The sequence below is a fragment of the Triticum urartu genome, chromosome 3, assembly GCF_003073215.2.
Source record: "Triticum urartu cultivar G1812 chromosome 3, Tu2.1, whole genome shotgun sequence".
NCBI classification, from domain to species: domain Eukaryota; kingdom Viridiplantae; phylum Streptophyta; class Magnoliopsida; order Poales; family Poaceae; genus Triticum; species Triticum urartu.
The window spans coordinates 677287158-677359246 of record NC_053024.1 but is presented as its reverse complement, the minus strand read 5'-3'; the positions used below and the strand labels follow the sequence as shown (position 1 = coordinate 677359246).

The window sequence follows — 72089 nt, the reverse complement described above, 5'->3', positions numbered from 1 at the left end:
TACGCAGAGACCAACGACGGCTTTTTCACTTCCTTACGGAAGCGGATGGCCTTCGCGGCTGCCTCGTCCCGCCGGGTCGCCGCAGCCGAGCCCTTGGGCTTCTTCGATCGGCTGCCGAACAAAGTCGGCACAGCCCGGCGCTTCTTCCCGCCGCCTGGAGCGCCCGACGCGGCAGAAGAGCCCGCGCCCGGCTGGCTGGCTCCTGGCTGATGGCGAGGGGCGACTCCCCCCTCGGCGTCGTCTTCGAGCCAGTCAGTGAAGGTAGCCGAGGGCCTGAAGTTGCCTGTCCTCCCTCCTCCTTCCTCGACGTCGTCTTCCAGGGCCGCCGCACCCAGATCGGGGTCGTCGACGTCGCTCTCCACCCGGTCGGCGACGAACTCACGGGCCGGCCCTGAGGTGCCGGCTGGTGGGTGAAGAAGGGGATTCTAACCAAAGCCGACTGATCAGAACAAAAGTCGGCAAGAAGAAGACAATCTAAAGAAAGAAAAGAAAGGCGACTCACCACGGGCGGGGGGTTGGCGCGGGAGTACGGCTCCTTGCCGAATCGCCAGTCCTCCGGGAGCCTGCTGTCCGAGAGGTAGTTCACCATAAGGGACACCTCTTCGTGAGGCATGTCCTTGGTGCACATCCGACTCGGGTCGCAGCCCCCACTCATCTGGCATATCATGTGAGGGCGGCCTTGGAGTGGGAGGACTCGGCGCGAGACGAAGGCGGCCAGCAGGTCCGGACCAGTCAGACCCTCCGACTGCGTCAGCACTCGGAGTCGCGTGATGGCGCCGGCTCCAGCAGGCGTCAGCGACTTGGCCCGGAACGACCAGTTGGGCAGTCTCCCGGCCGGCGGGCCGGCTTCGAAGGCCGGCAGATTGACCCAGTCGCCCCTTGTGGCGACGTTCCTAACGTAGAAGTAGGACCTCTGCCACATCTTCACCGACTTCAACAGCGAGATGGAGGGGAAGTGGTTGTCGGCTCCTGTCCTTCGCACGGCGATGAAGGCGCCGCACTGAGCCGGCACGCCCGCGGCCTGGGTGCCGAGCTTGGAGAAGAAGAACTCCCCCCAGAGCTCGAGGGTGGGGAGGACTCTGAGGAAGACTTTGCACAGAGCCACAAAGGCAGACAGCAGCACCACTGTGTTGGGGGTAAGGTGGTGCGGCTGGAGGTCGTAGAACTCCATGAACGACCGGAAGAAGCTGCTCGCCGACAGCCCCAGCCCGCGCAGGCAGTGCGAGCGTAAGATGACCCGCTCGCCCTCCTGCGGGGCGGGGGAAATCTCCCCCGCCGGCGCAAGACGCACCTGCACGCGAACTTCGCCGGGAAGCCGACGGGTCCGGCGGAGGAACTCGATATGGTCTTCGTGGACTTCGGAGCCGTCCCAGGTGCCGGAGCGCACTGGGGGAGGCGCGGCAGCGAAGGAAGAACTCATCGCGAGCTGTCACCGCAGCGTTCGCCGGAGCCTGGGCGTACGGCAGAGCGAAGAAGAGAAGAGGAAGCAGGAGAGCGAGGAGCTGCGAGGAGGAAGAAAGCAAGGGGTAGTGAGGAGGAGGGGCACGCGTGCCCCCCTCTTCCCCCTACTTATAGCCCCGTGGGTTGCGAAGCCGAGGGGGCGGACGTGGGGATTTACTACGCCCGCAATCCCACGACCCCCATGATCCACGTAAAGTTACTGCGCGCAGTAACTTCACGGGAACCCCAACTATCCACCGAGGCCGCAGCGGATCCGCTCGGGCGCCGAGGCACGGTAGTGGCGGGCCCTGCCTACGGGCCTGTCCCGTCGCGCGCGTGGGCTGGCGGGACGGCCTGGCCACGTGCCCTCGCGCGACAGGCCAAGAACGGGCGGCGGCCTGGAAGCTTAGCTAGCACGGCACTTGACATCCCGCCGTGACGTTCGAACTACTGAGCAAGTCGGAATTGAGTGAGTCCGAGTTGGGCGAGTCCGACTCCTTCTAGTCAGTCCGGCAGAAGTCAGTCAAGACCATGTGTTGAGCACCCGGAAAGGGAAACTGCTGAGGCTTCTCGGCCGATCATCCGCAGCGCCTCACCAGCTTCGGGGACTACTGTCGGAGTAATGGGCCACGGGTAGGCCAACCCGAGCCCCATAACCTTTCAAGACATCGGGGCAGGCTGCGCCCCGCAAGACCACAGGACGAAGAGCCTCCTCCTGGGGAGTCTACGGCAAGGCGGCCGACTGCCCGCTCACGGCCGAGTCCCAAGGGCGACTTCCAGAGAAGCCGGCTTCGGGGAGTCGGTCGGCGACTCCAACAAACAGTGACCTCATCGAAGGGGACGGGGCAGGGGCGTGGCTACAATGAAGCCCACTCCCCTCCCCTTACCAAGGGCAGGCATGGCTATAGCACGCCGTACATGGGAGGATCTCCCTGCGGCGTGGCACTGTTGCCCGGCCAGCCCTGACATCAGCACCACTGTACTGGGTCCTGCGCCCACGACGGCTTGTCTGTACGACCTGGAGGCAGCGGGGCCCACCAGTCAGTGAGACCTCGGGAGACGGCGGGAGAACCGCCAGTCGGACCCGTCGAGAGTCGGCCCGGGGGAGTCGGCCGAGCCCTCCCCCGGGGCCCACGCGCCATTAATCAAGAAGAGATGGGGAGTGGCCACAGTGATCGCCCGCCAGGCAGCGGGGCTGTTGCCACGACCCCCTGATCAAGCTTGCGTCATCAGGAGCACGGCTACAGTAATCAGCAGCCGGTAAGACCCGCCCACGGCGGACGCGGCCTGTCGGCTCCGTACCAGACCAGTCGGCGGGGCCCACCAGTCGGCGGGCCCCAGGAGTCGGCGGAGAAGTCGGAGGTCGGAGGCACTGACGGCTGGGCCCGCGCCCAGTCGAATTACCATTGTACCCCTGGGGGGTAGGCCTATATAAACCCCCCAGGGCACCCATGCAAGGGGTTGGATCCCGGTAGTTCTAGACCATACCAGATAGAAGGAGAGAGCTAGCCTTGCCCTCTCCTACCACCAGACACAGCTCAAGGAGCAACCGTGTAAACACTTGACCATAGTGATCATGCGGAGACCCCGCAGAGCAGCAGTAGGGGTATTATCTCCCCGGAGAGGCCCGAAGCTGGGTAAGATTCGCCGGCGTGCATGTCTTCGCCTCATCCCGTTTCCAGGCACCGGCGACGTTCTACTCGCCCCCACCATGATAAGCCATCCGTTGGCATATGTCGCACCAAACCCCCGACAACCCCCTACCCGAGATCCGCTTGTTTTGACACCGACAGTTGCCATCGAGGATAACAAGATGGGGTTTTCATCATATTGCATGAGTTTATCCCTCTACATCATGTCGTCTTGCTTAAGGTGTTACTCTGTTTTTAACTTAATACTCTAGATGCATGCTGGATAGCGGTCGATGAGTGGAGTAATAGTAGTAGGTGTAGGAAGGAGTCGGTCTACTTGTCTCGGATGTGATGCCTATATACATGATCATACCTAGATATTCTCATAACTATGCTTAATTCTGTCAATTGCTCAACAGTAATTTGTTCACCCACCATAGAATACTTATGCTCTCGAGAGAAGACACTAGTGAAACCTATGGCCCCCGGGTCTATCTTTATCATATTAATCTCCTACAACTTTGTTATTTCCTTTGCTTTTTACTTTGCCTTTATTTTACTTTGCATCTTTATCACAAAAATACCCAAAATATTATCTTATCATATCTATCAGATCTCACTCTCATAAGTGGCCGTGTAGGGATTGACAACCCCTATTCGCGTTGGTTGCGAGGATTTATTTGTTTTGTGCAGGTATGAGGGACTCGCACGTAGCCTCCTACTGGATTGATACATTGGTTCTCAAAAACTGAGGGAAATACTTATGCTACTTTACTGCATCATCCCTTCCTCTTCGGGGAAAACCAACGCAGTGCTCAAGAGGTAGCACTCTGTCGTCGACCCAAGTAACATCTGGACGTTTAGTTTTTGGCTCTTTCCATTCTTGAATGGAGATCGGGAGTTGGTCCTTCACAAGAACTCCGCACTGACGAACGAACTTGTTCGCAATGTTCTTAGGCGTGAGGGGTTCGTGATACGTTGTATAATTTTTGATTGCTCCATGCTATATTATCTACTGTTTTGGGCAATAATGGGCTTTATTATCCACTTTTATATTATTTTTGGGACTAACCTATTAACCGGAGGCCCAGCCCAGATTTGTTGTTTTATGCCTATTTCAGTGTTTTGAAGAAAAGGAATATCAGACGGAGTCGAAACGGAACGAAATCAACTGGAGAAGTTATTTTTGGAAGGAAAAACACCTGATGGACTTGGACCCCACGTCAAGGAAGGAACGAGGTGCTCACGAGGGTGGGGGCGCGCCCCCCCTAGGGCGCGCCCCCTGTCTCATGGGGCCCTCGTGGCTCCCCTGACGTACCTCCTGCACCCATATATACCTACGTGACCTAAAACTTCCAGAACAGACAATAGATCGGGAGTTCCGCTGCGAGAAGCCTCCGTAGCCACCGAAAACCAATCTAGACCCGTTCCGGCACCCTGCCGGAGGGGGCAATCCTTTCCCGGTGGCCATATTCATCATCCCGGTGCTCTCCATGACGAGGAGGGAGTAGTTCTCCCTCGGGGCTGAGGGTATGTACCAGTAGCATGTGTTTGATCTCTCTCTCGTGTTCTTGATTTGGCACAATATTGATGTATCGCGAGCTTTGCTATTATAGTTGGATCTTATGTTTCTCCTCCCCCTCTTCTCTCTTGTAATGAATTGAGTTTTCCCCTTGAAGTACTCTTATCGGATTGAGTCTTTAAAGACTTGAGAACACTTGATGTATGTCTTGTCGTGGATATCTGTGGTGACAATGGGATACCACGTGCCACTTGATGTATGTTTTGGTCACCAACTTGCGGGTTTCGTGACATTGGGAACCTATGCATAGGGGCTGGCACACGTTTTCGTCGTGATTCTCCGGTAGAAACTTTGGGGCACTCTTTGAGGTCCTTTGTGTTGGTTGAATAGATGAATCTGAGATTTTGTGATGCATATCGTATAATCATACCCACGGATACTTGAGGTGACATTGGAGTATCTAGGTGACATTAGGGTTTCGATTGATTTGTATCTTAAGGTGTTATTCTAGTACAAACTCTAGGGCTTTTTGTGACACTTATAGGAATAGCCCAACGGATTGATTGGAAAGAATAACTTTGAGGTGGTTTCGTACCCTACCATAATCTCTTCGTTCGTTCTCCGCTATTAGTGACTTTGGAGCGACTCTTTGTTGCATGTTGAGGGATAGTTATGTGATCCAATTATGTTAGTATTGTTGAGGGAACTTACACTAGCGAAAGTATGAACCCTGGGCCTTGTTTCCTAGCATTGCAATTCTGTTTTTCGTGTGTTGTTTACTTATTTTGATGAATCTATGGCTAGTAAAATAGTTTATAAACCATAGAGAAGTTGGAATACAGTAGGTTTAACACCAATATAAATAAAGAATTAGTTCATTACAGTACCTTGAAGTGGTGATTTACTTTCTTATACTAACGGAGCTTACGAGTTTTCTGTTAAGTTTTGTGTTGTGAAGTTTTCAAGTTTTGGGTAAGGATTCGATGGACTATGGAATAAGGAGTGTCAAGAGCCTAAGCTTGGGGATGACCAAGTCACCCCAAGTTAATATTCAAGGATAGCCAAGAGCCTAAGCTTGGGGATGCCCCGGAAGGCATCCCCTCTTTCGTCTTCGTTCATCGGTAACTTTACTTGGAGCTATATTTTTATTCACCACATGATATGTGTTTTGCTTGGAGCGTCAATTTATTTTGTTAGGATTTGCTTGATGTTTGAATAAAATACCAAGATCTGAAATTATTAAATGTTAGAGAGTCTTCACATGGTTGCATAATTATTCGACTACTCATTGATCTTCACTTATATCTTTTGGAGTAGTTTGTCTATGCTCTAGTGCTTCACTTATATCTTTTAGAGCATGTGGTAGTTTTATTTTGAAGAAATAGATGAACTCTCATGCTTCACTTAGATTATTTTGAGAGTCTTAAATAGCATGTTAATTTGCTTAAAATCCTAATATGCTAGGTATTCAAGAATAATAAAATTCTCTTATGAGTGTGTTGAATACTATGAGAAGTTTGATACTTGATAATTGTTTTGAGATGTGGAGATGGTGATATTAGAGTCATGCTAGTTGAGTAGTTGTGAATTTGAGAGATAATTGTGTTGAAGTTTGTGATTCCCGTAGCATGCACGTATGGTGAACCGTTATGTAATGAAGTCGGAGCATGAGGTGTTTATTGATTGTCCTCCTTATGAGTGGCGGTCGGGGACGAGCGATGGTATTTTCCTACCAATCTATCCCCCTAGGAGCATGCACGTAGTACTTTTTTCGATAACTAATAGATTTTTGCAATAAGTATGTGAGTTATTTATGACTAATATTGAGTCCATGGATTATACGCACTCTCACCCTTCCACCTTTGCTAGCCTCTCTAGTACCGCGCAACTTTTGCCGGTACCATACACCCACCATATCCTTCCTCAAAACAGCCACCATAACTACCTATTATGGCATTTCCATAGCCATTCCGAGATATATTTCCATGCAACTTTCCACCATCCAGTTTATCATGACGCATTCATATTGCTTAGCATGATCATGTAGTTGACATAGTATTTGTGGCAAAACCACCATTCATTATTTTTTCATACTTGTCACTCTTGATTCATTGCATATCCTGGTACACCGCCGGAGGGATCCATATAGAGTCATACTTTGTTCTAGTATCGAGTTGTAAATAAATAGAAGTGTGATGATCATCATTCAATAGAGCATTGTCCCAAAAAAAGAAAGGCCAAAAAAGGCCAAATAAAAAAAGGAAAGGCCATAAAAAAAGAAAGGCCAAATAAAAAATAAAAAAATAAAAAAATAAAAAGGGGCAATGGTACTATCCTTTTACCACACTTGTGCTTCAAAGTAGCACCATGATCTTCATGATAGAAAGTCTCATATGTTGTCACTTTCATATACTAGTGGGAATTTTTCATTATAGAACTTGGCTTGTATATTCCAACAATTGGCCTCCTCAAGTGCCCTAGGTCTTCGTGAGCAAGCAAGTTGGATGCACATCCACTAGTTTCTTTTATTGAGCTTTCATATACTTATAGCTCTAGTGCATCCGTTGCATGGCAATCCCTACTCACTCACATTGATATCTATTGATGGGCATCTCCATAACCCGTTGATACGCCTAGTTGATGTGAGACTATCTTCTCCTTTTTGTCTTCTCCACAACCACCCTTCTATTCCACCTATAGTGCTATATCCATGGCTCACGCTCATGTATTGCGTGAAGATTGAAAAAGTTTGAGAACATCAAAAGTATGAAACAATTGCTTGGCTTGTCATCGGGGTTGTGCATGATTTAAATATTTTGTATGGTGAAGATGGAGCATAGCCAGACTATATGATTTTGTAGGGATAGCTTTCTTTGGCCATGTTATTTTGAGAAGACATGATTGCTTAGTTAGTATGCTTGAAGTATTATTATTTTTATGTCAATATGAACTTTTGTCTTGAATCTTTCGGATCTGAATATTCATATCACAAGTAAGAAGAGTTACATTGAAATTATGCCAACTGGCATTCCACATCAAAAATTATCTTTTTATCATTTACCTACTCGAGGACGAGCGGGAATTAAGCTTGGGGATGCTTGATACGTCTCCAACGTATCTATAATTTTTGATTGCTCCATGCTATATTATCTACTGTTTTGGGAAATATTGGGCTTTATTATCCACTTTTATATTATTTTTGGGACTAACCTATTAACTGGAGGCCCAGCCCAGATTTGTTGTTTTATGCCTATTTCAGTGTTTTGAAGAAAAAGAATATCAGACAGAGTCGAAACGGAATGAAATTAACTAGAGAAGTTATTTTTGGAAGGAAACACACCTGATGGACTTGGACCCCACGTCAAGGAAGGAACGAGGTGCTCACGAGGGTGGGGCGCGCCCCCCTAGGGCGCGCCCCCTGTCTCGTGGGGCCCTCGTGGCTCCCATGACGTACCTCCTGCACCCATATATACCTACGTGACCTAAAACTTCCAGAACAGACAATAGATCGGGAGTTCCGCCGCTAGAAGCCTCCGTAGCCACCGAAAACCAATCTAGACCCGTTCCGGCACCCTGCCAGAGGGGGCAATCCTTCCCCGGTGGCCATCTTAATCACCCCGGTGCTCTCCATGACGAGGAGGGAGTAGTTCTCCCTCGGGGCTGAGGGTATGTACCAGTAGCTATGTGTTTGATCTCTCTCTCGTGTTCTTGATTTGGCACGATCTTGATGTATCGCGAGCTTTGCTATTATAGTTGGATCTTATGTTTCTCCTCCCCCTCTTCTCTCTTGTAATGAATTGAGTTTTCCCCTTGAAGTACTCTTATCGGATTGAGTCTTTAAAGACTTGAGAACACTTGATGTATGTCTTGTCGTGGATATCTGTGGTGACAATGGGATACCACGTGCCACTTGATGTATGTTTTGGTGACCAACTTGCGGGTTTCGTGACATTGGGAACCTATGCATAGGGGTTGGCACACGTTTTCGTCGTGATTCTCTGGTAGAAACTTTGGGGCACTCTTTGAGGTCCTTTGTGTTGGTTGAATAGATGAATCTGAGATTGTGTGATGCATATCGTATAATCATACCCACGGATACTTGAGGTGACATTGGAGTATCTAGGTGACATTAGGATTTTGATTGATTTGTATCTTAAGGTGTTATTCTAGTACGAACTCTAGGGCTGTTTGTAACACTTATAGGAATAGCCCAACGGATTGATTGGAAAGAATAACTTTGAGGTGGTTTCGTACCCTACCATCATCTCTCCGTTCGTTCTCCGCTATTAGTGACTTTGGAGCGACTCTTTGTTGCATGTTGAGGGATAGTTATGTGATCCAATTATGTTAGTATTGTTGAGGGAACTTACACTAGCGAAAGTATGAACCCTAGGCCTTGTTTCCTAGCATTGCAATAATGTTTACGCTCACTTTTATCACTTGTTACCTTGCTGTTTTTATAATTTCAGATTACAAATACCTTTATCTACTATCCATATACCACTTGTATCACCATCTCTTTGCCGAACTAGTGCACCTATACAATTTACCATTGTATTGGGTGTGTTGGGGACACAAGAGACTCTTTGTTATTTGGTTGCAGGGTTTCTTGAGAGAGACCATCTTCATCCTACGCCTCCTACGGATTGATAAACCTTAGGTCATCCACTTGAGGGAAATTTGCTACTGTCCTACAAACCTCTGCACTTGGAGGCCCAACAACGTCTACAAGAAGAAGGTTGTGTAGTAGACATCAGTTCGCCACCCGCTTTGATGGAATCGATGTTGTACTTTACAGCCTCCTTCAACTTTTTGCCCGGGCCTCGCTTTGTCCTGCTGTCTGTAGAAGCAGAGTTGCTCGATCCGGAGGGCTGAAAGAAGAAAGATTGATTCGTTAATATATCTTCAAATAAAGAAAACATGTGATGATCACTAGATGCCTGGTTATATAAATATACCTCGTCGGTAGTCTTTTTATTTCAAGATCAACATTGTCTGTGTCATCATAATCATAATCATAATCATAGTTCATGACTTCATCAGCTCGGCCGTCCTAATCGAATACCTTATCATCACCCTCCCCGGTATTGTTCACATATTGGGAGCCGTCATCTGCTTCATTCAGATTATCTGACCTGGTAGGGCTGCGTATGATCTCGAACATGGCCTCTTCTCCCTCTCTGCCGGTATTGTCCGCCATAGCTTTCATTTAACATTAATCCAGAAGAAATATAAAACAATTTAGTATTCAAATTACAATGCATGGATGCAATCAATAAGGAAAACTGAATCATATAGTACATAATATGCATCGTCTCTAATAATATATAATCTTGAATACATCGTCTTGAATAATATATAATCTCAAATACATCGTCTTGAATAATATATAATCTCGAATACATCGTCTCAAATAATATATAATCTTGAATACATCGTCTTGAATAATCACTGGCTAGGTAGCTAATAAATATCGAATACTACAGAAGAATCACGTGGACACCCAAAGAGAAGGAACCATCACAGGATCATATCTCCGGTCATCTGCCCAAAGAACCTGCCAGGTATTGGAGAACCTGACGTCCATAGCAGCCATGTAGCGATGGACGTGCTCGTCCTCCTCCCTGACACGGCGACGCACCACCTCCGGCGGGGCCGGCTCCCTCTGCATCGAATGTGGCCCACGTGAACGCCACCAAAGAAGATCAGGGTCGACGACGGGACTCGGGTTCCTCACCAAGCGGCGAGCCCCTGAAGGTAGCACCTCCTAGTGCCAGCCCGGCGGAGCCCAGTCCCGGACATGGGTCCTCTGAAGCAGGACGTCATCCCGAACGGGTCAACGACGAGGATGCGGGCCGGGCATCGTCGAGAAAAAATACTATATGCCGCAAAAGTAACATTTTTTAAATTATTGGATTGTGATTTCTTATATACAAATTTAAAAAATGCTATCATTGCATATGTCAAAATTCTATATGCAATTTCATACTAATTAAGCATCTAACACTAAAAACAAAAAAACAACTTCTATACATCCATTAAAAAACAGAAAAACAACATTATATAAAAAAATCCATACTAATTAAACACTAATTATATCCATCTAACATGCATTCATACATATATACTAGTGAGAAAATAATAATCTAAACATGTAAACTAATTAAACATACAAAAATACGTATATACTAATTAACTTAAGGAAATGTGTGTGCGTGTGTGTGTTCATCATGCTTGTGTGTGTATGGGCTCGGGGAGGGGCGGCCGGGAGAGGGGATAGACGGGGGAGAGCTCACAGCGGGGCGACGACGACGGCAAGGCAATGGCGACCGCGAGGCGACGGCCGGGGGCGGCGACGTGACGGGGGCGGCGACATGGGGTCGGGCCGAGGGTGGAGACAGGGACGGGGGCGGCGACAGCGTCGATCGATCGGGGCAGGCGGTGTTTCGATGGGGAAACAAAGGGAGAATGATTTTTTTTCAAGTGTTGCTTATATAGAAGGCACCTTTAGTACCGGTTGGAGCCACCAACCGGTACTAATGGTCTATTTTGGCCAGGCAAAGCGGCGGGAATCGCACCCCCTTTAGTACCGGGTCATGGCGCCAACCGGTACTAAAGGCCCCCCTTTAGTACCGGTTGGAGCCACGACCCGATACGGAAGGGTGTGCGCTGCCAGGTGAGGGGCGCAGAAATTTAGTCCCACCTCGCTAGCCGAGGGGCACTCGCACCTGCTTATAAGCCCCGCCGCCGTCGCTGTCTCGAGCTCCTCTCTAAAGTAGGCCTTCTAGGCCTACCTCTGCTGCGATGCCCTGTTGGGCCTACTAGGCTAGCGGGCCTGCATCCTGGCCCAACAAGAATTTGGGTTTCTAGTCGTATGCAGGCCGCTTTGGGCTAGTAGGTGGGCTTTTTTTCATTTAGTTTTTTTCTTTTCTGCTTATTTATTTTGTTTTATTTATTTTTAGTTGTTTTTGGTGTATTTTGAGTTTCTTTGTGAATATTTTTGCTTTAGCTACAAAAAATTACAAACTTTCTGTTAGTGCCGGTAGTTTTCAAATTTGAATACTTTAAATTTTAAATTATTTGAATTTTGTGTGAATCACTAGTTTGTGAATAACTTAACTTTGAAAATAGATTTTTCAGTGATTCTTTTTTCTTATGTTTAATATTAGTGTGTTTTATCATTATATTCAATTTGGTAATGATTAGGTTATTTAAAAATGAAATGCCCTTTGCAACGGATGAGTTTTTGTCCGAAACCCTGATACTTCGAAAGAGATTGTCCATTTTGTACATGAAGTGCATCCAGTTTTTGCGGTAACCCTCTCTACTTTTTTGCACATGCTGTGTGGGTGAAATTATAATACCATGCCAACTTTTAACCTTTTCTGAGTTCCTTTGAAATGCTTTTCAATTTTAGGGTCATTTAGCTGAAAAATCAGTAAATGCATGAAAGAATTTGTTTGCACATAAAATTTCTTCGTGTTTCAAATGCCAAAACACATAACTACCCTAACTATTACAGAGATTCCCTCCTGGATGTGAAACACAGAAGAAAGTGATGATAGTGAAGCCGATCACATCCCAGATCTTTGGGTGTGAAACTTTTTTTCGCGTGTGTCCCTTTGCGTCGTAGCCATGGAAAATATTCATCATTTAACTGGATGCTCGGGTCAATATTCACTGTGAATGGAGCAATTTCATCAAACTTTTCATAATCTTCTGACATGTCTATCTTGTCATCCACTCCCACGATGTTTCTCTTCCTAGAAAGAACTATGTGGTGCTTTGGCTCATCGTATGATGCATTCGCTTCCTTATATTTTCCTTTTCTCGGCTTGGTAGACATATCCTTCACATAGAAAACTTGTGCCACATCATTAGCTAGGACGAATGGTTCGTCTGCATACGCAAGATTGTTGAGATCCACTGTTGTCATTCCATACTGCGGGTCTTCCGTTACCCCGCCTCGTGTCATATTGACCCATTTGCACCGAAACAAAGGGACCTTGAAACCACGTCCATAGTCAAGTTCCCATATCTCCTCTATGTAACCATAATATGTTTCCTTTCCCGTCTTGGTTGTTGCATCAAAGCGGACACCACTGTTTTGCTTGGTGTTCTTCTTATCTTGGGCGATCGTGTAAAATGTATTACCATTTATCTCGTACCCTTTGAAAGTCATTATATTCGAAGATGGTAACTGGGACAGCAAGTACAGGTCATCTTCAATAGAGGCGTCATGCATGGTATGTGTCTGCAACCAGCCGGCGAAACTCCTGGTTTGTTCACGTGTAATCCAGTCATCAGACCGCTCCGGGTGTTTGGAGCGTAGAAAATTCTTGTGTTCGTCCATATACGGAGCCACCAAGGCGGAATTCTGTAGAACTGTGTAGTGTGCTTCAGTGAGAGAATGTTCGTCCATACATATTTTCTGATTCCCTCCTAGCGTGCCTTTTCCATCCAGTCTGCCCTTATGCCACGATTCAGGAACACCAATCGGCTTAAGGTCAGGAATAAATTCAATACAAAACTCAATGACCTCCTCATTTTCATGGCCCTCGGAGATGCTTCCTTCTGGCCTAGCACGGTTATGAACATATTTCTTTAAGACTCCCATGAACCTCTCAAAGGGGAACATATTGTGTATAAATACAAGACCCAAAACATTAATCTCTTCGCATATGTGAACTAGGACGTGCGTCATGATGTTGAAGAATGATGGTGGGAACACCAACTCGAAACTGACAAGACATTGCACCAAATCATTCTCTAACCTTGGTATGATTTCTGGATCGATTACCTTCTGAGAGATTGCATTGAGGAATGCACATAGCTTCACAATGGCTAATCGAACATTATCCGGTAGAAGCCCCCTCAATGCAATCAGAAGCAGTTGCATCATAATCACGTGGCAGTCATGAGACTTTAGGTTCTGGAACTTTTTCTCTGCCATGTTTATTATTCCCTTTATATTCGACAAGAAGCCAGACGGTACCTTAATACTAAGCAGGCATTCAAAGAAGATTTCCTTCTCTTCTTTGGTAAGAGCGTAGCTGGCATGACCCTGATGTATGCCGTCTTTTCCATGCATACGTTGCTGGTCCTCCCGTGCCTCAGGTGTATCTTTTGTCTTCCCATACACGCCCAAGAAGCCAAGCAGGGTCACGCAAAGATTCTTTGTCACGTGCATCACGTCGATTGCAAAGCGGACCTCTAGGTCTTTCCAATAGGGCAGGTCCCAAAATATAGATTTCTTCTTCCACATGGGTGCGCGTCTGTCAGCGTCATTGGGAACAGGTTGTCCGCCAGGACCCTTTCCAAAGACTACCTTCAAATCCTTGACCATATCATGTACATCAGCACCAGTACGGTGGCGAGGCTTCGTCCGGTGATCTGCCTCACATTTAAAATGCTTGCCTTTCTTTCTTACGGGATGCCTGCTCGGAAGAAATCGACAATGTCCCAGGTACACATTCTTCCTACAATTGTCCAAATATATACTGTCGGTATCATTCAAATAGTGCGTGCATGCGCGGTATCCCTTGTTTGTCTGTCCTGAAAGGTTACTGAGAGCAGGCCAATCATTGATGGTCATGAACAACAAGGCCTTTAGGTCAAATTCTTCCTCCATGTGCTCATCCCACGCACGTACACCTATTCCATTCCACAGTTGTAAGAGTTCTTCAAAATGGCCTTAGGTACACAGCAATGTCGTTGCCGGGTTGCTTAGGGCCTTGGATGAGCACTGGCATCATAATGAACTTCCGCTTCATGCACAACCAAGGAGGAAGGTTATACAAACATAGAGTCACAGGCCAGGTGCTATGGTTGTTGCTCTGCTCCCCAAAAGGATTAATGCCATCTGCGCTTAGACCAAACCATATGTTCCTTGCGTCATCTGCAAACTCCTTCCCGTACTTTCTCTCGATTTTTCTCCACTGCGACCCGTCAGGGGTACTCTCAACTTTCCGGCTTTCTTATGGTCTTCTCTGTGCCATCGCATCACCTTGGCATGCTCTTTGTTTTGGAACAAACGTTTCAACCGTGGTATTAGAGGAGCATACCACATCACCTTGGCAGGAATCTTCTTCCTAGGGCGCTCTCCCTCGACATCACCAGGGTTATCACGCCTGATCTTATAGCGCAATGCACCGCATACCGGGCAAGCGTTCAAATCCTCGTACTCACCGCGGTAGAGGATGCAGTCATTAGGGAATGCATGTATCTTCTGCACATCTAACCCTAGAGGGCAGACATCCTTCTTTGCTTCATACGTACTCTCGGGCAATTCATTGTCCTTTGGAAGCATATTCTTTATCATTACCAACAACTTTCCAAATCCCTTGTCAGATACACCATTCTCTGCCTTCCATTGCAGTAATTCTAGTGTGGTGCCCAACTTTTTCTTGTCAGGTTCGCAATTCGGGTACAACAGTTTCTTGTGATCCTCTAACATGCGCTGCAACTTCTTCTTCTCCAAATCACTTGCGCAGTTTCTCTTTGCATCGGCAATGGCTCGACCTAGATCATCAGCGGGCTCATCTAATGCCTCTTCTTCAGCTTCTTCCCGCATTGTCGGCTCAGCTTCTTCCCCCATTGTTGTATCATCGTATTCAGGGAACCCATCGTGGCCAGGATAGCTGTCGTCGTCTTCTTCTTCTTCATTGTCTTCCATCATAACCCCTCTTTCTCCGTGCTTGGTCCAAACATTATATTGGGGCATGAAACCGGACTCAAACAGGTGGACGTGAATGGTTCTTGACTTAGAGTAATTGTTATCATTCTTACAGCCAACACATGGACAAGGCATAAAACCATCCGCCCGCTTGTTTGCCTCAGCCGCAAGCAGAAAAGTTTGCATGCCATTAATAAACTCGGGAGAGCATCGGTCATCGTACATCCATTGTCGGCTCATCTTCATTACACAACACCGAAAAGACCAAATTAATACAAGTTCATACATAAAGTTCATACAACACTTAAATGCAACAAACAAATAGCTCTCTAGCTAAAGAATTTAAATGCAACAACAAATGCGATCAAGATCGCAACTAAGATAACAATTGATCCAACAACATAATGATACCAAGCCTCACCATGAATGGCATATTTTCTAATCTTTCTAATCTTCAAGCGCATTTTCTCCATTTTAATCTTGTGATCATCGACGACATCGGCAACATGCAACTCCAATTCCATCTTCTCCCCCTCAATTCTTTTCAAATTTTTTTCAAATCCTCATTTTTCTCTTTCAACTAAATTTAACCTCTCGACAATAGGGTCGGTTGGAATTTCCGATTCACATACCTCCTACATACAAATATCTATGTCAGCTTGATGGGCATAATTTGTCAAAAACACGAAATGCAAAAAATAGTTTTAAAAGAGAATATACCACATCCGAATCATAACCTGGATGAGGGCCGACGGGGACGGATATCAAAACCATGGCACCATGTATAACAAACAACGTACGGGTAAGATAATTATACGAGTAACTATATATCCAAATCACACAAACATCAATTTTTTATATAAAACATTCATGAACAAGAGGCTCACCACAAGGTGGTGCCGGCGAGGGGACGGTGCGGGCGATCGACGGTGGTTACGACGGAGATTTAGAAGGCACTAAGTAAACCACACCTACATATGCAAACTAAGTGTTGTTTTTGACCTCAGATTGCATATAAATCAAATACTAGCACATATATATAATTCCTCCCAAATTACTAAACTCAAAAATCAATCACTATATAAAGCATTGCAAGAGCTAATCTAGCAATGAGAGATGAAAGGACAAAGTTGCTAACCTTTGTGATCATTTGAATGGATGGGGGCCTTCAAATCTTGACAAATTTTGGGAAAAATGTGTGATGAGCTTGAGAGGAAGAGGGGAATAACAGATAGGAGAGGGAAAAGGGGAAGAACAGAGCGAGCTTGGGTGGACGAAGGGTGTATGTAGGACGACCTTTAGTACCGGTTCGTGATACGACCCGGTACTAAAGGTGCTGGAGGGACCCCGAACTGACAACATCCTTCCACCACTCACTTCAGTACCGGTTCGTGGCACGAACCGGTGCTAAAGGTTTGCCACGAACCGGTACTAATGAGAGCGGCCAGCTAGCCGTTGGAATCGGCACTAATGCACACATTAGTGCCGGTTTCCAAACCGGCACTAATGTGCTTCACATTTGACCCTTTTTCTACTAGTGTGGGCTCATGACAGGAGTGGCCAATTTACAGTTCGGTCGGCTTATAACATGCTCATCACTACGAGGAACCGACGGTAAGCATGGCTGGAGGGTGCGGCTGGATCTTCATCAGCTCGAGCCGAGGAGGGGTCATGGAAATTGTTATGGAAGACGGAGGTCCCGGCAAAAGTACGTATGTTCTTATGGAGACTGTCAAAACAGTCTCTACCTACGGAGGATGTCAGAGCGCATCGTCACATGACAAACTCGAGCACTTGCAGCTTCTGTGGTGCAGTGGATTCATGGAGGAATTCACTCTTGGAGTGTACCGTTTCGAGATGCATATGGGCCCTTGTGGATGAGAAACTTGGGAGTACACTGGTTGCTACAACAGAAATGAGGGCGAAGAGCTGGCTGTTTAGTCTTCTTGATGCGCTCTCTCATGAAAAGTTTGTTCTCCTCTCAGTAACACTTTGGGCAATATGGACGTCTAGAAGAAAGGCTATCCATGAGGCAATTTCAAACCCCCCATGCAACACACGGGTTCATTACTCGCTTCATCTCCGACCTGGAAGCAGTTAGAGTTCTAAAACTTGTTCGCCAAAGAACAGTAAACACGAACATGGTCAGACAAAAACCAAAGGTCCCTCCAGCTAATTATGCTAAGATCGATGTTGATGCAGCTATACGGACACATAGAGGGGGAACGGCTGTAGCTATTTGCAGGGACAACAATGGTGCGTTCTTGGGGAGCTCAGCTTTGGTCATCGCGGGGATTTGGGATCCAGCAACACTTGAGGCTATTGCATGTCGGGAGGCTATTGCGCTAGCGGAAGATCTTCATATTCAACGTTTTGTTGTGGCTTCAGACTGCAAGCAGGTTATTGGTGACATAACAAGAGGACACAAGGGCTCCTATGGTTCAATCATCTCTGAAATAAAGTCTAGATCATCACTGTTCCAATGTAATTTTTCTTTTGAAGGTCGTCATGTTAATTTAGAAGCTCATAAGTTTACTAGATTTGCTTTAAGTTTAGCTTTTGGTCGTCATGTTTGGCTTGGCCAGCCTCATGACCAATCTTGCATCCCACAGACTATGGTCTTTGAATGAATAAAGGCTATTCCCCTAAAAAAACATGTACGTGCTGCGTGTTCCCTCGATCGTTAGGAGGGGCCAGGCCCCTGCTCGCCCCCTGCCTCCGCCACTTCTTCCATGTATGCAAGACGAATTGATGACGATACTCTAGATTCTCTTGTATGTCAAAAATTCAAAATATTTTGTAGTTCAAACCGTCTGTCCGATTCAAAATTGTTTTCACATAAAAATAACCCCGAGCTTAGACCTTCGAAACTAAGATCCCATATTGGTATGTTCGGACGACTATTTTTTTGATCAAAAGTTATCACATTTGGGCTAAGTAATTTATCAACTCTGATATTAGTATATTCTCATGCTATTTGCACGAAAGTTATCACGAGTATGTTGTTCAACAATCTTTTTTTTCATCGGATCAAAGTTATCATAATGTTTTACATGTAAATTATACTATCACAAAGTCCCTCATTCTACCTGTCGCCAGTCCCATATAGGAAGACAAATGAAAAGGGAAATTAGTGCTAATTTATCAATTACACACAAGTTGCCTCTTTCGTGGAACAGTGCAAGTTGCATTGCAGTCTCATAGACCCGTGTGCTTGCGCGAGGTAGGGAGACTAGGATTTCTTGCCTCCTGCTGGCGGCGCCGTAGGTTTACCTCATCTCTTATGGCTCCAGGCCATGGAGGCTCGATGGATCTCGGTTCTTGTCAGTGGGAGGGTTTCTCCTTCATTTTTAGATGTTTTTTTGTGTCAGTTTGTGGCTTGTGTCCTGCTCAATGAGATGAGATGGCGGCTGCTTCCTGAAGATGGAATAAAGTTCTCTTCGCTTAGCTCTCGTCCCAGTTGTGCGGCTAGCGTCGTCCGAGGGCGTGTGGAGGTGTGTTTCCGATGGGTCTCATGGGATTCGGACGGTGGTTGTCTTTGATGGATCCGCTCGGATCCAATCTTTGTTCGTCTATGTTCGTGTGTGTTCAAGTTGGATCCTTTCGATCTACGCTTATCTTCATCGACAACAGTTGTTGTTCTGGTGCGTTGGTCCTATGGGGCCTTAGCACGATGACTTGAACAGGTTTTGTCCGGCTCTACCGAGTGACGGGTGATGATGGCGACGCGTCTTCGACTCGCTTCAGTGCTTGTAGTCGTCGCAAGGTGGTCTGTAAATCTGGATGTAATTTTTTTTTATTTTAGGTGTTTCTTATACTGCCATGATTGATGATGAATAGATAAAAAGTTTTTGCGTGATTTTTTTACATGAATGCAGAAAATCACCTGCACAACATACCCTACCGTTCTTGATTTTTCATTCAAATGTGGTTTTCACCGGAGGTTCTCTCCAGTGGACCTCCTCACTTATTTCATCGCGGCTATTAGGCTAGTCATAGTGGGAGTAACTTAGCTAGTAACATAATGCATTTTAAGAAAAATTTGCTTATGTGGCAAGTAATTAATGAGATGTGGTAACATAATATGTTACTGTAACATAGCGTTTTTCAAGACAAGATGAGTCTACGAGCTAATAAATAAAGCCATCTATGATACTACTATTATATTACTTTGACTTATGAAGATAATAACTTAGACTAATGTCATATGCTCCCCACTATGACTAGCCTTAATCCTGTTCCATTCCTTTCCCATGCTAGTTCCTCGCCCGCCAGCCAGAGAGGCTCCTTGCCCCCTCGCACAGCGCAAGGGTCAAGGGGCGCGCACGCTCTGCCGTGCGTGCGGCCACTCGATGGCTTCCCGTCCCTGTACCCATCAACGCGTCCGGCGGTGAAAAGACGGCACCGAGAGCGAGGGGAGGGTACGTACATTGGCACATGCCTGATCTGGCCAACGGGTAGGAGCAGTCGGCACGACGCAGCTGGCAGCGTGACTCGCGGAGAGAGAGAGCTCCCCCGGTCGAAACGTACGCCTGGGTGCCCGGGACGTTTCGACCCGGCAGGCCCGCCACGCGTGGGCGGGCAGGCGGGCGGCGCAGGAACCCAGGCTGCTCACGCGGCGAAGCGAACCACCGGGGCATACGTATACGTACGCAGCTAGTAGCTCCCCGCTAGAGTGGCAGCGCACGGCTCCAGCGAGCCCCGGCCAACGGCGGGTCGACACGTCGTCGCTGCGCCGGGACCCATCCACGTGTAGGCGCCCCGAGCACCGGCTGGGTCCTATAAACGGGGGGAGGTAGCTCGCCGGCCGGGTGAGTAGCCAACTTGGCCCTGTTCGTCCGCGGCCATGCAGTGCAGGTCAGTGGACGGGAGCTGGGGTTTGGTTTCTTGCCGTTTCCTCGCCAACAAATTCTGTCTGGTCTTTCTCTTTCCCCATTTTGGAAACTTTGTAGAATGTGTGTGTGTGTGTGTGTGTGTGTGTGTGTGTGTTCTCTTGCCAACGTGTGTGTGTGTGTGTGTGTGTGTGTGTGTGTGTTCTCTTGCCAACAAGTTCAGGTTTCGTGCTCTGTTAAGTGTCCAACTTAGCTAGGCGTCGGCCTGAGATCAGTGGGTGCGTGTGTTGAGATTTGTGCTCTCTTTGTTGTCTTGGTCGTGTTCTCGCTAATTCCGTGCGCGCGCGCGTGTGGTGCGGAGCGAGCTAGCGGCCGGGGTTTCGCTTGATTCCCTCACGAAACGAGAAACAGAAGAAGAATTATGAGATCTGTTCACGGACAACACTGAGCTACTGAAATTTACCACGCCACGCTCCACGATGCAGCGATTAATCATACTTGGCTTAATCATACTTGCATGATTAGAGCTAGCGGGGTATTTTGGCGCGATGAACCTGTTTGGGCGAGGACGAGGGCGTGCATGCGTTGCACTCGGCTTGCGCGCGAGGCTAAGATCAAGGAACCAGGATGGCGGCGCGCGCCCTCTCGGACTAGCTTTGATCCGAGGAGGCGGCCGAGATTCGGCGTCGCGAGCGTGCCGCCATTGCCGTGAGTGACCGATGCTCTTAACATTGATGCGCGCTCCGTTCGTCCGCAGGCAGATTGATCAGGTGTGTTGCGGCCGTCGCCCTCTCTCTCTCTCTCTCTCTTAACATTGATGCGCGCTCCGTTCGTCCGCAGGCAGATTGATCAGGTGTGTTGCGGCCGTCGCCTTCTCTCTCTCTCTCTCTCTCTCTCTCTCTCTCTCTCTCTGTGTGTGTCTGTGTGTGCTTAGTTCCAAACCTAGAGCCAATCCAACTCACATTCATCCATGTTTATCTTGCCTGATTGTGTTTCAGGAAGAAGAATCGCAAGGAAGACTTGCCGAAACGTGTTGTAAGCGCGGCACCAAGCTAGGTTCCTGATGTCACAGGCTCAGTGGTAAAGATCCCCCCCCCCCCCCCCCCCCCTACTCACGTTCTGTCATGATGCGATCTAGCACTACTGATTAGCTTCTGTAACACCCTCAGAAAAATGTCAAGATTATTTACCTGAAAAACTGAACTCTGTTACCCCATGGTCTTCAGAGTGCTAGTCTAGATGTCAGCTGAATCACTAAACAAGCTGCGATACATGGCATCTCTTCACTCACTTATCAAAAATAAATAAAACAGAGGTGCACAGCCCGACTAGCAAGCCCTGCTCAGTCCAAATAACAGAAGGGATAACCACACCCCAGCTTTCATTTTTCTCCAAAAAATGCAAGCAGCCAAGTGAGGTTCCAAAAAATGCGTGTCAGGTCAGGCTCGCGAACTCTTGCTAGATACAGCAGCATGCCACTCGATAACAGCCATATTTAGTTTCAGAGGGACCCTTCTGAACCCACCAAAGTTTGCCATTCAGCTGCAGATCATAAGAGATGAGCATCGGCACAACATCAAAACAACAGTTACTCCAGGAACAAGCATACGTAATTAGATTAGCCAACTCACACAGTCCTAGGTACAACGGGGTCTCTTTATAGCACGGACACTGTATTATTATTAGTATTATTAAGCCACGCTTTCGCTAAAATTTCCTCCCTTACAACTTACAAGTAGCAGCCCTGGCAACTAATTCTTGCCCATTAACAGCCTAACTGGGGAACAGTGTGTTGGGGGAAGCAACATAGTACCAAATGCATACACAGCACAGGGGAACTTTGCTCTGCTCAAGCCTTCCTCCCATTCTCCTGCCCCGTAGGTCCGTAGGAGCTCTCTCCGCTCGTGCTCCCGCCACTATTTTGTTTCACCAAAGTCTGCACTCCAGCAACAACAGAGCAAAACTCAAATTAGATAAACGTACTCTGGGAATTATGTTGAGGGAATCAGAGTACCAGCAAAAATCCTGTTTGCAGGCAATTAACTGACAGGCTCTACTGTAATGAGTGGCACATTTTGGTTGTTGTTTACAACAGAAATCGACGGTTGCCACTTCGTCCCCATTGTGTTACTAGGAATATTAATGCTATGAATAAGTGCACTTGCTGACATACTGAACTAGTACTTCTGAATAAGCTCTCCCCGCAAAAAAATAATCTGAATAAGCTTAATTCTAATATAGCCAGAAAATATGCTAACATCTGTTATCTTGTCTCACAAGGCATTTGCTGGAAGGTCCACAATTTTCAGAACTGAGGTTAGATTTCTCCATGCATATGCTTGTCCATTACTTGGACAATATCCACAAGTATATACCTCTGCACACACAAGGCTGCGTCATCTATGCTTAATTTAGTAAATCTGCTAATAGTTAAGTGCTCATGAATTATCCTGAAACTACCAAGCCAACCACCACAAGTGGCCACCTGAATTTATTTTTGTTGACCTATTATCTACCAATATATAGGAAACATTCAGGCTCATTGTCTTAAGATGGGTATTTTATTGAGTGATTTTCTTCGTTCTGCTTAAGAACATATAATCAAATGAGAACTCTTACACCTCATCAATGGATACTTGCAGTATCAGTTCAGGAGGAGAAAAACATATTTTTTGCTTGAGGAACGGAGATTAATTACGTTTAGTTGAGCACCCAGCTTGGGACTGCTGAAAGTAATATAATTCTAAGTGTGTGCTACATTTTTGGAGTAATCTTAAGCTTAATCGGGTGAAATTATGAGAGAAAGCACCGCAATTTTTCAGCAACTTCTGTCAATCACGACCCAGAAACTGGAATCTCATCAATACATAGCTTGACTACAGAAAAAGAAACGAAAGTTAACCTTCTTAGATTCTGTAATTCTCAGAGCATCCTTTAGTAGTTTCTCCAGTTTCTCCAAACTACTGGCATCTGAATTGTCAGCATTATTATCGAGAGACCTGCAGTTCAATAATAATCAGCTAAATGTCGAACACAATAAATGACGAACTGGGAAACATTTTGAGAAGTCTCAAGGGCTACCAGGCAGCAATCTCGCTAAGCCTTGACTGCATATTTGAAGGATCTTCATCCTAGTACAGAACAAAAGTATCTTGTCAAAGAGGTATATGGGTATAGATGCTGTCATACAATTCGGCCATGTAGGATACGAAATAGGTACTTACCACTACTACCTAGTCTTAGTACATAGATAGTTCGGTCAGATAAAAGAGTAGCTACATTTACAGAATGTTACCCATATAGCATCAAATGTGCTGCATTAGCTACACAATTCTTGATTACAGGCATTAACATCATGCATAGTGTGTTTCTAATGCAACTAAAGGATTATAAACTGAGGAATGCAACTGCAGTATCAAAACCTTTCTGCTACACTCCTACAGGTTCCATAATTACACAGGCTGCAAGGTATGCATTGATAAAAAGTGATGTAAATTGTTTTACGTTGCTGACAGTTGCATCTTCTTGAATCAAGTTCCTTCCGGGCACCGCAAATTGCTGATACCGGTCATATGTACCTTCAATGCTGGAAACAAAACTTTGGCATTAGAGATTATTGTAAATTAAAATTTGAAAAATCACTATACTTTCAAGTTTAAGGATTTGCCGGCATTTTCCAAAAAAAATAAAAAAGAGGAAAACCCGAAAAGTAGAGCTCGTGTATTTTTTTCTTATAGTTTGGTTATGACCTCTATACTGGTTAAAAATGTTACCTTTATCTGTCCAAAGAATATATACTTTGTACCTTCATATGTTAATGGAGATGTTGTTGGACCAGAGTGGTTGAGAGACTTTGAAGAAAATGAATCTTATACTGACAGCAAATTTTGAGAGCATATTAAAAAAATCTTATCATGTAGCAAGTTTTTGGATGATGAAAGCACAAACCCTGTGGTATGAAAACACTTTTCATATTGTTAATCTTTAATCTACAATTTGGTGTTATTGACCTTAAGTCACACAACTTGAAAAAGATAGTGTTCCCATAAAAAACATTTGACTGGATGTGATCCCATAATTCAGTGAAGTCTCTGTTTCTAGGCTAGCTAGCCCATAAGCCATTAATTTGTGGCTTATATATGGGCAAAGACGGTCAAATGTCAAATATAACAAGTTGACCATGCGAGTCGGTACCTTTAGAAGTAGTCACATTGATTCAAGTTTTACAGGTCCCAAATACATAATGGCGTAGTGGCAATTTTCCCATACACTTGTCTATTCTTCTTGTTCATTTTGCCTTTGGAAATACAAAGGTAAAATGTCCATCATCACATATTGTCGGAGCTAGATCCGGCAGATCCCTCGGAAGGGTACCCTAGCTAGGTAACTTGGCACGATGGTAACGGAAGCAAAGATTTACCCAGGTTTGTATGTTGTCCTACCGACGAGACCGGCCCCCGGCTTATATAGCATACCGGGGGTCCTAGGGTTACAAATCCTAGTCGGCTACGTCGGTAAAGGTAGAATCCTCCATGGCTCCGGTATTTTCGGATTGTACTCCAAGTCTTGGAAGCCATTTTCTTGGTATGACAACTTAGGAAGAGATACATGGAGCAAAAGAAGGACCTACATATGGTGTTCATGGACTTGGAGAAGGCCTATGATAAGATACTGCGGAATGTCATGTGGTGGGCCTTGGAGAAACACAAAGTCCCAACAAAGTACATTACCCTCATCAAGGACATGTACTATAACATTGTGACAAGTGTTCGAACAAGTGATGTCAACACTGGTGACTTTCCGATTAAGACAGGACTGCATCAGGGGTCAGCTTTGAGCCCTTATCTTTTTGCTTTGGTGATGGATTAGATCACAACGGATATACAAGGAGATATGTCATGGTGTATGCTTTTTGCGGATGATGTGGTGCTAGTTGACGATAGTCGGACGGGGGTTAATAGGAAGTTAAGAGTTATGGAGACAATCCTTGGAATCGAAAGGTTTTAGGCTTAGTAGAACTAAAGCCTAGTACATGAGGTGCAGTTTCAGTACTACTAGGCGCGAGGAGGAGGAGGTTAGCCTTGATGGGTGGTTGATGCCTTAGAAGGACACATTTTGATATTTGGGGTCAATGTTGCAAGAGGATGGGGTTATTGATGAAGATGTGAACCATCGAATCAAAGCCGGATGGATAAAGTGGCGCCAAACTTCTGGCATTCTGTGTGACAAGAGAGTGCTACAAAAGCTAAAAGGTAAGTTCTATAGGACGGCGGTTCGCCCCGCAATGTTGTATGGCGCTGAGTGTTGACCGACTAAAAGGCGACATGTTCAACAGTTAGGTGTGGCGGAGATGCGCGTGTTGAGATGGATGTGTGGCCACATGAGGGAGGACGGAGTCTGAAATGATGATATACGAGATACAGTTGGGGTAGCACCAATTGAAGAGAAGCTTGTCCAACATTGTCTGAGATGGTTTGGGCATATTCAACACAGGCCTCCAGAAGCTCCAGTGCATAGCGGATGGCTAAAGCGTGTGGACAATGTCAAGAGAGGCCAGGGTAGACCGAATTTGACATGGGGGGGGGTCCGTAAAGAGAGATCTAAAGGATTGGAGTATCACCAAAGAACTAGCCATGGACAGGGGTGCGTGGAAGTTTGCTATCCATGTGCCAGAACCATGAGTTTGGTCGCGAAATCTTATGGGTTTCACCTCTAGCCTACCCCAACTTGTTTGGGACTAAAGGCTTTGTTGTTGTTGTTTTTTTACTCTAAGTCTTCCGGAGTCTTCGCAGAATTTTCCATGGGCCGCCCAATGCGGCACAGGACGGAACCTACCCAGGGGTCCTCAACCTGGCCCACCAGGCCGTGAACCGACGTGGTGAGAGACCCATGGGCTGGGACAACGTCACATATCACTACTTGGCATGAGAAATAGATATAAATAAGATATAAAGTGATCCCAACTATTTGACTTTAGGAGTTCAAGAAAGTTTTAGGATGATAGGCATGTCTAATTAGGTCTAGTAGTTGGTTGAAAAGGATTTAAACCTCTTCAACTATTATATTTTCAACATTTTTTATGAAAAATATATCTTATTAATGCTATTCTATTGCATGACTCAAGGTACATATATGGATCAAGAAATACTTGAAAATGGGCATCCCTTCTTTAGATTGTCTCACAAGATGATGTAAAAATCATCTTAAGTTTGTTTTCTTGAGACCGTATGAATTATCATTCTTGGTTTGAAATGAAGTGGAAAAGGCATATAATGTGGTTAGTGAATCTTTTCTTTTGAGGGAAATGTGGTACTCCCTCCTTCCATCTATATAGGGCCTAATGCGTTTTCCGAGGCTAACTTTGACCAAACGTTAGAGTAACAATATATGACATGCAACTTACACAAAGCATACCTTCAAATTCGTATGCCAAAGGAGCTTCCAATAATATAATTTTGATAGTATACATCTCATGTGCTATTAATCTTGTCAATAGTCAAAGGCTGTCTTGAAAAACACATTAGGCCCTATATAGATGGAAGGAGGGAGTAAGTGAATCTTAGAATCTAATAAATAACTTTGATGATGGCAATATTTAATACTAGGTGTTAACCATAGCTTCTCAACAATGTTTATTAGATTCTTCGATTTTCATTTCAAATTTTGGTGGGTTCAACTATTTCACAAAGCAAAATGATATGCTAGTGTAGGACTAATATTTACCTCTAAAAGGTCGAATGTGCAACTAGAGAGGATGTCTAAATAGGCAACTAAAAAATCAAAGCACTAAAGTGGAATTTGCAAAAGTGTAAGGCTTACTAATGCATATATAGGCAGAAGAAACTATATGACGAGAGGCAACCTAGAAAATCTACTACCAACACGCAAGCAAGCTATGCAAACACAACAAGCATGACGATTGTGTGGGAGTAACTAGCTAAGAGTACATAGAGAAGATGATATACTTCTTAGAGTTCGAATCTAGTGGAGAGGCGTGCACGCCAAGTACCTCAACCGCAAAGGTCTAGCCTTCTTCCTCTTGAGCTTCGGCCACGAACTCTGAGCCCTAACACCAAGGGTAGATCTTAGTCGATGTTCTGCCTTCACAACATGCAGAGCAATTCCACAAGGTTGACTGCTCACGGGTGACTCCTACCATCCAGTAGTCCCCAAACCTAAGAGAAATAGATGCAACGAATCCTTGGTGGCAAACTTGATGCTCTGCTTGGTTAAGATCTCAAATAATCCCACTCCCTTCCCATAGCCACTCTCTTGCAACTTAGGGTTAGCTTAAAGGGGGCTTAAAGAGGTGGGCAACAGCTCACTGAAGACAACAAATCAATTTGCCAAAGTGTTCCATGTGCAAGGGGTTATAGTTTCCCCTATATATATATAGCTCAACTTCAAAACCAGTCGAGAATTTTGATATATTCTGATGCTCTCGCATGTGCGCCAAAATGTCCAAGGCACCTTGTTCCAATGATTAGTAAAATGGATATTACCACTGCCATTATGCAGTCCAAATACTCCGACATTCTGAATTTGAAACAGAGTCTCTCTTGACAAAGGTCTGCACTTTGCCTCGGCTAACACACCCGGACATTCCAAACTAGCAACCCTAGATACTCTAGGGTTCCCTGATCCATTTTCTCTCACCTTCTCTTAGATAGGGGATGTGTTTGGTTTTAGCTTTTTGTGGCGACGATGTTTGAGTGAGCATTGAAATTCTCTTTCAAGTCTTGGACAAGGGAAGAGTTAGTTCGAGTCTAAAGATAGGTCGTAGGCCAAGGTACCATACTCAACCACAATGGACTCTACTTGCCACCATCACCTCAATCCTCCTACCAAGTGGGTGCAAAGGGACCTTTGTAGGGACAAGATAATAAAATGCACCAACCTTGAGGGGCATGATAGTGCACGATATCGAGGGTGGCCAAGCCACCAGGAAGTCGGTAACCTTGCCGGCCCTACGGCTCCTCGGTCCGTAGGAAGTCGTCCTTTTGGAAGGTTCTCACCTTGGCATGCAAGTCAAGGAGTTCCTTGCCTTGTCTGAACTCTAGGTGGGTTAGCAAACCATGTAACCCGAAGCCTCGTCCCCCTTTATAAGGTGAGGCCGGGGTTAGTTCGAGGCATCTAATATCATTACCATAGTCTAGATAGCATCATCTCCACATACATTGTAACCCCTCATACGAGGTGTTTTCCCCCGTTAATCAAATCCAAAGCAGGAGTAGAGTATTACCTTCGTGATGAGGGCCCGAACCTATGTAAACTCCCTATGTGCAATCCCCTCTCATGCTTCTGGTCCTACGCACCATCCTATTGGGATTACTGACGATTATTAGTACTGCCAGGACACGATGCATCTAGACCCTAATGTGTTTTGGTATTGATGACTATATGATTGGTGGGACTAATGTCGGTTATCAAGTTTATCCCAGGACATTGGTCCCTCGGTGAATCATGATGGAGATGGTTGACCCCCCCCCCTCCCCCCACACACACATTTCAAAAAGTAAAAGGCCTTTTCCGGATATCTTTTGGTTTATTTCAGTCATAGGAGCCACACTATTAAAGGGGGTCAAGGTGATTGTGCAAGTTCTTCGAACATTTCTTGGTTTTATTTGAGTGATAAGAAAGCCACACTATTAAAGGGGGATGAGGTGATTGCGTAAGTTTGGGAATCATGCAAATATCATATACACTTGTCACCTCTAGTACCTACACTTAACCTACTCAATTTCCTGTTGTTGTTGTGACCCTCGGGTGCCTGGGGAGGGAAAACTCTCTGGTTACCCTGGGTCCCACGAGGTCTCCTTTTCCCCTGGCCAAAAGTCTCTTGATGGGTCGGGTCCTCGGGGTGCAGGTTTTCTCTTGGGTTACCCCGGGTCCCCGAGGTATGCTGGAAGGCAATGACTAGAATTGGGGTGAAGGGCATCTATGCCCACCCTTCTTCCTCCTCTAGACCTAATCCTCCTTTGAGCTTCTCCACTAATGTCACAACCTAAAAGCTTGATTCCTCTTGGTTCCTCCACTCAACTCCACCAAACTTTGAGGATTAAAAGAGAACCATCTGATCTAGACATCCACCAAACCAAATCGTGATCCCCGTACTTATTTTTCACCAAACTTGTTACTCTTAGAGATTTGGGACTCCTAGGTGGCACATTTATAAGTAGTGACATTGATTCAAGTTTTACGATATCTATCATAACTAGTTATCTTTAATAAGTTTTGTATGACAAAATGGTGTGGTTAAATTTTTGGATAGTGGTGTTAGCCTAATGTGTGAATGAGCTCGAGTACTTGGATTTAGCCCAAGACATAATATCATGGTGGCGATTTTCCCATACACTATCTATTCTTATTCATTTTGCTTTGGAAATATGAAGGTAAAACTTACATCATCACATATCACCATTTGGTATGGGAAATAGATATGAATAAGATATGAAGTGATCTTGGTATTTGACTTTAGGAGTTTAAAAGTTCAATAAGATAGACTACATAGAACCGCTTCCAAGCGCAAAATGGGCTTTATGATCTGTAGGTGTGACTAGCAACTATTGCAACTAGGTAAAAGTGGAGTTGCTAGCCAAATGTCTATCATCCAACAAGAAAATATATTTTGGCAAAAAAATATCATTGGAGGTCACACGGACAGTGCCTTGATGTCCAACTGCACTACATCAGAGTTAATGCCAAGGCCTTAGGATCAAGGTATGCTTGGGTTCCTTCACGCAAACCAATTTATCAAGGTCCTCGAGGGAGGCAACAATATCTTTCTAAGCGGATTGAATAATAAATTGGTTCAATGACAATAGAAGAGACATGAGTTGTTGCATGCCAACGTTAACAAGCCATCACATTGTCATGGTTGTGCTGTCAAATATTCATACCTTTTCTTTCGCCAATAAATGGAGGACCTAGTTAAGGAGCCTGAACCCAAGATTTGAACTGATTCCACATGATATTAAATATAAGAATTATATAAAGTACCGCGATGATACTAAAGTGGGATCTCACTTGTCCCAATTTACCTCCTATTTGGCATCATAACCCCACACATATTTCTCTATTTTAATTTACATCACTAAAGAAGGGGCTAAGTGTGCGATCAGTAGACAATACACTTCCAGCAAGTACATTCACTACAACTACTTCCATACACTCTAGGGATGGCTTGCCCCATCGACCATATTGCTTGATGTCAATACTACTGAAGTGTATATGTGGATTGCCTAGCCCTTCTCATCGAGTTTAGACTTCCATACTAGCATGAAGCTTAACATGGTATCCGAGCCGAAGGTCTTCAGTGCAAGTAGTGGCTTTCGTGATTTATTCAAAAATTGGTGTTGCCCACTTTTGGTTGAGTTTGGTCCACATATAGGCCTCTTGAGCCATACCTCTGAGTCTATTCACATGTTGACTTCTCGCGTCACATTTGAGAGGGGGTGTTGAAGTGTATATGTGGATTGCCTAGTCCTTCCCATCAGTTCGGACTTGTTGTGTTGGCTAGTGCATGAAGCTAACAAATACAATCCCAAAGGCGTGAAATTTCCACTACCCTTGATTTTAAGTTGAAGTCCCTCCAACAAGAAACCACTTGAAAGACCATGCCAAAATCGATCAATGCTTTCTCGGGTTGGGGAGTGCACCAGGAGAATTTGCTCTAACCTAGTTTTAGGCTGAAGTCCCTTGTGAATGAAGCCGCTTGAAGGACCATGCTCTGACTGCGAGATGGACATAGAAGGATCTTTTGTTATTATCAAAACCCATAAAATTTCTTACAATTACCACAAATATGGTCCAGGGGAGACAAATGAACATGCATCTCCTCCAGAAGGCAAAAATGAAGTGTTGGTTTTGCGACATAGTTGAAGGATGTGGGAGATAAGATCGAACTAGGGACATTGGAGAATCTAATGTTATTATCAAAAATGAGAAAACTTTAGTACAATGGCAACGAAGGTGGTCCAAGAGAGAAAAATGTACACACCTCTCCTTAAGAAGTCACGAGTGAAGTATTGATTTCACCATAATAGCAATGATAGCCCCTCCCTATGTCTATGCAAACGTGGGAGCTAATTGTCGTTAGTGATAGGTAATGGGCGAGGGTATCATATCAAACCATCATGAACATCTCTACCGATTGGGAGGCTGTCGGGATGCCCAATCGACCACACTATTGTACCGGGACTATCATCTCTTGTAGGGTTAGGTAGGTTCTACACCTATAAGATATGCACCATGAGGTCATATTAGAGTATCAACAAGAGTCATAGGTGCAGACTAAATGGTGTTCTAGTTGAGAATTTAAAACAAAGCAAAGGCTGATCATTTCATACATATACTCGATGTAAACCACACTACCATCTACTGAACTATCCATTAAAATTGGGATGGAAGTGTGTAAATTATTCAACAAACAAGTTATAACATTGGTAAAAATAAAAGAATAACATGTAAAACTTGGGACATTAGGCATGTAGATAATAAAGTTTGGCGCATAGTTATGAAACAACAGTCATATTTTTTTCTACTTTTATTACCATAAACACATGGATTATTACTTTTATTCATTATCGATCTCCCTTCGCCTGAACCAGTACAGATCTAATTTCTCCGAAGATGGTGCTTTTCGTCTCAAGCTTGCTGAGGAGGTGTCAGGGGAGGGGATGACTTGTCCGATGTCGATGACGCTGGTCATGTTCAACAACGAAGACTCCAAACATTTGGGTGTGTGTGTGTTACCAGCTATATTGGACATCACAGCACTCACACTTCTTCGTCTTGAGCACTACGACTCTAACTTATCCTTTGACTCATCCTTGGGCAAGGATTCTTGCGTGCCCTCCCTAGAGTCCTCTGAGATTGTGCCAAGCCATCTCGGCAAGGCGTCGAAGCAATATGACAACATCATGCCCGTTGACGCTGTTTAGGAGATGTTGGATGCTCCCCCTTCAACGTCACACTCGGTTGTCCCTTCACCACCCTTGGCGGCTCACAAGGGCGCAAGGTTGTCCACATAACCTCTATGAAGAGGCCAATGCCCTAAAGGCTTTGAAGAATCTAAGGGACAGTGCTTCTAAACCCATCACTAGCTCCATGTATTCGTTTAAAGTTCTAGCTTTTACCAAGACTATAGCTTTCGAAAGTGACTGCAAATCCTTCACCACACTTGGCGGCCTGCAAGTGCGTCAGGCTGTCCCGCACAACCTCCAACATGGAGAGGGTCATGTCCCTCAAGGATTCCAAGAACCTACGAGGTATTTCTTCTAAAATTATGTCTAGATCATTTCAAGTTCTTACTTTTACTAAGACTCCATACATTCTGAAAGTGGTAGCGGACAGCCATGTGATATTTAGGTAGGAGAAGGGGTCCCCTATGGATCGGATCACTAGTAGGAGGGCATATGAACTTGTCCAAACCCCCCTGGCTGAGCGTGTGGCTAAATGTACCCTGCTCCGCACCTGCATGACTGAGGCAAAGACCAAAGCTGTAGAGGGGTCATCCATGGTTGGGCGGGGTTTGAAATCAGAGGTGGATGCTAAGAAACCTAAACAACATACCTTGTTTACAACTTCTATGGCCAAATGCAAACCCACGACATGTGGGGGCCATGGTCGGGGTAGAGGTGGTCGGTCCACCTCAAGGGTGAGGACCATATCCCCGGCTTGATAAGGCGATAGCTAGCAAAGTTCATTGATCATGAGAAGGTTTATTTTGTTGGGATTAGAGAGACCGTCATGCAATCCTTTTCTGATGTGGCGTTATGTGGCGTTAACTCGGGTGTGCGCTTTCTCGTGGACTTGGGTTCCAGCGATAGGTCACTCATGCGGTCTCCTTTTGGGTGCCGACGAGGACTCATTCGAGATTGGCACTGTTAGTCAGGGTGGATTCTTTGTCAGCAAGGAGCCGACTCGGCGCGACAATCACTTCAAGTTGGAATTGTTTCTGGTTTATGGTTCGGTGAACCATTATGGTCGGCTCCATAGTAAAATTGAAGCCTCACCCTTTCCAGTTATTACCTCATGTAGTGAAGTAGTAACAAGAACAACAGCCCATCAATCGGGGCTTAGCTGATTTGTTCGATGATTGGATAACATACTAGCAATTTCGGAAGTTTTAGCGTGGGTTCCATGCTTCATGTAGTTCCTCTCTTCAATGAGTGGGACACTAGGTACCACATGTGCTCACTTTTTGTCACGTTGAGGTTAGGTTCTAACCATTGCCCCTTTTGCTGGACACAGGTGAGTACCACGTCCAACACGGAGCCCATTTTTTCGAGACACGTGTTCTAGAAAGGCAGGATTCTATAGTTTGTGAGAAAGAAGTGGCTCAAGGCCCAATCAGGCCTCCTCACTGCTACGGTCCCCTTTGTGATGCATTAGACCAATGACAATATAGTGTTTCTAGACTTTGACATTACCTCAAGGGCTAGGGGCAACTGGGGTGGATCTCATAAGAGGAAGAAAGCTTCCTTAACGATTGATATCAAGGTCTTGGACCTTAGAGCAAATCTGGTCTGCTTTTCTCCCATTTAGTGGGCTAGAATATACGTCCTCAAATACGAAATGAGCTTCATTCCTAGTTGCAAGCAGTTGTACTGGAGGCAGAGGGGCCGCCAACAATTGAACTTGAAGGGAGAGTTGAACACCTAGTACTTTCATGTTGTGGCCAAGGGGAGAAGTCAATGGTGTAACATTCTATCCCTTCATGACGAAGACTCGGCTATTTTGGATAATGTTGCCTTGTAGCAACATATTTATGACTTCTATCTTGAGTTGGTTGGCTATAGGGACGAGCTTCCGTCTTTACCTTGCCTCAAAGGAGAACATGAAGGTGTCAGATGATGAGAATGTGGTGCTAACAACACCCTTCCCCCTTAGGACTTTGAGGCAGCTCTTAGGGATACCCAATCGGATCCCCAAGGCCTAATGGCTTCCTGGTAGCCTTCTATAGGTTGTTTTGGACCATGCCTGGTGGCCGAATCCACCAAGTGGGCACTTCATTCATGGCTTGATTAACATCAAGCATCTGCTTGTGGGGCCAAATTCTTTAACTAGTCGACGACTTCACTCGTGACTTGGTTGACATAAAGCATTTGAACTTTGGGGTGTTAATTTTGCTCCCTAAGGTGGCAGGGACAAAGACCATTTGCCAATATAGCCCAATTGCATTGATTAACATAGTGTTCAAACTTGTTGCTAAGGGCTTTGCGTGCCGGCTCTCTCCGGTGACCAATAGGATCAGCCACCCCAACCAGTTGACCTTCATCCTAGGGTGGAACATACTCGATTGGATTGTGGTTCTTGACGAAGTGTTGGGTGAGGTGCATTCTTCCAAGGAGGAGGCTTCCTAGGGCCAGCTCAACTAGGGTTTTTCCAAGGACATGATGGCATGATGCATAAGAACTTTGACCCCAATGAGTTAGTAGGATCATGCAGTTGTTTAGAGGGGTAAATGGCCATCAACATCAATGGCGTCCAGGGCCCCTTTTTAGGAACACCAGGTGTGTCCTTTCAACCTAATTGTTGATGCCTTGCCTGCCATGCTTGAGGGAGCTAGGGCTGCAGGTCATATTCGAGGAGTGGAGGGTTGACCCGCCCGCCTCCAATATGTGGATGATGTCATCGTCCTCATTAGGAATGATCCAGTTGGCATCACCAACCTCATGTGCTTTGAGTCCATCTGGGACTGAAGACCAACTTCGAGAAAGGCTAGACGGCTGTGATGGGGGTACAACTTAGGGTCAGTTCCAATATGCGAGTGATGCCCTCATCCTCATTAGGAATGACCCAGTTGGCATCATGAATCTCATGTGCTTTGGGTCCATCTAGGAGTGAAGACTAACTTTGAGAAAAGCTAGACGGTTGTGATGGGGGTATAACTTAGGGTCAGTTCAGATCCATGCACATTATCCGAATTGCAAGTTTGGTTCACTTCCTTACATATCTTTGTGTTTCAGATAGGGTCATGGAGCGTGTCGAACCTTGGCAGGGAAAACACATGTCCTTCTGTGGAAAGTGGATCAACATCCATGCATGTCTCTCTAGCCTTCCCATGTACACCATGGGCCTTACCTTCTTCAAGATGCCATCCATGAGAAATTTGATAAAGTTAGGTCTAGATTCATTTGGCAGAAAGGAATAGGGCAAGCAGAATTACCACATGTTTTAATGGAACACATTGTGTTCCCCTAAGAAGGTGCTGGACTTGGCATCATCAACAGCAAACTCATGAGTTGGTGCCTTTTAGCTAAGTGGGTGTGGAAAATCCTCAAAGGCAGGGGGCCTATGGCTAGAATCTTTAGGAAGAAGTAGCTTGCAAGGGAACTTGTCATCCCAAATATCATAGGGTCTCGCATTTATGGAAGTCTATATCAATGGTTCGATGCCTCCTCTAGGTGGGTGCTAAACATTCGATTGGAACTGACCATGCCACTTGCTTCTAGCTATACACTGGGCGGGGATGGGACCGCTTTGCAATTCCTTTCCCCGCCTCTTAGAGATTGCGGGACGATCAATGATTGATGGTTAAAGATGCCTGGAGCGTGGGCCAGTGTTAGGACATTTCCCGTCTTTGTGTTTTGGGTGATGATGAGAGCTCTCCTTATGGTCTAATCATGTGTTAAGTTCTTCAGGTTCTCTATGCTCACGTACGCATCGATTAGACATTCTCTATGGAAGGAAAAGATCGAAGACGGAGTTTTCTGCGTGTTTATTTCCTTAGTCGTAGGAAACCAATACTATCAAGAAGGAATCCATTGGAAGGCATGGGGTGAATCATTGCACGTACACTCTTCTCGTCACCCACCATTACCTTCCGTTCCATGTAGAGAGAGGTCCCTTTTGGTTCTTTCTGGTGCAGTGGTTTCTCCTCAGCGGTTGTACCGCCCACTAGGGCGGTTGTACCGGCTCAACCACCGCCCCAGGGGTGATACCCTGGGGTTGCATCTCCCAGGTTCTTGCCAAGAACTCTGGAGTTGTACATTGGGCGGTTGTATCGGCCGGCTACCGCCCGACCACCGGACTCGCTTCTATGATAGGGCGGTACTTGGGCGGTGGTGGCCTGGTTGTCTCGGTTGTGCTCTGCATACCGGTACTACCGAGTGTCCTGAGCGGTTCTACCGCTTGGGACTTAGCCACCCCTAGCACCAGGAGCAGGCGGTAGTTCCGGAGCACTACTGCTCGACCACCGCCCATAGGGGTGACCCCCTTCTGGTTTCAAGGCGGTGGGTGAGCGATAGGGAAGCGGTTGGTCCGGTTATTCCTAATAACCGGTACTGCTGCTCTAGCGTCGATTGTACTGCTTGTTAGGGTTTCAGCAGCTTACCCATGATTCCCGGTTGTACCGGGGAGAGGAGTGGTTGTACCGCTGCAGTATAAAAACTGTTGTAACGGTTGGATCTTAGGGTTTCCTATATAAGGGGGTTTCTTCCACCTACCCCCTTACCTCTTGCCTCTCTCTCTCCACCATTAATGCCCTTCAAGCTTTCTTGCCCGATCTCTCTCTCTAGCCACTCAGACTTGTTGATTTGCTAGGGATTGAAGGAGGAGACCTAGATCTACACTTCCACCAGATATTTGATTCCCCCATACTTTCTTGTGTGGATTTTGTTACTCTTGGGTGTTTGAGCACCCTAGACGGTTGAGGTCACCTCGGAGCCATATTTCATTGTGGTGAAGCTCCATGGTTTCGTTGGGAGCCTCCAATTTGGTAGTGGAGAGAACCCCAACCTTGTTTGTAAAGGTTCGGTTGCCGTCTTCAAGGGCACCACTAGTGGAATCACGACATCTCGCATTGTGTGAGGGCGTGAGGAGAATACGGTGGCCCTAGTGGCTTCTTGGGGAGCATTGTGCCTCCACGCCGCTCCAACGTAGACGTACTTCCCCTCAAAGGGAAGGAACTTCGGTAACACATCCTCATCTTCTCCGACTCCACTTGTGGTTATCTCTTACCTTTACTTTGTGCAAGCTATTATTGTGTTGTATCCTTTGCTTGCACTTGTTGTTGTTGGATGCATCCTATAGGTTGTTCACCTAGTTGCACATCTAGACAACCTATTTTTTGCTAAACCTAATTTGTTAAGAAAAGCTAAAAATTGGTAGTTGCCTATTCACCCCCCTCTAGTCAACCACATCGATCCTTTCAGCCAGAAGTGGCCGCGGTTCGATAGGACATTTGGGCAGAAGACTTGGTACTATGGATGGAGACGAGCCACCTGCATGCCAATCAAAATATCTTCGATTGCGAGGACACCTATATTTTGACCTTGGTAAAAATCAAGTGAGTTCACCACCACTCCGTCTAGTGGGCGCTCCTCCAAGGAGTTGGTATCTTTGAGCCAGGAGTTCTTCGAAAAGCAAAGTTCACAACCGAAGTCAGCTCTTCCTTCGACAACTAGCTAGAGATCGCTTGCCTAGTGGATATCAAGTCCATAAGTGATACGATGTCGAGGATGACATGTTCGGCTATGTGGTCACCCCGAGGACAACGACATTATTTTCTTCTCGATTTCCTTGCCCTCTCTCATGGGTTGTTTGGAAAGGCTCGCCGCATATCCTGGGTTTCGTTTCTCGCTCTTGCTTGTCCATTGTGGCATATTAGGAACAAATCTCTTATATGAGGGGTCTTTATTAAGCACCCGGCTGACGGATTATACAAAGTGACTATCTTCTTGCAGCTCTGGAGATTAATGTGCGGGAACTAGAACTCATTGACACTTGAGCAGCTCGTGCCAGGCCTTTGGACACATGGTGAAGCTCTAACAAACCTCGGTTGTTCCATGAAGCACCAGAGGGTGGCCTTCGCGGTCTTCAAGTTTTTTGTTGTTGCTGGCAACCCCCAGCTTGTATCGCTTCGTTTTTTGCTCTTTTGAGCCATTCGGCCCTTGTGGGTCTGTAAGAACTAGCCGTTGTAAAGTTGTAATACCTCCAAAAAGGGATTTAATAGTTTAAAGCCAGGTGGACGCCTCCTTTCTCATAAATGTAATTATAGTTTTAGAACATACATAACTTGTTCAACCATTGTGTGCATTCCTTTTGGCGGAAAAGACCTAAGATGACATGTGCATGTCTCATTAAACTCTCATAAGAGCAAGGAAATAAAATCAAACTAAAGAAAAATAGATCATTATAAGATACATATTTAAATGGGAAAACTTTGTTTTTGCCACTCTAGCTTTTGACCACTTTGCTTATGCCACTGTAGAATTTGACATTTCACTTTTGCCACTCTTAGTTTTTCACAATACATCACAATTGCCATTCCGTGGCAAAAACAATAATTTTAGAGTGGCAATTGCGATACATTGTCAAAATCTAGAGTGGCAAAAGTGAAATGAAAAGCTATTGCTTTTGCCACTGAATGGCATTTGTGATGTATTGTCAAAAACTAAGAGTGACAAAAGTGATATGTCAAAATCTAGAGTGGCATAAGCAAAGTAGGCAAAAACTAGAGTGGCAAAAACAAAGTTTTCCCTATTTAAATGTATATGTAGTTTCACAGTAAAGTACCAATAATAGTATGGAGGTTGTATACAACTTAATAAGAAACAAAACATATAATGATTCAAATTTGAATACTTTTAAACCAAATAGTCATATGAAAGAGTGGTATTGGCAAGAATTTGGACTGTTATATGTCACTTTAAGCACCATAGTAACCAAATCACAAAAAAAAAATCTTTGAAATCTTCTAGTTGGAATTTGGACTGTTATATGTCACTTTAGGCACCATAGTGACCAAATCACACAAAAATTCTTTGAAATCTTCTAGTTGCATCAATTCCCACTAGAGAATAAACACTGAAGTTATATTACCTATGCATATTTTGTTTCACCAAGTTAGACCAACTATGCAAATGATATTGTACACAGCAATCAAACTATATAAAATCAAATAAAACTATTGGAAACACATTAAATGTGAACCCAAAATGCACCATGACAATAAATTTGCAGTACCTATCATAATGGGAATAACCATGTTTTGAAATATAAATATAATTTGTGAATCCGACATTACATTTCAAAAGGTGATATGGTACTTTTGTATAAGAATGACATTCAACTTGCATACCACACATCTATAGTTACAACAATATAAGAGTAATCTAAAATATTTTGGACTAAATGCCCAAAGATAAGCATATAAATACCTATAACTTTGTGCACAATTGGCAAGTATAGACCACGAGAAATGATGGTGACATATTCACTCCAACCTCAAGAAGAGTTTCACTCATTACCTCATAAAAATTCATTTATGCTTGCGTGTTCACCATAATTTAGAGTTAATTAAGGTGTTACACATATTCGACACACTCTTTGTTTGAGTTATGTACATAGTTTTATTTAAAATAATCTAGAAATAAAATAATGCCTTGTCCATTTATTTATTAAATACTAGTTAGACTTTGTTCTTCTTTATTTACTTAGTTTGCAAAAACAAACCATGAAGTCTATATTATTAATAACATTTTGTGACATTTGCTACACATATTAGATTATACTTTGGCATTATAATCGATCATATCAGTTTTATTTTCGACGCAAAATGTACTAGAATTATATAAATAATTAAACCCAAACCCTTTTGTTGAACAACGAAAGTTTTAAGTTCTAGTTGTGAGTCTCAACATAATTAGAATGTTCTTCTTAGAATTTTAGTTTTGGTTCTTTGGTTACTGGTTACCATTCACCTATTTGTATAGTTTGGAAACTATAATTTCTTATAGAAGCGACTAAGAAAGCATATATTTGAAACTACGAGTTGGTGTTCAATTGTGAATCATCTGCAGCTCAATTGGTTTTATTCTTAACCCTATATGCATTTAAGTATCTTTGACATTATTTAGCTTGATGTAGCTAGTTTGATAATTTTGAATTAAATTTGAATGACGAGGCAAAATTGTTTATCCATAATCATTCAAAAATATTCAGTTCAAACCTACATATATACCAAGTGGAATATTAAATCTATAATAGTGACTTCATTTTTTCTACTAGGGCGGTTAGTTTTTCAACATGATTTAAATGTGTGTTTCCTTGGCTATTTAAATATGTAATCCAAGGCAAATATAAGGTTGCACTACAATCATTTGGGATTTTTAGCCGTTGGATCCCACAACTCACTGATTCTAGATGCATTTCTTACTATTTATCCCTTGTTTTCAAGTGCTTGCCTTGTCACCGCATACCATTCTACCATGCATTGTCGATATGTTAAGGCAACAACCCCATGGCATGCATTCCAATTAATCCTCGAATTGCAATTTATCCGGACTAGATTACTTCTCTTAACACTTTGTTTGTGCCCTCCATTTTACTTTCTTAAGTTGCACTCTATAATTTGCGATGAAAGGGTGCTTAGTAGACGTCGACCCTCGCATTTGTCGTCTTGGCTCTCTTAAAATGGTGGTGCCTCCTCGTGTCACATTATGGTTGTTGTGCCACCTTTTATGGCATCTCTTAGTGCAGTGTCTCCTTGTCCATCTGCACTCCATGATCCATTTGAATCATATTGGAGTCTTGGTTTTGAGGTGATTTTGTGTTCAGAGTAGTTAAGACACCAACCCTAGTGGAGTTCTAGAAGTGGTTCAACAGAAGTGCTCACCCATATTCGATATATCCTCAATAGCTTGTCGCTCACTGATTCATGAACGTTGTTTGCTTACACTTCTTTGATCTGGTTCGATTAGAAGTCGGTGTGGTGGTTGCTAAGCTTCATGCACTAGCCAACACAATCAAAAGTCTGAACTGTTGGAAAGGGCTAGACAATCCACATATACACTTCAACACCCCCTCTCACATCTGACGCAGGAGTCAACACGTGACATGCACACAGAAAGGGTCAGCATAATTTTTTTGATAAATTGCGAAAGCCGGTACTTGAACTGAAGACCTTATGCTCTGATACCAAGTTAAGCTTAATGCACTAGCCAACGCAACCAATAGTCTAAACTATGGAAAGGGTTAGGCTATCCATATATACACTTCAATAGCGGCACTGACTGGTCAAGTAGTAGCTAGTTGCTTTCACCGGGGTGCTTTAGTGGATGACAAATGTTTAACCAACTCCAGGTAATAACCTAGCTTTGGTCAGTTAGGGCGAGCGATGGAATTTTGAGTTCCAAGGTGAAACCTTTGGCCTTGCCTTTGTTCATTGGATCTGGCATGTCATCCCCTTCATGCATGCATTCTTTGATGTCTCTTGTAATCTGTTCTTCACATGTTGTTTCATATTGTTAAGTGAGGTGAATTCAAGCTAAACCCCTTGTTTTTGCGAGTTCCAACAATGTCAACAAACATTCAAGTGATGCTACCTTTTAGAAAGCAATGTCTTGGTGGTCCAAATAATGCTACATGTATTGTTTATGGTTCCTTGTCTTGTGATTTGATTAATGCTACTTGTATTGTTTATAGCTAGTGATTTAGTTGAACTAAGTGGTAGGTTCCAAAAGAAGGTCTTCATGTCGTCGATGGTGGATTCCTCTGAAGTTTTATAAACAATAGGCCTCTGCCATGATCTTATAACACATCAACGATCTTTACTTGGGTTACCAGCTTCACAGAAAAGAAAAAAAAGCCCGCACACAGGTGAATTTCTCCAATGTTATGCATGTGTGGCATATTCTACCATATGTATGCATCTTTCGATCTTGGAGCTATAGGATGCATGCGGCACACGTTAGAATTTATTTCATTGTCAAACAACCATCCATACAACCACCTGGAACATGTACCTATGACGTGACGAGTTCTGGAAATGTTCCAAAACGGGAGTGTTCACCCATTTCGACCCCCGGCATGGCGGCGATGATCATGCGCATTGCGTGGTTACACTTCTTTCTATCAGGTTTGATTAAAAGGCAATGATCATTGCCACTAGGCTAGGCAAGCAGTAGTTGGTCACTTTAGCCACCGTTGTTTCGACAAAAGGCAACAGATCTTTGGCTAATGATCTAGCTTTGGTTGGTTGGGTTGAACGATGATCTAGCTTAATCATTGAAGCATAGCTCTAACAAACTACAAGAATTGGACCATAGATCTAACGGGAACCAAATCGCTGAAGCATCACTTCGACGGTAGGTTAATTACTAGAGCATAGCTCTGGAAAAGTGGAGCCAACTTTGAAGATCCCTCAATAGGAACTTTGCAAAGCTCATCAAGATCAGATTGCTACATGACACAAGGCGCACTCAACCAGGTTGAAGCTCTAAACTTCTGTTGAGTTGAAAGACAAAGTCAAGACCAGCAACCAAATCCTGAAGAGCTTGGGGGCTACTATCAACACCATGCCCCAAGGGAAAAGCCACGAAGGACAAATGAGGCCCCGTAACCAAGGGGTGGCCCAATCCCACTACGCAAAGTCCTCTGGCTATTAAGGGGGCATCACCACCTTGGCGCGGAAGACTTGAAGATCTAGTTGTAAACCGACTAGTACTCTACCTTGTAAACCAACCAGGACTCTAATAATCGTACTCCTCAACCACCTATATAAGGGGAGGTAGGGGTCTCTTGATCGGTGTGACTCAATAACCACCTTACAAGCTTCTTACGCATCCAACCTCTGAGGAAAAGCTCCTATACGATCTCATGGACGAACCCTTTGTGGACGCAATCCCTATTACTCATATGTGACCATATCATCGATACAGACAAGTAGGAAGTAGGGTATTACCTCGATCCGAAGGTCCTGGGTAAATCTCCTTGTGTGTACCATCTAGATCTCTGACGGGTTGTTGACAAAATACCACCACAACAAACATTTTCCTAGAGTGCCTTTATGCCTTTGGTGATTTTGTCTTTACTGGTTGGTTCAACAGTTTTAACAAGGCGAATTCGGCCTAAAACACTTTGATTTTGTCCTCCATTGACTAGTACCGACAATATTGGTGGACAAGTGTTGCTACACGATCGATCCCACATGTATAGTTTGTTGGTGATTTAGTTGGATTAAGTGAAACGTTGTCATGGTGGCCCAGTTGATGCTACATGTATTTGTTGGTGACTTAGTTGGATTAAACATTGCGTTTGGTATTGCGATAGATTCTCATAATACCGTTTGTCCCAACTGTTCCCCTATGTTAGTGTTGGTTTGACATGTTTTTTCCTACTATAATGTCTAATTCTTTTAGAGCAGATAAGCATAGAACAACCAATTCAGTAATCGCAAACCGAGCTATCTAATTCGCAGGATTCTAAAAACGCAGGAACGGTCGGCATCCCGCGTTTGTGAGCTCCCGCGTAGCCCACGTCTAGGCGACATGCATGGGGAAAGCTAGACTTCGTCGGCCGGGTCCCCTCTCCATCACCCCCTCCGCTATGCCATCGACGGAGGACCTCTCAGGAAGCCGCGCCGTGCCTCGAGATGGTAGCGGTGGGCTGACTCGTCCTTGCGCGTCGCGATGCCACGCCCCCTCCCCAAACCAGATCTGGTGTTTTGCCTCCTCTACCGGCCGTTGTGTCCTCCTTTGTCGGCTCGGTGTGGTGGCACGGCCTTGGCCAGCTCATCCCTCAGCCTCCTCATGTCCCTCCTCCTAACGCAGCTCCTCCCCTGCTAGTGGTGGAGGCGCTAGAGGCCCGCCTCCTGCCTCTCCCCCTGATGCAACTCTCCTCTATTGCTGGTGGTTGATGGGTTTGAGGCCCTTGGGTGATGGCGACCGAGCTGGCTAAGGCTCGGCCCTGCCTCGGCATTGGTCGGTCCTCGTCCCCGGCGACGTCTCCTCTGAGCTGTGGTTCCGGCTCTTGTGTGTTTGTGCGGTCACTGTGCTATTTTTGGTGGGTGGTTGAGCATCGCAGTGGATTCTTTGCCGTCGCAGTTCTGGTTCCGGCGGCCATGGACCCGTGTGCGTTTTCCAGTGCCCTCCCGGCGTCGCTCCTACCACGGTACTTTGATTGTTGCGTCCTCCCCAATCCTCGGCTCACTGGCGTTTCGGCGGCTACACCCCGACAGCTTGGAATTGTGTTCCCTTTTTTGGTTCCTAGCTTGTCAGTGGTGCCAGTCACCATCCCATCCTCCGTGCCGGCTTTCTTTACCACACCACCCTTCTGACCCCGTCCACCTCCATGTCGTGTTAGTCCCAAAGCTCGTGTTTTTCGGCGATGCACGGTGCCACCCTCGTCGGCGGAAAGCGCAATCCCACCCTCCTTTTGAGGTGGTGGTCTCGACCAGCGGATTAACCTCCTAATCTCTCGACCCCGACCTGGCAGCAATTGGATTTCTCAGTCCTAGGCCAGGGCGAAAGCTCTGCTCGGCTTGCCGACGCTGGCAGCTGCAACACTCGTGGGTGTCGTTTCCCTTCCTGGAGGCGTTGCCATGGCCTTTATCCGTGCCCCTCTTCGAACACCAGGGGAAACCCTTGGTCCGGTCTTCGGATCGAATGGCGGCGACGTCATGACGTCGCTCCCCTTCTTGAAGGTGCCATCTTGCTTGCTTGCGGCGTCCCCGGTGTTGGCTCTGGAGATGTTCGACGTCTTGCCGGTTTGGCCCACCCCATTAGTCCTAGGCCCGGTGGGTTTAGCTGTGTTTTTTTTCTTCTTTGTTCGGGTTGAGCACCCCTTGTCTCTCTGCTTCGAGTATCATGCACACACCTTTCATGTATGTGTTCGTGCCATGTATTGTATCTTTTTATGTACTCTTTACGTTTCCTTCTATCAATGAATGACACACAAGCTTTCCATATTTGGGAAAAGAAAGGAACACAAAAAACTTATGATTACATTAAAATCATATAAAATCATTGTGTAATATAATTTTCCTATTTGTATGCCTTTTTCAGTCACGGCAGTAGAAGCCGGAAAGACGACCCGACGACCCTTTCATTGTCTACGCACGCATCATTTCACTTGGAACTTGTAGCTACGGCATCAGTCATGCGCTGCTTTCGCCTGGATTTGGCACCATAAACACCGTCCCCTCCCCCTCCCACTCCCACTCTCTCTCCTAATCACACCTTTGCGGCCGCTCAAGTCTGCTCCTTTCTCCTGTATGGCCACGCGAAACCCCAAAAAAAAGGCAGCTGACGCCATTAGAAAGCCGTAGCTCCGAATCACGAATCGCCAGAACAGTACTGCTCGTACTACAACATAAACAAGCTCGTGCCCATGCGAGGGCGACGTTACTAGTACCAGCAGTGCACAGATACGAAGCCAAGATCCTAAACAGAGCCACGCATGGTGGTAAGCAAGCCTCTGAGGGATTCTCTCGAGCACATGCCGTGCGCGCGCAGAGCAGAGCAGCCGTCCGCTACCAGCACGAGAAGCCAAGGGGGGGAACGGATTCAGACGTTGGGACAGGTGATTTCGAACGCTTGCAGAGGCGTAATTCGAGCGGATAAATTAAGTGCGGGGGGGCAGGCGAGCGGCGAGCGGCATGCACCTGGAGGAGGCGTACTCGTAGAGCTTGCCGGCGGGGGAGAAGACGAGCAGCGCGACCTCGGCGTCGCAGAGGAGCGAGAGCTCGAAGGCCTTCTTGAAGAGCCCCGCGCGGCGCTTGGAGAAGCGCACCTGCCGGCTCGTCCGGTCCTCGATCCGCCGCAGCTCAACCCGTCCGCGCCGCGCCATCCTCCTCCTCCGGCCGCAGCTCGTCTCTCTGTCTCAGTCCCTCTCGTCGGTGGTGGTGGCGAAGGTAAGTAGGCAGGGAGGAAGGGGGGCGAGGCGACAGGGGAGCGGGGGAGGAGAGGGACGGGGGGCGCGGGTGGGGGCCATGGCCCATGGGGTCCATCCATTGACTAGTCGTCGTTGTATACCTCATACGTGCCGCGCCCGTGCTTCCAATACCTAGGTCGGTTTCGCTCCACGGATTTGCTACGCGTACACAAGTGTTTTGCTATGATCGCCGAATTCAATTTGTTTTTGAATCATATAATCCCCGAATTCATTATTGTATACGTACAATTTTGCCCTCTTTGTTGTGATCCCCGAATTCATTGTCTCTGTTGTACATAGTTGAAAAATATGTTACTCTATATAGTTGTTGAATAAAAAGAACTGAGACACCGAGAACAAATATAAGTAGTCTAAAAGATCTTTTAGATCACTACTTTAGTGATCTAAAAGATCTTATATTAGTGAATGTTGTGCAAAATACTCCATTACAACATTCACAACATTCACTATTATAGGTAGTTTTTAAGAGCGGTTCAAAAACTTCATTAACTAGATGTGATACACCGGGTGTTGCTGCATGAATCGGTTGAAATATTTTTCAATGAGATTTGGTTGTATAAAGCATGAATAACTGGATTAATAATGTATGAATTAAAAATAAAATGAATATTCTCTTTTTAGGTTGTATTTAATTATGATATATTTAAAAATATTTGTTGCATATATGTAGCATAATATAATAAAAACTTTATCCCATGCATGTTGTGGTGGGCCTTTGATGAGGTGGTATTTGTGCATTTTGAGATAAATAAAAATGATAGGATCACTAACAATAGAAAAATCGTGCATGTTAGTGCCTGTTTGGTTTCAATAAGTCACGCGACTTATAAGTCAGGTGACTTAAAACTAGTGACTTATAAGTCACGCCTGTTTGGTTGTCACCTGACTTATAAGTCACCTGACACACCTTTCCACACCAATCAACATCATGCAGGTGGTGGGACCCACGCAAAAAGGGGTGACTTATAAGTTTTAAGTTGGGGTGGAGCAACTTATGACTTATAAGTTGGGGTGAGTTATAAGTCGGGTCTATTTGACAAAATAAGTCATTTTTTTCACTTTTCGATTTATAAGTTGGTGACTTATTTGGAACCAAACAGGCCCTTAACGTGGCCCTTTGATAAGGTGGCATGCGTACCGAGGTGACATACGTGCATGTTCAAATAAATAGAGGTACTGGGAAATACCTCGTGTGTTGCAGCAGGATTTCATTACAAATACTAAGAGAACAAAATTAGAAACGTTGGGTACATATGTCCTCTTTGGTACGATGAAAATGTCCCTAACTATATGTTGTTAGAGAAACCTAATTGGTAAATAATGTGGCCTGTAAACTGATTTCATGGATGATTATGTGGAGAATATGCATGATTCGTATACTGGTTGATGAAATACAAGAAATTTACTCACAAGAGGTAACCAAATGCTTTTCTCCAAGGAAAATTGTAAAACGAAGTTTTATGAATAATCAATACATATATTTGGGATTAGTGTGCATGAGCAATCAAATTGGTGATGGGACTATAGTGACTTGAATAGTTGGATATCGGGAGTTTTTCCAAATTCAGTCTGCACAACCATAGAAAGAAGATTAATAATAAGCCATCTCCATTCAGAAGAACAAAATCATCATATTTAACTCACGGTCTTTACAATACCACAACATGAGGCCATTGGAGATGATCATGCGAGCAAGAGAAGGATTGATTAACTGAGATGAAGCAATGGGCTATGGATGGTTGATGTGATCTTTTCTTTATAAGGAACACTCGATGCAAGAAAGGAAAAAGGGTGAAGGAAATTTTGAAGAACATAATACATGAAGAAGTCCTTGCTGTAGTCCGAAGTTGAAGCGCCGAATGACCATCACTTCTTCCTTCCCAGCCGCAGAAGATTAGCTTCCAAAAGAGCTACCATTGCTGCATAAGAAGGTGCTGGAGGGAGACAAAGTTATCACTAAGTATCCAACGACCCCGTTAAATGCTCATTGCAGGAGCTGGAACAGGTGCTTCTCCGAGTAGTGGTTGTCATTCTCCATGCCATGGCTGAGGCCCTCACCGACGTCGCCACCTGGTCATTTCTTTCTTTCTTTTTTTCTTTCTTTCTCTTCTGCGAGGAAACACCAGATCATTTCTTTCAGCCTGAAATGAAAGCTAGCCTCCCCAGCGGCGACGGATCTAGCTTCGATGCAGGGAAACATACTACAGGAGATGAGGAAAGACAAATTGCATGCGGTCGTGTTGGAGTCAGAGACGACCCGTGGAAGGCAAGGGATTAGCAGTCGTGCCGGAGAAGCTCATCGGCAAGTCTACTATCGCCACTAGGGAACAAAAATCTAACTCAGAGAGACCTAACTACAATGTCACAACAAAATTCGAAGTCCTCGCCCCCTTCCGCCGCCAGAGCGGCCAGCCGCTGGATTTTGTCTTAACTAATGATTCGTGAGGTGGCAGATCTTTTAGAAAGATCCGTCGGCCGATGCGTAGTAGCCCCTTATAATTTATCGTGGTGCCAAAGCACGATTTGTAAGAAGAACACGGGCATGTTCCTTTGATATCTTATTAATGTGCAACCTTTTTCTGCGTATAGACTCTGTGTGCACCTAATAAAACCCCAAAGACGATCGAAGCAGACTGGTCGAACGACAAAGTACCTCCCGGGTGGGGACAGAGACAAGTGAAACTAGTAAATTTCCAGATTAGGAATGCGGTGGTGGCCACTGAGATGGACCACGGCGGTGACACGCGGGCCCCCGCTGGTCGACGTCGGCGGGGGGCGCAGCAGCTTGCGTGGACGAGGGGCGCCGGGCCGGCAAAATATCTGGGGCACCCGAAAGTGGCAAAGAAATCGTGAGGACGAGAATGCCCCAAAGGGTAAGGATGGATCGGGACCGTTGCACCTATCTGATCGGCCCAGCTGCCAGGAATCGATGTTATATTACTGGAGATGGTGCAGAGGGAGCAAGATGCTCTACTGTTCAGGCGGCTGTGCTTCGATCGCAGTACAAGAAAATATCGTCGACGCCGACCACATTGCCAGCGACGTTGTATTATTGTAGTATTTTGGAATGCATATGGGGAGCTTGTCGTACGTGCATGCTGTCATTTTATGCAACTGTACATGACATGTGTACTAAGTGATGGTAAAAAATAAGGCGTAGAATAACCTGCACCAGAGATAACTCTCGGGAATCAGCTTACGCAGTGGAGATAATTCATACGATCTCCAACGGTGGCCCCAAAGACACTGTAGCCGTCGCCGAATCGGTGGGACCAGACAGTAATGTGGGAGGAGTCATCCAACTCTTATAATTACAAAAAATCCCTATTTGTCCGGTTGAGAAAAAGAGAAGAGAGAGGACCATGTAGGTGGCTGCTGCTTTTGGTGAATATGTGGCTCTGTTTGGTTTCATGAGTTAGAGTTAGGGCCTGTTTGGTTCCAATAAGTCACCTGACTTATAAGTCAGGTGACTTAAAATCAGTGACTTATAAGTCACGTCTGTTTGGTTATCACCTGATTTATAAGTCATCTGAGCACACCTTTCTACCTTGTTTTTTTATATAAAGGTGGTGGGACCCATGCAAAAGGGGGTGACTTATAAGTTTTAAGTTGGGGTGGAGCAACTTATGACTTATAAGTTGGGGTGACTTATAAGTTGGGTCCGTTTGGCAAAATAAGTCACTTTTTGCACTTTTCGACTTGTAAGTTGGTGACTTATTTGGAACCAAACAGGGCCTTAGTTTTGGTTAGTTTGGACTCAACTAACCCAAAAATATCCAAACGGGAGGGTTAATTTAGGTTAGATGTATCTAACCCATCCAAAATATCCAATCCACTCAAGAGGTGCTTATTCGGATTAGTTCTTCTTGGGATCACTAAAAAACGCTTTTTCCTCTTGCTCTTCCCGCAGCAGACCCCCTCCCCCCCACTTCCTTGAAGCTTCTCGTCCTCTCCCTTCCTCCCTCTCGCACCGCTCGTGAAGGCGCCTCGCCATATCCGCGCTCCCGTCCGCCGCGGTAAGCACCCCGCCCTATCCTCCCGTTCCAACCCCCTCGTCTCCCCGCGGCCCGTCCACCCGCCGGTAAGCAGTCGCAGCTCCTTGAGCGGCCCGTCCCCGTCGGCCTCGGCCAGCGCGACTCCTTGCGCAGGGATGGTTGATTCGGTCGACGGGCTGCGCGAGAGGCCAGCACGGCTCCTTGCCGGGCACGTCCCCGTCTGCCTCGGCCAGGGCTCGCTCCACCAAATCTGACAGAAAATAGGGTCCAAAGTAGTCAAATGATTGAGAAAGAGCATTTATTGTCAATCTAACACTACTATGGAAAACCCTAGCAGTAGCGCGAATATTTTGCCTATCAGTAGCGTGGGACGACACACTAGTGATAAGGCGCTGCAGCTAACGTGTAGCAGTAGCGCCTGTCGTCCCACGCTACTGCTATACATGGCTAGCAGTAGCGCGCTTTAGTGCAGAGCGCTGCTACTAATATTTGCAACGCTTTTTAGCAGGAAGCGCTACTGATAAGGGAATGCTACTGCTAATTTTGTTCCCCTCGCTATTGCTAGTTTTATTAGTTTCTGTTTTTTTTCTGCATATTTGTTTTGTATTTGAATAGGATTTATACAATAATCTTTAGCATATCATACACATACAAATGTAATCATAGCATCACTAGTAGAAAAATGATCAAATGTGAAGCACATTAGTGCCGGTTTGAATTTGAGCCAGCACTAATGTGACCATTAGTGCCGGTTCCAACGGTTAGGCGGGCGGGCATCATTAGTACCGGTTCGTGGGCAACCTTTAGTACCGGTTCATGCCACGAACCGGTACTAATGAGGCTGTGTCAGGCTATGGTCAGGCTGGGGCCCCCACGAAGACCTTTAGTACCGGTTCATGGCATGAACCGGTACTAGAGTTTCTTAGTAAGCTGATTTTTAGTCCCACCTCGCCAAGAGAGAGGCAGTATGAGCGGTTTATAAGCCGTGAGTGGAAAGATAATGACGAAGAGGCGCAATGCTCACCTGCACGTTGCTTAGCTTCAAGCCTTTCAGAATAGCATAGATTGCACAGAGCCATGTGCAGTGCAGTCTACACTACACCTTTAGCACCGGTTCGTGCCACGAACTGGTACTAATGAGGTTGTGTCAGGTAAGGCTGGGGCCCCACGAGCACCTTTAGTACCGGTTCATGGCATGAACCAGTACTACAGTTTCTTAGTAAGCTGTTTTTAGTCCCACCTCGCGAAGAGAGAGGGACTAGGAGCGGTTTATAAGCCCTGAGTGCAGAGACGATGAAGAAGAGGCTCAATGCTCACGTTGCTTAGCTTCAAGCCTTGAGGAATATGGTAGACTGCATGGAGCTATGTGCAGTGCAGTTTACACTATTCCGAAAGGCTTGAAGCTAATTAACGAGTATTGCACCTCTTTTTTATTTTTAATAACTTATTACAACTCCGGACTTCTTCTGTTATGGCAAAAACTAGTTGCACTTCGGCATTTCATTTTTTTAAACTTTGGTTATAACTCCAGACTTTGACCATCAAGTTTTAACCATCAACTTGGCATGGTATATAAAAATAAATGAATAGAAAAAAATAAATAAAGCAGAAAAGAAAAAAACTATAGCAGAAAAAAAAATTATATAAAAAAACTACTCAGAAATAAATAGAAGAAAATAAATATAGCAGAAAAGAAAAAAACTACTCAGAAATAAAAAAAATAAAGCAAAAAAGAAAAAATATTATATTTGCTATTTTTCATAGAAGAAATAAATAGAAGAAAATAAATATAACAGAAAAGAAAAAACTATACAAAAAACTACGTAGAAATAAATAGAAGAAAATAAAGCAGAAAAGAAAAAAACTATTAAAAAAATTGGGGCGCTGCCCTGTGGGCCTGCTAGGCCACGGGCGTGCAATTACAGGCCCTAAAGGCCCAACAGACTCACAGGGCAGCGCGCAGAAGTTAGGCCCACAAGCCTGCTATATAGAGGAGTTCAAAGAGGCAGCCGCGGCTGGGTTTATAAACCAGTGCGTCTGCCCTTCGCCCGGCGAGGTGGGACTAAACTTTGTGCACCGCGGGATGGCAGCGCTAGGCCTTTAGTACTGGTTGAAGCCACCAACCGGTACTAAAGGTCGGGCCTTTAGTATCGGTTGGTGGCTCCAACCGGTACTAAAGGCCTATTTTCGCCAGGCCAAGCGGCGGGAAACGAAGCCTTTACTACCGGTTGGAGCCACCAACTGGTACTAAAGGCCCATCCTATATATATAGCACTTACAAAAATTTCAGTTTTCATCCCCCACTTCGTCTCCAACCGCGCGCGCCGCTCGATCCCGTCGTCGTCGTGTCGCCGCCCGTCGCCCGTCACCCGCCGTCTGTCGTCGTCGCCCGTCGCCCGCCGCCGTCTGTCGTCGTCGTCGCGGCGCCGCGCCCGGTACGTCTCTCCCGTACGCCGGCGCCCCTGCCCCGTACGCCGCCGCCCCCGCCCCCGCCCCGTACGTCGCCGCCCCCGCCCCGTACGCGCCGGCGCCCTTGCGACATACTGTGCATGCACATACGTACACACACACGTATACGTATACACACAGTACACACACATACATACACATACACACACATACACATACAAATTTTTTTACTAGTTGAATAATTAATATAACTAGTTTATTTTTAGTAAGAAAATAATCGAACTACTTTATTTAGGTATATATATGAGATTTGAACTAGTTGAATAATTAATATAACTAGTTTATTTTTAGTAAGAAAATAATCGAACTACTTTATTTAGGTATATATATGAGATTTGAACTAGTTGAATAATTAATATAACTAGTTTATTTTTAGTAAGAAAATAATCGAACTACTTTATTTAGGTATATATATGAGATTTGAACTAGTTGAATAATTAATATAACTAGTTTATTTTTAGTAAGAAAATAATTGAACTAGTTTATTTAGGTATATGAGATTTGAACTAGTTGAATAGTTAATATAACTAGTTTATTTTTAGTAAGAAAATTTAGGTATCTGAGATTTGATAATCTAATTAATATATTATTTGTTAATGAGTTTTTCTGTTTATTTAATTTTTTATATATTTTTAGTTTATATAAATGTTAGATTAATGTCGAATGTTAGATGAATTAGATAGAAAAGTTAAATATATAGTAATGTCAATTGTTAGAGATGAATATAGTTAGATATATTAATGTCAAATGTTAGATGAATATATATTTGAATTAGCTAGATATTAATTAATGTTAGATAGTAATAAGTGTTTAATGTTTCACCTATATGAACATAGGAAATGTCATCTGACGACGAAAAAGATTTCATTATGTGCGAACACTGTGAAGACCAGCGCGGCCTGTGCGACAGAAATTTCCTTGTTGATGGTAGGCGCTTCAGCATCAAGCTGGATGAGACATTCGAAGTGGATACAGTAAGTCACAACGGCGATTATTATTTGAATGCAAAACTTATGCTTCATTTACTTCAACTTATAATTTTAAAGCATGACTTATGCTTCATTTGCTTCAATTTATAATTTTAAATTTTCACTATTCTACTAGCGCATCCCCTGTCATGCAAGAATTTTTGTCTTGGATAAGATAGGTTTTAGTGCTATAGATGATATGGAGGTAAAGAGAGTTTACTTGAAGACCGAACATGGGTATACTTTCAACGTCAAATTATATAATGGAGACACATACACTCATTTTGAATGCAAAACTTGGCAAGCACTATGCAAGGCTTATGCATTTGAGCCTGATATGGTTATCACCTTTGATATTCGTCCGGAAGATGATATTGAAGGTAATATAGACATCTGAGTCGATGTGCAAACGCCTCCAGTTCTACCACTATGTGAGTTTTTCTCAACCATGCATGCATATGTTTATGTCTTTGATACAATTTATTCAAAAATAGTTGACAACTAATTTGTATTGTCAGCTTATTTCGGTTCAAGCAAACATGTCCGGCGCTTGGTAGACAGGACCTACTATTGCTCCGGGGCTGAACTAAACTGCGAGGAGATAAGTCATTATGTTTCATGGCTTGAGGATCTTCATACTGTCAAGACAAATTTTCTTCCCGAACTTAGAAATGTTAGTACTCAAAACGTGCGACCAATAGTGATCGTATTGAACTACGGTCACATCTATAATCGAAAGATGGTAAGATTTTTACTATTTGTCCTTAGTGCATCTTTTGCATACATTATTTTTGAAGCTAAACTTTCATTGCTAAGTATATTAATTACTATACGATGTTCTTCAACATGGACTCCCGATGACAGTTGTGCCTCAGTGGATCGAGACAAAAGGTCGCATGTCAATGGTTAGCTTACAACCAAGATTTTCTACATTGCACATGAGTGCATTCAGGATTTCTGAAAGTGAAGAATGCTTAATAGTGAAAGATTGGAGCAAAATTGTTAACGATCGCAGAGAAGTACTAGGGGGTAGCAAGGAGAAGCGCAACCCAAGATTAGGAGACAGATTCATCTGCATGCTCCAGTATGATGAATCAGGAGAGCTATACATGTTCTATGCTATTCTACCTGAGAGGGAGCAGCAGGAGTGATTTAGCTAGTTCATGCTCTTAGTACTTGTCCTCTCTCATGTCCGTATTGTCCTGAACTTAATTAATCTCAAATAGTGATTTGCTTATCGGCAATGACCATGTTGAACTCGATGATATCTTTGCTTCTATTACAAGTGAATGTTTCTTCTTTAAGCTAGCTAGTGTTGGTGATGATTAGATAGCGGCAATGACTATGATGATTAAACAGTGGTAATTAATGACGACTACGATGATTTTTAGCTAGCTAGTATATATATACTGTTGTTGGTGATGATATGATGCGAGAGTTTATTTATTTATTAATATGTGATGATGATGAGTTATTATATATATTATTTATGAAAGAAACCACAAATTAGTTTGAACTGGATGGATCCTACCTAAGTGATCAAGTATATATATATGCCATATCCATATCCATATCAAGTATAACAACTCATTATAACATAAAACAATCCTAAATTAAATTGATAACACAAATTTAAATGAAAAATAAAAAATAAAACAAAAACCCATAAACATTTAGTACTGGTTGGTGTTACCAACCGGTATTAAAGGGCTCCCGGCCCCCAGAGCTGGCTCGTGCCACGTGGTTGCCCTTTAGCACCGGTTCGTGCTGAAACGGTACTAAAGGGGGGGCCTTTAGTGCCGGTTACGGAACCGACACTAAAGGGCCTTACGAACCGGTGCTATTGCCCGGTTCTGCACTAGTGCATATACATACAAATAGTCTCATCAAAACATGTCATCATCATAATCATCATCCAACACAAAGTGGTCTCTCATCATCATCTCAAAAATAGCGATACAAGTCTCGGTTACTTGCAACTACATCTTCATCCATCTAAACAATGATATATGCGAGAAGAGCTATCACTATGAGTGAGAGCGGAACTATGCAGTACATGAGTTCGTATCCCTTTCTCGCATTAGCGTGAACCTAAACTAACTACTAGCTGTCGCTCGGAAACCAGAAACCGGTACACCTAGGCCTGACACTCCGGCCACTCGTCGTATACTCCTGGCATAGCACTTCTTCGCCATCGATGATCTATGCACTTGCATCATCACATGAGTCGATGATATGCAACATATATAGTTGAGCAACAAAAAGAGACAGACTTGGCAAAAATAGAAGCAACATATCATAAGCATAAATAACAAAATTCATCGTATCCAAAATGCCCTAACTAGAGTGATCTTCGCTAGTCGAGGAGGACGGTTTAATTACATCATAAATAAAGTTTCACCGTGCATAACTCAAAGTTTGTCATACCGAAAGTATGGACTAAACAGACACATTGTCATATATCGACAATCACTCCAACATGTCGTGCCATCCATCCATGCCAGGGAGATAGTCCCCGAGCTTAGTGAAAGGCTTCATGTCGAGACGCTGAGAGGCTACACGTGTTCGGACATCTTCCCGCGACATTTGTCCTTCTTCGTAGAACATCTCTGTTTTTTCGACGACCTCCTTCACGATGATTTGGGCAAGTTCGCGCTGGATGTGATATAACTCAGCTCGAAGTCGATGGTCCTCGATATCTCCTAAGTCCTTTGCCCATTGCAGAATATGGGCATCGCCGGATTTAGGTGACATGCGAAGGTTCTGGTGATCCCGTCTGTACTCCAGCATGTGGTGTAGGACATAGAATCCATCATTAAGAGAATCACTCGGTTGCTGGATGCAGCAGAAGTCGGTCTTATGGCTGAAGGCGGGCCTGCCGTCCCTTGTCTTCTTGTCGTTGACCTCTCCGCCCCGTTTGCCGTAGTAAAAGATAGCACTGTCGATCGGCGCGCCGTCCTCATCCGTGGACCTCAAATTAATTAGCCTCCACCGTGCAAATGAATGATTGAAATCGAAGGAAGGATATTCGCGCGGATGACTTACAGGGGATGATAAGGCACAAGAATCGCCTCCTTGTCCTTATTAGCGAGCATGAAATTGATGAGGTAGTCCCTCGCGTATTCACAGTGCTCTGCGCAGACTGCCAAGAAGCCCTCGTGCATGAAATACGGGTCAGCTACACAGATAAAAGGTATCTGCTCAACCCCGATGAGGTAGTTTCATGTGCAAGGCATAAAGGCGGACAAACGTAAAATCCAGCTTCTTCCAATGAAACATGTCGAAGATGTAATCAAATCGAAGGAAGAACTTCTCCGTGGGGAATGTGTCGACGTACGACAATTGCCGCGGCACGTTAACCACGTAGAGTGGGTATCCTGGATTTTTCGAGGCAAGGAGGCCTTTCTCTCTCCGCAGCACATCGTCATGAAGTCTCCTTACATTGCCGAATCTGGCCCCTATCGCTGCTTTAGGTAGGATTGGTTCACCGGCGATATGCCATTTTGCCGCACCGGGGATATCTATACGGTCTTGAACCCGAGGCTGCTGAGGCGGCTGGATCATAGAAGCAGCTTTTTTGCCTTTCCTCGGTCTCTTCCTAGACTTCTTTACTACCGGAAGGTTGTCCATAATACGTTCAGACTCCGGAGGCGGCAATTCAGGCACCGACTCATGACGCTCAAACCCTAAGTAGGCGCCAGTATTGACATACTGTTGAGCGTCATCATCATCCTCATCCTCATCTATGGCAACGTCACCAGCGACTAATGGAGCCTCTTCCTCACCCCCTCCACTATCACCCAGCATGACAGCCGACGCTAAATGGGTAGGTGAGGTGTTGATGTTCATACCTAACTGCGTGCTTGTGGGTGTGCTCCCGGCCGCCTCCAGACGAAGCAGACTCTTTGGCCACAACAGGACCCACCCATTGCAACAATCACCAAGCCGCCGCGGGGTCTCGTCGTCATCCCCCACTAGTACCAGAGGAGCCAAATTCTCGTGGCCCGGTTTGACATTGGCCACGGAAACCTTGAAGACGTCCGGGGGGATCGGCCGGCTGTGGAACAATGGTTCCTTCGGATCCATTATCGTCGCCTTCCCCACGTCCACCTTCTGGTCGCCGATGGTATACAATATGGTGCACGGGGTTTCGTCGGCCTGCAAAGAAAAGTCTGCGACGTGAGACATCCGAAAGGCAACGAAAATGAGAGATTATACATTTATTGAAGGGGCGGTGTGACAGATACCGTGAGGGCGTCGAGCTCAGCCAAAGACGAAGCACCGCCGAGCATGTCTGGTGCGGGAGCCGATGCGGGAGCAGGTGCCGGAGCCGGTGCGGGAGCAGGTGCAGGTGCAGGTGCTGGTGCAACGCTAGTCGAGCTGCTCCCGAAGAAGTCATCAAGGGGAAAGTCCGCTGCATTTTTTCTGGATTTTGCCTGCTCCAATTGAAAACGGCTGGAACCAAGGTAGTAGACATATCTACAAGCACCTGTTTTGCGGCAGCTACCGCTGTTGCGACTGTCTCAGATGATTTCTTCTCAACCGCAATCTCAACCTTCTTGTCGATGTTTTCTTCAGTTAACCTTCGTCTTTCCTTCCTCTCCTCCGTGGTCTCACGGTAGTACTTCTTCCACGTGGCGCCGTCTCCGACACCGTGCACACGTCCATACGACGATCGAGTCTCCATCGGGAGTCCTTTCAATATGTTCAACACCCGGTTGAATGGAGTGTCCCACTTGGGCCTCGCCAACGCGTCAGACGGCGAGTCACTTTCGGCCGCAATCATGTGCTGCTTTCTCTGCAAAAGGCACAAGGATTGTTTACAAATATGACTAACGTGTAGTCGAATTGATCAGAAACTAAAATTACTAGCAGTCTCATGAACTCCGCCGTGACCGCGTTCGTCTCGAAAACCTTCTTCACTGGGTCCCAACGGTGCCGGGCCCTGAGGACGTCACACTCCTGTGGGACGGTGAACTCCGCCAAGGGGTCCGGGATGCCCAGACTCGCGGCTTCCGCGTCCTCCTTGGCCCATATGGACCTCTTCCCGCCGTAACCATGGCTTCCGAGGTGGTGGCACCCAATGTTCCTCTGTTGAAGCCCCTTCATGTACTTCGACTTTTTTTGGCAGCTTCGGTCTTGCAAGCCGCCTTGAATATTTGAAAGTGCTCTGCCGTGATTGTCGGATTATCCTTTACAATCTCGGAGTAGGGTTCCTTTTTGTTGATGATCCGATATTTCACCCTTGATTTCTAGGCAGCCAACGCGTCGCTAAACTTGGTCATGGCGTGTTTGTTTATCTTCTTCATTGTCGGGTCCTTATCTGGATCTTTATAATCCTTTTCATTCCGGCCCGGGAACAAGAATATCTGGTGCAACTTCTTTAGGAGGGAGGGCCCCATATTATCTATCTTCATTCCCTGGAAACAACAAAGCCACTTGGGCACAATCGAACCACTTCAATGAAAAGATATAACCTGAGCAAACACTATTAAGGAATTTGCATATAACGTGGCCACTTCAATGGAAAGATATAATCAACAATAATGGAATATGCAAATGAACATCAATGACATATATCATATAACAACAATCTTGTTTTTTGTTTACAAAGCAACAATCAGTTTAACCAAGTTTTTGAAAAGAAAAACAATTCTGTTTTTTGTTTATAGCTAAATGCCATAGCTACTGTTTTTTTTATTTATAGCTAAATACTTTTTTTTGTCTAAAGCTAAAAGTCTAGGAACTCCATTTTCTCTACCCCTTCTGACCTCACCAAAATTTCCACTGCAAGACCTTAGTACCTACACCCAATTTCTTCAAAAATATTCAGGTCCATAGTCCAAATAATTCAAATTTCATTTGAATGTCCATAGTCCAAATAATTTTAATAGCTAAGTGTTTTTTGTTTATAGCCTCTATTAATTTAAATCTAAATGCTACTATTATTTACATACCCTCTATTAATTTAAAGCTAAATGGAATTACTGTTTAGGCATTTTCATAAAAAAATTCCCTAGCTAATTTCCTAAAAAAATTGCTAATCATTTTTCCTAAATGCTAAAAAATGCCTACTGCCCTAAACAAATCTAGGGTTCATATGAACATCAACACAACATCAACATATATATGCATTGCCCTAGCAGAGATAGAGAGAGACAAAGGAGGGTAGGGGAGAGGAGAGGCAGAGCCTTACGGTCGGCTGCGAGGGCAGGCTCTGGCTCGGGCGGCGGAGGTCCTGGGCGGGCTCGGGCGGCGGCGCTAAGGTCGAGGGCGGCGGTGGTGAGCTCGAGGGAGGTGACGGTGAGGTCGACGAAGGCCTCGAGCGGCGGCTGTGAGGTCGAGGGCGGCCTCGGGCGGCTGCGGTGTGGTCGAAGGCGGCCTCGGGCGGCGGCGGAGTGATCGAAGGCGGCAAGGCGACGGCGGCGATGGAGCAGTTGGGGGAGAGTGGGAGTGAAGGGGGGAGGACTTAGCGAAATTTTGAACCTGCGCGGCCGGGGGTTAAGTCAAACTAGCAGTAGTGCGTTTTGCCGAAACGCGCTATAGCTAAGTTAGCTATAGCGGTTTCCAGCGGAACGCGCTACAGCTATTCCTTTCTGTTTTATTTTTATTTTTCTTTTGTTTTCTTTACATTTTCTTTTTTTCATCTCTCCTTTTTCTATTTCTTTTATTTTCATTTACTTTCTACTTATTTTTCTATTTATTTTCTTTTACATAGCAGTAGCACTCTACAGATAAATGCGCTGCAACAAAGTTTTTAGCACTAGCGTGCTTCTGGAAGAACCACTACTACTATTCCTAGCCTAGCGGCACCAACGAGGGAATTATAGTAGTAGCACTTTTCCGCCCAGACGCGCTACTGCTACAATAATGATTGTGGCGTGCTTTTGTAACAAGCGCTACTAATAAGTAGCAATAGCGTCGTGTTTTGACCGGCGCTACTGCTATACCTCTGTGTATAAGTTTTTTTCTAGTAGTGTAACCCTGCCATCCAAACACCTCTTTGGTTAGAGTTAGTTCAGAATTGGTTTAGGGTTAGAATCTAACTCTAACCTCTAACTGACTTAGGGTATCCAAATAGGGCCATGTGTGGTGTGCACTTGGGGGCGGCCGCACTTGGGAGGAGAGAGAGAAAACAACGAAAAAAGAGAAGGACCACATGGTTATTTGTTGTTAGTTAATTGGATGTCCGGACTTCCATATAGCTCCTCCCAAGTTGCTTTTGGTTTGCAGAAAATGGGCGTCCGGACCGCTTAGTAGATTGATAAAAGTCCATTGAATAACAAAATTAACAAAAGTAATGCGAACGCTATAATCCGGACATATATACCGGAGCATTGAGGGTCTCCTTTGGAGATGCCTTGTTCGCGTGTTGTTTTTGCCCGGTGAAATCTTCTTAGGCCATGTAGAAAAGTTGTATTTTCTTTCTTCCAAAAAGGCCTAAGGGCACCAATTAAGATTTACAGGACCTTACAAATGCACCCATTCATAAAATAAAATTATATTGAAATTCTTGGGCGGTGTCGAAGTATTGTTCGTCCTACATCCAGCAGCAACACGTCATGAGCATAGCTCAATGTCGTCTCCGGGACTTCGTCTTGGCAAAGCAAACTTTTTGAAACATAGGATTTGTAGAAGTACTAGCCAAAAAATCATCCATGCAGACTAGGATACGTCGTCGGCCGCGAGTCTGCCTTAAAAATAAAAAAAATGGGAAAAGGAGAAAACTCTATTCTAGACGAAATGCAAACAAATGATTTTATCTCAGTTTAATTTACAAGAAAATTTCTGTAGAAATAAAAATCAAATATATATTTATATAGTTTCTAGAAATGTGCTGCCTCGAGCGGTGTGTGAAACAAATTGTCACCTCGGAGAAGAGAACCTATAAGAGTATGTAAAAACTCCGAAGATCAAGAAAGTCGACCAAATCCAGGCGATCCCACCAAAAACCTAACCCGAACAGATATTGAAAGACCCGTATGAGATACAAGAGCACACGCCTGCTACCGATGATAAACACACCAACATAACAGGGATAGGGCAGGGAAGACATAGCCCGACCTGTCCTGAGCGAGCGAACTGACCCGACCAGGAGGGGGGAGGGACGTCCTGATAACTCGACCCAGCCTCGCACACTGCACACTAGGCATCGAGTGAGCAGCGCCTGCGGCTGCGACCGAAAACACCACATGACGGTGGCCCCGGACGCGCCCGTGGCCCACCCTTCATTGACCCCATAGGAGAAGCGCCCATGTCGGGCGACCGCGTAGATCAGATAGCACAGAGCGCGCTAGGGAGCGATCTGCGCGAGGCCCAGGTGCAATGGACAACGCGGAGGGCACTCACATGTGGAGGCTCCTAAGAGGCGGCTACTCCAACATCCTTTATAAGAGTAATGCCATGTGAGGCGGAGGACCCACATGTCTGATATTTTGTCTTTTCTTCTGAAATGTAAAATACCCATCTGAAATCTCATTATTCGATGGAGTTTTTAAAATAATTTGTTGGTAGTATTGTAGTCCCTCCCTCCATCTATATAGGGCCTAATGCATTTTTTGAGGCTAAATTTGACCAAGTGTTAAAACAATAATATATAACATGCAAGTTACACAAAGCATACCATCAAATTCGTACGTGAAAGGAGTTTCCAATGATATAATTTTCACATTATACATCATGTATTATTAATTTTATCAATAGTCAAAGGCGGTCTTGAAAAACGCATTTGGCCCTATATAGATGGAAGGAGGAAGTAACTTCATATATGCTACTGTGTATAAGTTTCATTAATTTTATGATACTTTTACTATATATATTATACATCAAATCAATTTTTGTGCACTTATTGGAAGTGGTCCCATTTTTTAACTATAGGTGTATCGAGTAGGCTCTAAAAATGTGTAGTGAAATATGTTCATGGAAATATATACAATTTAAACTTGTGTCCTGCAATAAATGCATTAAATATTCAACTCAGTGATATGGTATATCCAACTGGATTTTTTCCATGTTCTTAGGAAAAATGAAAATATATCTAAATGAAGTCAAAAAATATTAAAACTTAGCAAGGTACATTAATAATGACACATAACCTTATGAATTTTTTTGAGAAGAATACACAAAATAAAAAACAATAGGTTGTTTACAAAATGGACTATCTTTGATGAAAGTTTCGTAACATTCACCCCAAATCTCCAAATTTGTATAATCCAAACCAATTTCAGTGAGTGTTTGAGCTCATTTTAATTTCAAAATTTGTGTACACATTGCTTTAACATTGATAATAACATATGTGAACTAAAATCACCGCCTCTTATGTAATAATCTTATTTTAGCATCATCTCCAGCTATTTAAGGTTAAAACAAGGTAATTGTTGTTCAAATTAACCAAAAATTGACACCGGGTACTTTTGAACTCCGGCCACTTCCGGTGATCTAGGCCTAAATTTGACAGAACAAATATTGTTTTAAAAAACAAGTAATTAAGGATAAATGTAGAGCATATACATTCTACCATTTTTGAACTACATTGTTGACCAAAAGGAAACATGACACATAAGGTCCAAAATAACACATCACGTCCAGAAGGGGAAATGGCGTCTACTGCCATTTTTTGCCAAATACTTAAACATCTTCTATTATTTCTCCCGATACATTGAACTGACAGTAAACTATACATAAATAATTAAAGTATATAAATTAATTATAAAACGTAGCTACTGTTGCTTACACGGGGTGATCTGAGACGGTGAGGCGACATGGCATTGTCGGATGGTAGGAGAGGGGAAAGTGGATTGCGGTGCGTGAGATGGCCGAACGACGCTAGCAGTCATGTGCTTTTTATACCGTTGGAGACGGCCGGTGCACGTGTTGAATTAGGGAGAACTTGCGTGCATGGGGAAGTGAACTAGCATCATGAACCATCATGCGGGTGCGACTGGTTGCGATTGTCGTTCCTCATGGGACGACATGCAGGTAGGCCCATAGAGGATGAAGGCTCAACTAAGTCTCCTCGTCAATGTTGGCGGGTGAACATGGTCTGCGGCAGCGAGGGCAATGAGCGGGGGAATGGCGATTGCTAGGTCGCCCCTGCTGCCGCCCGCAGCGGCGCTGGCTCTCCTCGCCGGGCGCCCCTCCCTCGCCGGCTCTTCCCCGCTGCTCTCTCCCGCCGGCATCTCGTCCCTGCCTGGTTCTTCCCTCCCCGGCTCGCCGCCCCCCTTCCTCCCGCCCCCGAGCCGCCTGTGCTGGGCCGATTGGGCGGCCGAGGAAGACCGGGCCGAGGCCGCGGCGGGCCTCCTCCGCCGCCCGCGCCGTTTCAGTGACCGCTTAGCGGAGTGCCTCGAGCCGGTGCTGGGGCTGCCGGCTGCGGCCACCTTAACCCCCTCCCTCTCCTTCCTCTGCCAGCGCGGCCTCGTGCCCGTCGTGCACCACCTTCCCCACCACCACCGGAACCATGCCAGGAGGCCGGCTGCCGTGGTCGTGGGGCCCGAGCCCATGCTTGGGGGGTGGCCGAAAGGTCCGAGGTTGGTCTAGCTGTGTTCTTGTGGCGGCGGTCTCCGGCGTCGCTCGTCGGTGCTTCGCTGCCGTTGCGGCCTCTGGCGGTGGCCCCATTTTTGGACCCTAGGGGGCCAAAATTCCATTCCTTCCGCCCGTTGACGGCGGCGCCGACCGGCGTGTTGGTGGTGGCGGCGGCGGTCCTCTGCTCGCGTGAAACCCTAGCGCCTTTCCTCCCTCCCCTCGGGGTGGGATGGGCCGTCCCTAGCCCATTGGGACGGGGGTTGCTGTTGGGCCTCAGGGTGACCCCTCTGCCAGCCCGACTCTGAGTGCGCCCCCCTCCCGGTGGGTTGCGGCCCACTCCTCGCCTAGAGGCCCATCCCGACCCTCTTTAGGGTTCGTTTCGGGATGGCCCCCCTCTCGTCGACTCCTCCCAGCGCTGCTGGCCTCTCGTCCCCTCCCTGCGCCGCTCTTCGCCCCGACCCCCCCCCCCCGCCCCCCCTCCCCCCCCCCCGTGCCCCCCCTCCCCCCCCCCCGGTGGTGCCTGCCATGACCCGGGTGGCCGGGGATGGCCCCCCCGCCCCAAGAGACGGACTGGTGGCCGGGATGCGGCTGCTCCCTCAGAGACGCGTTGTCCTTCTCCGGAGGGCTCCAGGCGGGAGGCGGAACTCCACGACGAACTCATGCGAGGGGCCGACCAAGGCTGATGTCGCCACTTGGCGCTCCTCACGTGGTCGCGACCCCTCTCCCGAGGCGTGGCGTGGTCGTGGCCGTGATCGGAACCGGGACTGGCGTCCGTCCCCCCGTCGCTCTCGCTCCCCGCCTCGGTTCGAGCGTGCGCCGGCCTCCCCCCGCGGCGCTATGATCCTCTCCGTCGCCAAGCTCAATTCCCCCGTCTGGTCCTAGCAACAACAACAATCGCAATGGACGGGGGGCATTTGCCAAGAAGAGGAAGAAGAAGAAGAAGAAGAGGGGTGCTCAACCCCAACCGGGTGGTCCGGCCTCTTCGGTCACTAACCCGTCGGTCGTGGCGGCGGCCCCCTCGACCGCGGCCGTGGCCACCTGCTTCAACTGTGGGGTGGCCGAGCATTGTCAGGTGGACCGCCCCAAGCCTCCAGCTTGCTACCTCTGCAAGATGACGAATCACCCCGCCGCCCTCTGCCTGGTGCACCAGCCCCCTGGGAACTTGGGTTGTTCGGCTATGCGTTGGATGACCTGGGTTTCTTCCAGATGGACCTTCCTGAGGCCCGGGCCACCCCGCTCATGACCGCTCTCATTTCGGTCTTGGATGGCCGGACAGCTTCCCCGACCATCATCTCCAAGGAGTTTCGCCACCTGTTTAACCCAGATTGTGATTGGGAGGTGACTCCGATCTCGGACCGTGAGTTCACCATGATCTTCCCCGACCCGGCCAGTCTCCGCTACGGCACCCACAACGCCAGACTCATGCTCGCCCTCAACTAGCTCTCAGTCCGCATCTCGGTCCCGTCTGTGGACCCGCTTGCGGTGGCCACCTTGTCCATGGTTTGGGTGCAGATCCGTGGGCTTCCCCCACCTGCTCGGGATGAGGGTGTCCTCCGTGGCTTGTCCCGCCTATTGGGCAAGTTTGTGGCTGTCGATAGCGCCTCTCTGCCCAAGGGCCCTGCTGTTCGGATTCAGATCAAGTCCCCCGACCCTTCCAAGCTCAAGACGACGATCTGGATGTTCTTCAATGACGTTGGCTACGACCTGCACATCTCGGTTGAGGGTGGGACTCCCACCCCTCAACCTGGATGCGGGGGGGGGGGGGGGGGGGGGGTGGCACCAACCCCGAGCCAGGGCCGGACAGGGGGGGGTGATGCCCAGGGTTCCCCCGGCGCCCTCGCAGCCACTCTCCCCGCTCCGAGGCCTCCGACAATGACTCGACTGACCCTGGGGATGATCTTCCTCCAGCCGGCTCCTCCCATCCCTCATCTACTCACGGCTCGGGGCCGGGCGCCTACGACGCCGACCCCGGGGACAAGTCTGAGGATATCGCAGCTATCGTGGCCATGCTTGACGAGGCTACCACCCTCCCCCTCCCTTCCTCCCCGCATCGCTGTCCTTATCTGAGGAGGAGGGGAGTGGGGTCCGCCCCCCGCCTCCCCGTGGCTTGTGTCTCCGGTGCCGGTCCGGGAGGACCCCTCAGCGCCACCACTTCTTGAGTCCGACCCCGTGGCTCCCCCTTCTCCCACGTCCTCCAGGCGCCCCAAGTCCCAGGGCCGTCACCGCTCGGCCTCTACTCCGGTGTCGTCTGCCCGAAAGAGTGCCAGGCTCGGGGCAGCTCCGCGGCTGACCGGGGCCTCGCCGACCGCGATGGAGAAGGCCTCCCAGCGCGCCACCATCCACAACCTCGACACTGGTACGTCTGACTCCCAGGCCCCTCGTCCTGATTCTGATGATATTTGTGACTCTTCCTTTTTCGCTCTTGCTGTTGTTCCACTCGGTCATCTAGCCAAGGTCGCGGCCGACTCGGATATAGTCTTCCATGGCGAGAAAGGCTCGATATTAGAGCAGCTTGCGTCCCTCAAGGCCAAGGAGATCCTGGAGGGCCACCTCGCAGCCACTCGGGCTCGCGAGGTGGCAGCAGCTGGGGAGGCCCCCACCCGTACGCCCCGCCGGGCTGGGGGTCGGGACCTTCGTCAGGCCGACCCGGGTGAGATCCGTGGTCGGACGCGTTCTCGTACTGCCCAGTTGCGCCGTGCCCTCAGTGCTACCACCACAGTTGGGTCCCAGGAGGACCCAGTAGGCGAGTGATCATGCATGCTCTATTCTAGAATCTGTGGGGCTTCAGTCACGATGGCCGCCGCAGGCAGCTCATTGATTACATGCGCGATGAGTCCATAGATGTGGTTGCAATCCAAGAGACAATGCGCACTGAGTTCTCTCGTGGAACTTGAGCACATTAGTAGACACCTATTCACTTGGCACTGGTTGCCATCTAGTGGAGTAACAGGTCACTCCGGTGGCATCCTTTTAGGTGTGAAGGATGCCACCTTTGAGGTGGGCTCCATGGACCGTGGGTCCCACTTTGTTAGCATGGAGGTCTGGGAACGCGATATGAACTTCAAATGGGAGATCACCGTGGTGTATGGACCGCCTGATCATAGTCGCTCCGCCGCGTTCTTGGCCGAACTTCATGCCAAGATCTCTTCCGCGACCCTACCTGTAGTGGTAGGGGGAGACTTCAATCTCCTCCGCTCCACCGAGGAAAAGAGCAACTCGCGGGTTGATCTAGCAGAGATGCGCCGTTTCGATGACTGGGTTGCTGATACGTCTCCAACGTATCTATAATGTTTTATTGTTCCATGCTATTATATTATCTGTTTTGGATGTTTAATGGGCTTTAATATACCTTTTTATATTATTTTTGGGACTAACCTACTAACCAAAGGCCCAGTTCAAATTGTTGTTTTTTTAGCCTATTTCAGTGTTTCGCAGAAAAGGAATATCAAATGGAATGAAACCTTCGGGAGAGTTATTTTTGGAACAAACGTGATCCAGGAGATGGAGTGGATGTCAAGAAAGAAGCGAGGAGGCCACGAGGCAGGAGGGCACGCCCAGGGGGGCCAGGCGCGCCCCCACCCTCGTGGTCCCCTCGCAGCTCCACCGAACTACTTCTTCCTCCTATATATACCCATATACCTTGAAAACATCCAGGAGCACCACGAAACCCTATTTCCACTGCCGCAACCTTCTGTACCCATGAGATCCCATCTTGGGGCCTTTTTCAGCGCTCCGCTGGAGGGGGAATCGATCACAGATGGCTTCTACATCAACACCATAGCCTCTCCGATGATGTGTGAGTAGTTTACAATAGACCTTCGGGTCCATAGTTATTAGCTAGATGGCTTCTTCTCTCTCTTTGGATCTCAATACAAAGTTCTCCTTGATTCTCTTAGAAATCTATTCGATGTAATTCTTTTTGCGGTGTGTTTGTCGAGATCCGATGAATTGTGGGTTATGATCAAGATTATCTATGAACAATATTTGATTCTTCTCCAAAATCTTTTATGCATGATTTAATATCTCTGCAAGTCTCTTTGAATTATCAGTTTGGTTTGGCCTACTAGATTGATCATTCTTGCAATGGGAGAAGTGCTTAACTTTGGGTTCAATCTTGCGGTGTCATTTCCCAGTGACAGCAGGGGCACCAAGGCACGTATTGTATAATTGCCATCAAGGATAAAAACATGGGGTTTATATCATATTGCTTGAGTTTATCCCTCTATATCATGTCATCTTGCCTAATGCGTTACTCTGTTCTTATGAACTTAATACTCTAGATGCATGCTGGATAGCGGTCCATGTGTGGAGTAATAGTAGTAGATGCAGAATCGTTTCGGTCTACTTGTCACGGACGTGATGCCTATATACATGATCATGCCTAGATATTCTCATAACTATGCGCTTTTCTATCAATTACTCGACAGTAATTTGTTCATCCACCATAGAATTTGCTATCTTGAGAGAAGCCACTAGTGAAACCTATGGCCCCCGGGTCTATTCTCCATTATATTATTCTCCCGTCAACTAGCTATTTTTGTCGCCATTTATTTTGCAATCTTTATTTTCCAATCTATACAACTAAAATACCAAAAATATTTATCTTATTATCTCTATTAGATCTCACTTTCGTAAGTGACCGTGAAGGTATTGACAACCCCTTTATCACGTTGGTTGTAAGGTTTTTGTTTGTTTGTGCAGGTACGAGGGACTTGCGTGTAATCTTCTACTGGATTGATACCTTGGTTCTCAAAAACTGAGGGAAATACTTATGCTACTTTGCTGCATCACCCTTTCCTCTTCAAGGGAAAACCAACGCATGCTCAAGAGGTAGCAAGAAGGATTTCTGGCGCCGTTGCCGGGGAGATCTACGCACAAGTCAAGACATACAAAGTACTCATCACAAACTCTTATCCCTCGCATTACATTATTTGCCATTGGCCTCTTGTTTTCCTCTCCCCCACTTCACCCTTGCCATTTTACTCGCCTCTTTTCCTTTTGCTTTTCTTTCGCCATGGCCGAATCAAAAAGGGCTAAGGGTTCTCTCCCAAGCTTTAGTACTTTGGATAGTCCCTCTATTCTTTCTAAGCTCATAAATAATGAGGCTATGGAAAGACCTAGCGGGGTTATCAACGAGGGTTTGAATAATTTCGATGATGATGATCCTGGAATTTTTCGTTATTTACTTGATGAGTCTTTAAAATATGCTTGGGATAGGTTATTAAGGATCCAAGCCAGCTATGTGCCCCAATATCATATTGAGATATACCTGAAAAGCTTTTATGATGGCTTACCCTCTTCATCAAGCAAGTTTTAGACTCTGTTTTTGAAGAAGGTTTTCTTGAGGGGGATCCCATAGATACCTATGAAAAGATGAAAACTATATTTGGGCACCCCATGAGTGAGAAGGTTCAATCCACCTCTCTTTTGTGCTTTTATCAAAATGAAATTATCAAAGAGATGAAGTCTAGCTTAGATGCAAATTTCCGTAGTGTGCTTAATCTTTCTTCAACTATTAATGGCCATGTACTTTCTCAGAATAGAAATATAAATGCCATAGATAAGAAATTTTCTCTTTTCTTTCCTAATACCATAGATGACAATACCTAGATCTATTTTTGTTTTTATGCCTAGTTAGGGGCGTTAAACGATAGCGCTTGTTGGGAGGCAACCCAATTTTATTTTCGTTTCTGTTTTTTGTATCTGTTTAGTAATAAATAATTCACCTAGATTATGTTTAGATGTGGTTTTATGTTTTTAGTTAGTGTTTGTGCCAAGTAGAACCTTTGGGAAGACTTGGGGGAAGTCTTTGCGATCTTACTGTAAAAAACAGAAACTTTAGTGCTCAAGAGATTTGCTGCCATTTTTTTACTAGAGAGTGCGATTTGGTTGATTCTTTTTGCAGATGATTAATAGACAAATTACTCACGTCCACAAATTTATTTCAGAATTTTTGGGGTTACAAAAGTATACGAAACCTACATATTACTACAGACTGTTCTGTTTTTGACAGATTCTGTTTTTCGTTTGTTGTTTGCTTATTTTGATGAATCTATGGCTAGTATCGGGGGGTATGAACCATAGAGAAGTTGGAATACAGTAGGTTAACACCAATATAAATAAATAATGAGTTCATTACAGTACCTTGAAGTGGTGGTTTGTTTTCTTATACTAACAGAGCTCATGAGATTTTCTGTTGAGTTTTGTGTAGTGAAGTTTTCAAGTTTTGGGTAAAGATTTGATGGATTTTGGAATAAGGAGTGGCAAGAGCCTAAGCTTGGGGATTCCCAAGGCACCCCAAGGTAAAATTCAAAGACAACCAAAAGCCTAAGCTTGGGGATGCCCCGGAAGGCATCCCCTCTTTCGTCTTCGTCCATCGGTAACTTTACTTGAGGTTATATTTTTATTCACCACATGATATGTGTTTTGCTTGGAGCGTCTTGTATGATTTGAGTCTTTGCTTTTTAGTTTACCACAATAAACCTTGCTGTACACACCTTTTGGGGAGACACACATGAATCGGAATTTATTAGAATACTCTATGTGCTTCACTTATATCTTTTGAGCTAGATAATTTTGCTCTAGTGCTTCACTTATATCTTTAAGTGCACGGTTGTGGTTTTATTTTATAGAAATTATTGATCTCTCATGCTTCACTTATATTATTTCGAGAGTATTTTATAACAGCACGGTAATTTTCTTTGGCTATAAAATTAGTCCTAATATGATAGGCATCCAAGATGGGTATAATAAAAACTTTCATAAAAGGTGCATTGAATACTATGAGAAGTTTGATACTTGATGATTGTTTTGAGATATGAAGATGGTGATATTAGAGTCATGCTAGTTGATTAGTTGTGAATTTGAGAAATACTTGTTCCAAAGTTTGTGATCCCCGTAGCATGCACATATGGTGAACCGTTATGTGATGAAGTTGGAGCATGATTTATTTATTGATTGTCTTCCTTATGAGTGGCGGTCGGGGACGAGCGATGGTCTTTTCCTACCAATCTATCCCCCTAGGAGCATGTGCGTAGTCTTTGTTTTGATAACTAATAGATTTTTGCAATAAGTATGTGAGTTCTTTATGACTAATGTTGAGTCCATGGATTATACGCACTCTCACCCTTCCACCATTGCTAGCGTCTCTAGTACCGCGCAACTTTCGCCGGTACCACACACCCACCATATACCTTCCTCAAAACAGCCACCATACCTACCTATTATGGCATTTCCATAGCCATTCCGAGATATATTGCCGTGCAACTTACCACCGTTCTGTTTGTTATGACACGTTACATCATTGTCATATTGCTTTGCATGATCATGTTGTTGACATCGTATTTGTGGCAAAGACACCTTTATAATTCTTTTATACATGTCACTCTTGATTCATTGCATATCCCGGTACACCTCTGGAGGCATTCACATAGAGTCATATTTTGTTCTAGTATCGAGTTGTAATTTTAGAGTTGTAAGTAAATAAAAGTGTGATGATCATCATTATCAGAGCATTGTACCAAGTGAGGAAAGGATGATGGAGACTATGATTCCCCCACAAGTCGGGATGAGACTGTGGACGAAAAGAAAAAAAAGAAAAAAAAGAGGCCATAAAAAAGAGGAAAAGGCCCAAATAAAAAATGAGAGAAAAAGAGAGAAGGGACAATGTTACTATCCTTTTACCACACTTGTGCTTCAAAGTAGCACCATGATCTTCATGATAGAGAGTCTCCTATGTTGTCACTTTCATATACTAGTGGGAATTTTACATTATAGAACTTGGCTTGTATATTCCAATGATGGGTTTCCTCAAAGTGCCCTAGGTCTTCGTGAGCAAGCAAGTTGGACGCACACCCACTTAGTTTCTTTTGTTGAGCTTTCATACACTTATAGCTCTAGTGCATCCGTTGCATGGCAATCCCTATTCACTCACATTGATATCTATTGATGGGCATCTCCATAGCCCGTTGATACGCCTAGTTGATGTGAGACTATCTTCTCCTTTTTTGTCTTCTCCACAACCACCATTCTTTTCCACATATAGTGCTATGTCCATGGCTCACGCTCATATATTGCGTGAAGATTGAAAATTTTGAGAACATCAAAAGTATGGAACAATTGCTTGGCTTGTCATGAGGGTTGTGCATGATTTAAATATTTTGTGTGGTGAAGATAGAGCATAGCTAGACTATATGATTTTGTAGGGATAACTTTCTTTGGCCATGTTATTTTGAGAAGACATGATTGCTTTGTTAGTATGATTGAAGTATTATTATTTTTATGTCAATATTAAACTTTTGTCTTGAATCTTGAGGATCTGAATATTCATGCCACAATAAAGAAAATTACATTGAGA

The 72089-nt window shown here is 45.5% G+C and overlaps 1 protein-coding gene across 2 annotated transcripts; it reads right to left on the bottom strand.

Annotated features, from left to right (window-relative positions):
• Positions 1–21688: 21688 nt before the first annotated feature.
• LOC125545872 (MADS-box transcription factor 51-like) lies at positions 21689–45809 on the bottom strand. 2 transcript variants are annotated; one of them, XM_048709928.1, is made up of 5 exons: positions 45491–45809; positions 23614–23686; positions 23182–23231; positions 23003–23099; positions 21689–22036 (listed from the first exon to the last, which is right to left on the bottom strand). In XM_048709928.1, the coding sequence occupies exons 1-5, from the start codon at positions 45673–45675 to the stop codon at positions 21950–21952; spliced, it is 492 nt and encodes a 163-aa protein (XP_048565885.1). In that variant the 5' UTR covers positions 45676–45809; the 3' UTR covers positions 21689–21949. The 2 variants fall into 2 exon arrangements, with proteins under 2 accessions (XP_048565885.1, XP_048565884.1); XM_048709927.1 differs by having other exon boundaries at positions 23605–23686; positions 45491–45805.
• Between the last annotated feature and the right edge of the window lie 26280 nt (positions 45810–72089).

What these genes read in the sequence shown, in the direction of transcription:
- LOC125545872 (XM_048709927.1), bottom strand. Translation starts at nt 45,675, where the DNA reads ATGGCGCGGCGCGGACGGGTTGAGCTGCGGCGGATCGAGGACCGGACG. An exon ending in AAGATGCAACTGTCAGCAAC is followed by an intron (nt 23,232 to 23,604) that starts GTAAAACAATTT and finishes GTTCTGTACTAG; the next exon opens with GATGAAGATCCTTCAAATAT. An exon ending in GAATTACAGAATCTAAGAAG is followed by an intron (nt 22,037 to 23,002) that starts GTTAACTTTCGT and finishes GCTGGAGTGCAG; the next exon opens with ACTTTGGTGAAACAAAATAG.